The sequence below is a fragment of the Phycodurus eques genome, unplaced genomic scaffold (genome assembly GCF_024500275.1).
Source record: "Phycodurus eques isolate BA_2022a unplaced genomic scaffold, UOR_Pequ_1.1 contig_89, whole genome shotgun sequence".
NCBI lineage: Eukaryota > Metazoa > Chordata > Actinopteri > Syngnathiformes > Syngnathidae > Phycodurus > Phycodurus eques.
The window spans coordinates 200-72,288 of NW_026904086.1; the positions used below are offsets into that span (position 1 = coordinate 200).

Sequence of the window (72,089 nt, forward strand, 5' to 3'; positions counted from 1 at the left end):
TCGTCGTCGTGAGAGAGAGAAGAGCAGCGGAGAGAGGACACAACCTTGGGGCGCCCCAGTGCTGATGCTGCGTGTGGATGAGGTGGCCTCCCCATGCCTGACCTGCTGTGTCCTGCCGTCAGAAGCTGTAAATCCACTGGCAGAGTGGCAGGTGAGACGCTGAGCTGGAGAAGCTTGGTTGAAAAGGAGTTCAGGGATGATGGTGTGAACGCTGAGCTGAGTCCACGTTAACAGGATCCTCGCGTAGGTCTGCACTGTCGAGGTGTTCTAGGATGAAGTGCAGTCCCTGTTGCCTGCATCATCCTGCAGACCTGTGTTCGCTTGGTAGGGCCAAACTGCGGGGGGTCCAGCAGGGGACCTGTGACACTCTTGAGTGGTCCAGCACAAGACGTTCAAAGGACTCATGACCACAGATGTCAAGCGACAGGCCTGTAGTCATTCAGACCAGAGATTGCAGGTTTCTTGGGGACTGGAATGATGGTGGAGCGTTTGAAGCAGGATGGAGACTTCGCACGATTGTCCTCCGCTCTGATATGCATCTTCCTAGCTTGGCGAAGCTGCTTAGTTTGTAGCAGTGAACCGGCTTGTGTGTTGTGAATGTCCGAAATGATTTGTTGGTACACAAACCTCTCACAGAACTGATATAGGGTGTGACCAGGGTCCGTATATTCATCCAGCTGCTTGCCAGCTGAATTTTCAAAGACACTCCAGTCTGTGCAGTCTAAACAGCTTGAAGTTCCATCCGTTGCTTCATTGGTCCACTTTTTGACTCTGTTTTCACTGTGGCTTCGCACATTTAAGTTCTGGCTTGTCCGTCGGTATTAAGTGAATTAAGCAGTGATCAGGGACGAGCCAGGGCTGCACGAGGTATAGCACGTATGCGTTTTTTACCGTATGTGTAGCATGGTCTAAAGTATTATTTTCCCTGGTAGGACAGTCGATGTGCTGCTTGTATTTAGGGAGTTCGTGGTTGAGTTTAGCTTTGTTAAAGTCCCCGAGAATAATGAGGGGTGAGTCAGGGTGTTTTTTTTCAATTTCGTTGACTTGTTCGGCGAGCGTTAGCAATGCGGCGTTCGTGTTAGCTTGCGGTGTAATATAGACTCCAGCCAGTATAAACGATGCAAACTCACGTGGCGAGTAAAATGGTTTACAGTTCAAAAACAGCGACTCCAAATGCGGGCTGCAGTGTGTGCTGAGCACCGTGACGTCCGTACACCATTTTTCGTTTATATGGAGGCATATCCCGACGCCCTTCGTTTTCCACGATGATTCCATGTCGCGGTCCGCTCGATGAATGTTGAAGCCGGGAAGCATGACGGCGCCATCGGGTACAGCGTCGCAAAGCCAGGTCTCCGTGAAGCACATGGCCGCGGAACGTCCGAAGTCTTTACTGGTCTTTAACAGAAGATGAAGCTCGTCCATTTTGTTGGGTAGGGAGCGTACATTCGCGAGGTGGATCGACGGGAACGCCAATCTGTGTCCTTTCTTGCGGAGTTTCACCTGAATGCCGGCTCGTTTTCCTCTGTGGCGCCGCTTCCGCATCCATGCGCCGAAAACCGCGGACGCCGCTCCGGTGAGTAACTCGGGGAAAAAACTGAGCGGATTTTCGAAAGTTGGTGACAGAAAGTCCGGAGTAGCCTCCTTGATGGTTAGCAGGTCTCCCCTTGTGTAAGTGAGTCGTGTAAGGTCTCCAAAGACGGACGAAAAACATAAAAACAAAGACATACTAGAGAGCGCGTTACCGAGGCGACCACACTGGTAGTCGCCATCTTGGATGTTGTCTTGGATGTTTCGGCTACACCATTAGCTTGGGGGGGTGTAAGGCGGTGAATAAATTCTAGTTATTCCCCATTTTTGACACCACCTGTCCACCGCAGCATTTTTGAAATGGGTTCCATTATCAGTTCTTAGCTCTTTTGGTATTCCTAGCCACATGCATCCTTCCTCTAGTGTCTTTATCACACTTCTAGCATTAGCTTTCCGCACTGCTTTTTAATCCAAAATGTCCTGACATCGAATCAACTAGCACGATTAGGTACTTCTCACCTTTCGCGCCATTCACTCCCATGGGGCCTGCCACGTCCATGCAGACTGATGCCCATGGCACAGTGCTTTTGATAGTCAATCCTTCAGCTCGCTGTCCTCGGCGTCCTGCGTTGTATCTATTACACTGCTCGCAGTCTCGCAACACGGCTCGGACTTTCTTATCTGAGATCAAAAGTTCCAGTCTTTCCAGTTCTTTCTTTGTGGATAAGGTACCTCCATGGCCTAGCGCTTCATGTACGGCCGTAGTAATCTCACGCACAAACTCGTCTGGGAACACTTTTCCTCCAGGGGTCTTGTCCCATCCGTCTGCTCCTACAACAACTAATCTCCTCTCTTGGACGTATCTATCAACTTCATCATTTCCTCTCCAATGGGCCCCCGTCTTTAACGTGGGCTCTCTGGTGGACAATATCTATGTTCATATTTAACCTCAACTCGGCTATTTTTCTTCCATAATTCTGGATGGGCTACTGATTTGCCCTTCGCTCCTTCATATCCATTTTCTTCCCAAATGGACAGGTCTTCTTTCAGAGCTTGTGCACAATAGTGACTGTCTGTTACTATCTTTACTCGTCGCACGTGCAGCCTTATGGCTTCTAACAGTCCTTCCAATACTGCAGTAACCTCCCCGGCTTGGGCACTGCCAGGGGTTATGCCTTTGCGACGGCACTTTTCTTCTCCCTCATGTCTAAGAATGAAGCCCCAGTGGGCAGACTGGTCTTCACCTTTTTTCGACCCATCAGTATAGAGAATCCATTCGTTTGGTTTTCCAACTTTTACCTCTGGTTTCACTCGTTTCTTTGACGAGGGGGTTATTGGTCCTATTTCCAAATCGGGGTCCAGTAGGATATCCTCCCATCTCCCCCATCTCACATTGGTTGCTTTCGTGCTTTCGATGGTGTCTTTCCGTAAAAAGCGATGGACTTGGCTCAGTGTGATGACCTTTATTCCTTGTCCCTGGGCTAAGTCCTTCAACGTCCCCCAGTACCTGGCTAGGACTGCCAGCTCCCTTTCTTCCCGGGGAAACTTCTTTTCCACACTGCTCAGGGTGTAAGTCCATAAAGTCACCAAGCCAGCTCCTTCGTTACTGACGCTCACCATAGCCGAGTCCTCGTCGCACTCCACTTTTGCATTCAATCTTGTTTCCAAACTCCTTGGTTCTAGTTGTACAGCGTTTCTCACTGCTTTCTTTAATTCTTCTAAGTTCTCTTGGTCTTTAGCTGATCAATCCCAGTTTTTAGACTTTTCTCCTTCAGGATTTTTCCGCAAACGGGCATAAAGGGGCTTTGCATGTTTTTGATAATAGGGGACATGATTCCGAACATAGTTACATAGTCCGGGTAGCCTCTGTAATTCTCTTTCGGACGTTGGGGGTAGGATTTGTTCAATCTTCTGCCGATAAACGTCTGAAAGTCCCAAGTCTTCTGACACTTGGAACCCCAAGTAATCTACTTGGAACCTAGCAAATTGGCATTTTTTCAGATTGAGTTTCAGTCCTGCTGCTGTCACTCTTCGAACTACAGACTGTAAGAGGTTCAAATGCTCTTCTTCTGTATCATTCGCGATGAATATATCGTCTATATAAATCGTGACTGGCAGTCCTTCCAAAACGTCCATTACCGCTGATTGAAACACATTTGGGGAATTTTTGTATCCCTGAGGTAGTCTCTGCCAGACGTACGATTTTCCCTTTATGTGTGAATGTCGTTTTTCCTTGCGATGCTTTGGCAATTCTTAAGGAGAAAAATCCATTGCCAGGTCGATGCATGTTTTATACTTTTTTAACTCTCAGCGTTTTTAAGGACGCTTGGGGGTTTATGAGGCTGGCTCGATTAGCCACCGTTCGGCGGTTCAGAGCTTTAAAGTTGATAACTGGGCTCCATCCCCCTCCTACCGATTCAGGCTTTTGACAGCCTGAATGGGGCTATTGGTTATTGGATTTGGTTCTTCACGAATTATTTCAAGAGCCAACAATTCTTTCACTATCATTGCCATTTCAGCCACTGCTCCCGGGTTTAAGAGGGTATTGTCTCACCGCCGGGTGAACTCCTCCACTTATGGTGTGGAGGTACTTCGCTCCTAGGTCTCCAACAGTCATTTTTAAAGTGGGCTACGGAGGCTTCCTCCATTATTTCATTTAACTTCTTTTTTCCTTCTGGCGACAAATTACATTCTTGAATTTGTTGGGTCTTTACTGCCGGTATATCTACTGGTTTATACCACTCATATTCTGGGGTTATCTTGGTGGGTCCAACCCTCACTGTTTGCCAATTTCAGCTTCTTCCATAATTTTATTGCAGTTTGGCGTTTTTTCCTAGGCTTATTCAGCCCTTCTAAATCTCGTAGTGTTAATAGGTTGTATGGTCCCATAATCCACACAATTCCTTTCCAAATTCCGACTGGCATTTTTGTAATAGAACCATCAGCTACTTTCACTCTTAGGTGTCCAATTCTTCTCAAGGTTTTTACGGGTCATTGACACCTCGGCCCCGGTGTCCACCAAATAGGGTACTCTTCCAGCTTTGCGTAGACCTCGTCCCCTGTCCGAAAGACTCCTTCCAGGGTGACCCGCGCCTCGGTTTCCATCACTTTTTGGGCCCCCCTGAGGCGGCAGCTTTGCAAGCCTCAAGATGGGCCTTCCTTTCTTCTGGTGTCATTTTAAAGAAATTCTTCTTTTGGTATATACGCTCCAAATTCCTTCTTTTTCGCCGTTTGTTGTTGTCCTGCTTGGGAAGCTGTTTCTGACTTTCGTTTGTTTCTTTGGGAAGACTGCGTCGCTCTCTGGTTTGACTGTTGGTTATTCCCGCGCGAGCGGTAGTCAGTTGGTGCCGCTTTTCTCTTTTCGCCGTAGAATTTAGTCAGTCGATCCCACTGCTTAATGGAAGCTTCAATTTTTTGCGCCGTGCTATCCGGTGCCATCTTCACGAAAGTCGCTTCATTTCCCATTTCTTTTACAATCATTTTTACAATCAGCGCTTTAACATATCTGCTTGGAGCTATTACCTGTCTTGTTTTATGCCATACATTTAATAATGTGACCCCTTGTTTGAGTTGTTCCCTAGCTCTTACTATGTCAGCTTCTTCGTCTTCATCTTCACCGTCCACCCATCTCTCCTAGACTGTTGTGATGTTTCATTGGATCCTATGGCATTGGCAATAATATATTGTAGCCATATTTTCTTAGCTATTTCTCCTCCAGGAGCATCTCTGACCATTGGCCACATCTCAATTAAATAATCTTTGGCTGTTTCTTTCTGAGTCTTTGGCCGACCAATTCCTTCAAAGCCCTAAATTCTTGCATATCTCTTTCCGTGCTGTTTGGTTTGATACATGGAGTTAGTTCCAACCGTTGTCATTCCTAGCGGTATTATGTACTGGGAGGGCTGATTTGCAGGGTTGACAGGGGCCGCTATTGCCCCCGCGTCCTCTCCAAGTCCTCTTCAGCTCTTAATTCAGTTTGCGCTTTTTGATATACCGCTTGTTTAAGTTTTCTGAGTAGCATATCATACATTACTGTCACGAAGCCTTCTCTGAAATTCTTGGTGAATTCCATATGTCCCACTAACGTATGATACGTGGGAGTTTGCAGAATATTTGCTGCTTCTCCATAGGTGACTTTTACCTTTAAGTCATGTTTTCATCCATTCTCTCTAGCCAGACAATGGGTATGGATATTCTTTTTGCCCCGCTTCTGGTACGAAAGTCTTTCTTCCATCCTGAGTCTGGACAAATCCCAATTGTATATCTCTGGCGAGTTTCTCTGAGGCTTTGTATATATTAAATACCGGTTGTGGGTTTTCTTCCCTTTATGTGTTGGTCTGGTAACAACTTTGGCAGGCTGTCTTCAGGATCCTTAGGAGCTGCGTCTGAAGTCAGTGATTCCAAATCCTCCTCCCTTACTTTCGGCTTCAGGTTCGACCCTAGAAGGTACACACACCCAGTCTTCTTCCTCTCGGTCACCCTCGTTTTCCACTTCTATCTTCAGGTGCCAGCGGTTGTCCGAATGATTCTCTTGCTTCGTTAGGTGATCTCCTCGGGTTTCCCCTTGGTACGAATAAAGGCGTCGGTGGAGGTAGTGCTCGATAGGAGTCGCTTACCGATCTGGGAGTGGAGGTAGCTGACTAAAAGTCACTACCCCACTTCCAGGGTTTCTTCCTCCAATTTTTCAGCTCATTTGGTCCTGTCGGTTCTTCGTCCTCTATTTCTGTTCCAGCTCTTTGTATTTCTGGGTCTTGTTCTACTTCTCTCCTTCTAGGCGGCGGTATGGGGTAGCTCTCTGTCTGTGAGCTGGCTGAGGCGGTGTTGTTGGGCTTAGCTTCGGAGTTTTGTTTGAAGTTGTAGCTGAGTTTTCGGGATATTTGTAGCATCTAAGTTAACAGCTCCTCTTTCCGCCACATTCACCCTTTCTCCTCTCTGTCTTGGTGATATTACCACCACAAATTCAGCTCCGGTGGCTAACGTTACTGGGGTCAATGCTCTCAGCTTACAAGCCCGACCGCTGCTGTTTCAGCCAGCTTCCATGACATTTTTTCCGACTTTATTCCGTTCACATCTATTACGATTCGAGCGGCTCCGCTTTCCAAAGCTCTGTCAATGCCTCTTTCTAGCGCTTCGGTCATTTCTTTCACATACTGTGTTTGGTCTATTTCTGGTTGTCCACTTCTCCCCCGGGACATGTACTATCATGTAGTAAGGATGAATCTCCCCCACTGGTTATCACAACTGCTTTCGAGTCCGATTCTCTTTTTTGTTAATTCTAGTTCCTTCTCTGTTATGTATTCTTCTCCTGCTGTAAGGTCTAACTCGGTCCAAAATGGTTTTACTATAGGGTCTCAGTCTCTTACTTGTGAATATCACCAGGGCATCTCCGCAAATGTCCCAAGGGCTCCCTACATGGTGGCACATAGTCACCCCATTTCCAGCTATACATTTTTGGTTTCCTTCGGAAAGGGTGTCAAAGATTCTGTTCTGATAAGAGGAGTCATTTGCCATGTCAACCTTGCCTTTCTGCTTTGTTCCTCGTGGTACTCTTCCACTTGGGGAACAACGATTGTGTCCAGATCTACATCTGATGAGTCTTCTTCGCTCAAGGTGTTGAGACCCGGCACTTTCTTTTTTTCCGCAAGCATTTTTATTCTCTGAATGTAATCTCGGTGTTCCTGATATCTGGGCACTGCCCTTGCCCTTTCACTGTCCACCAGCTTACATTTTATCTCTGTTGTATTCGCCAGCATTTTTACTATGGGGTCTAACCAACGCAAGTGCTAACCAATTCAACTACATTGTATCTTTCCATCATCCTTATCCACCACTCCATCCATTGGGGAGCTTCTCTACGATTGTATTCTTCTCTAGGGTGGTCTACGATCATTGTCATCACTCCAGTTTCTTCAGCCGTCTCTGCCTTAAACTGGCCTTGTCCCTTGACGGCTCTCTTCACCGTTGTCGGGAGTTCTAAGGGTTGTATGGATGGATTTTCCGTTTCTACCATCCTCCTTACTCCGGGCGGGCCATTCTTCCAAGCCCCCGTTATATAGCACGAGTATTATTGGTATTTCATGTTGTCCTAGAGGTCGGGTCTTCGATTCCTCCACTGCCTCTCTTTCTTCTGAGGGGCCCGTGGCCTCGTCTTCTCCCGCATTCATAAACATTTCTTCTTAGCGTATTAACTTGGCCGTAGCCCGCTACTGTTCAGCGTATTAACTTGCCCGTAGCCAGCTTCTGTTGTAGGAGTGGAGCTGCCTATTTCCGATACCCCCCAGTAGCGCATAGGGTCATGGGCTCGTACTACAGCTCCTGGTTACTCAGACTCCGCTCTTTTAGCGTCGCCTCTACACACTTAGAATAATTAGCCGTGAGTGTTTCACCTGTCCCCACTGACTAACATTCTTTACTAAACGATGGGATGGTTACTCACTGCGTTCAGGGACCCACCCTGTTAATGTATGGTTTTCGTTGAAGTCCAGTCTCATTTGAAGAAAAGGAAAAAATAAAAAATAAATTTCAGTCCATCCTTGAAGAAAACTGAAGTAATTCTTGTTGGTAGAAAAATCAAAATCTGTCCACTTCCGAAGAAAAACCAAAGTGATCCTCGTTGGTAGAAAATCAAAATCTGTCCACTTCCGAGGAAAAAACCAAAGTGATTCTCGTTGGTAGAAAAATCAAAATCTGGCTAACATGGCAAAAAGGAAGGGCAAGGGAAAAGGGGACTTCGGCAAGGGAATACCCAAGTCGACGAACTGGGTTAAAGTGTCTCCTATTATGGAAAAAGGGCGATAAAGGTTCAGAGGTACGCCCCAGTAGGATAATAGGGAATAAGGAAATGAGTCAAAAATGGAAATCTAACGTAACCTACACAAACGATGGTATCCGCAGGCCACCACGGGAAGCCTAGATATCCTAGAGCATAGTTCAGACTCATAATCTAGTTCACCACTAGGTAGCTCACGAAAGACTAGTACAGACGCTAAACTGGTGTCCTGGTTAGTCTCTCTTTCTTGGTTAGTTGGTTGAATACAGTTTAACCATAAACCCTGCTTTTCCTAAACCGGTTGCTTATCCCATCCCTCAACTCAGCCCCTCCCTCCCTTGAGCGCCTCGCAGCACGCTCTAACAAAACTCGCTATCAATAGCTTCACGGCCGACCAGAGCAGCAGGTCGCCGATTATTTCCATTCACTTTGAACGGCCTCTCCCACTCAACTCGAGAGTGTGAGATTTCTGAGGGGGGCTGGTTGTCGTTTCTTAGACACGAAACAGTGCTATCTCCTTTGCTACGAGTACACTCTAGACCTATACCTAAGAGTCCTTTTTCAAGAATCAATATTCTTCAAAGATACTACCTTCGTGCCCGTTCAGGGTCGTCTGACATGAGATTTTGTCAGCGAGTATTGCTTCCCAAGCTTTGTGCCCAATACTTCAGGAAGCAACCACTCGGGTTCTTTCTGGGCTATTATCAATCCCGATTTTCCACAAAAATCGATAACGTGCCCCACGTTGGACGCCACATGTCAGATTTCGCTACCCGCAGGACTAATCGGGAGAAATGTCCTGACCGACTCTCTGTTTAAAGGGTCGAGCTCCCCCCTTTTTTCCTTGCCGGCACCAACACCGTACGCGTGAGGGGACGAGGAGCTATTAAGCCGGTGTCGAGATGAATTCGCCTTGGTGTGCTAACTGCCTTTAGTTTACAGAGCCAATCCGGTCTGCTCTCACTAATTACCCCTTGATGAATAACCGCACCGAGTGAAAGGGTAATTAAAATGAGTACTCAATTTTTCAGCAGCTTCATCCCTTAAAAAATCGTTTGCACTTGTTAAAGACCTAGTAAATTTAACAGTCCTTGTTAGGACCGTACGATTTGTTTTTGTATTAAGCCGAAGTGATATAGATGAGTTACTCTCTGAGGAATAGTAATACGATCCGGTGGTATTGGTATCATCGACGTTCAATCACTTATAAGAGGTTGAGTGTTAACATTGAGACTAATTCGAATTATAGAATGACAAAGAAAGAATAAAATTAAAGCAAGGTATTTATTTCAGTGATTACATAAGGTTAAATTGATAATATGACAGTAAGGGTTTGTATTATAAAATGCACAATAATAAGAAATATTAAAAATGAAAAGAAATCGAAGTAGTTTAAAAAGTAATAAGTCATAAAACAAGTATTTACCTTTTGAGTGAGCTTTAAGGAGTGATCAAGTCCTACGGAGCCGTAATGCCAATTAATAACACGATAATTTGGACATAAGAATACCTGAAACAGCTGACTAGCTCTTTTCCCTTATTCACGCAATGTCAATAGCGGTTCAATTGAGTTACTTATTATAATATCCTTTTAGTCTTCCCCAATTAAAGAGGAAGATTAAAAAAATGAAGTCTTCCTGCCAGCCTGTCCCTGATCATTGCGATGGAAAAAGAACAAATGGTCTCCCTACCTCGAGAGAATAAGGAGCCCCTTTTGTCAGTGTGAGGGGTTCTTATAACCTCGGTTCCAACCTTTCAGTGTCCCTGACTTTGACCTGAGTGGAAAGCACCTATCTTTCCATTACTCATTCAGTGTCCTGACTTTGGCCTGAGTGGAAAGCACCTATCACTTTATTACTCATTCAAATGTCCTGACTTGACCTCCTTTTTGCTCACCCAAAATAGGTTCACAGTAAATACAATCGACTACAAGCATATTTCATGTCTTGAACACAACCAATACACTTCATCACATCACGTTAATCTCTAAGCATTCTGCAATACATGTGTATATGTTAATTGTCAGTTAAATGTATATACATTCATGTGAATACAATTCTCTCAATGCATTTCAACAGGTCCGTGCTTACTTCATTGAGCATTCGTGTGCTCGTTGCCTGAGAGAGACAACCTTACACAGGTTACAGTCTTTGCATAAAAGCTGTTCCAAAGCATTGTATAATAGTAATACAAAAGTAAGAATAATATATTAACAGCCTTATTAGGCTTGATGTACTTTTTATCAATGATTTCGAAAAGAACATCTGAATTATAAACATCACAGAGAACATCAACATTATCTCAAGGTTATAAAATCAAGCAATTGATTATATAAGCAGTTGACATCAATATGTGTTTGTTTACTATGACAAGGGTTTTTAATAGTATTGATATTTATAAGAAGACACATGCTTGAACTGGTGACTCTTTCTTTATGATCTAATTTTGGTTTGTCGACCTCTGGTGGTTGAACCAGGAATTGAAACCTAAATTTGGTTTGGCAGCCTCTGGTGGTTGAACCAGGAATTGAAACTGGGGCTAAGCTCAATCACATGAACCCAGCGACATAAGCCAATTACAACCTTTTGTACCATCGCTTATATGTGTGGCTTGGCCGCCCACTCGACAATATATATCTAAAAAAAAAAAAAAAAATATATATATATATATATATATATATATATATATATATATATATATATATATATATATATATATATATGAGTATCATGTGATACGTCACAATTTTATCACATCAGTGATTTTAATTGGCTCGAGGCTAAGGATACAAAGGTATGGATTTTTAAATGATTCGTAATTATTGCACATTATTGTGTGGACCTCAAAGTTCGCATCATCCACACAAAAAAATCCAAAATAGACCAGCCATATTTTTGTAGCTGAGTTTGGGATATATTTTTTTAAAATATATTTTTCGAGATATTTTTAAGCGAAATATAATATTTTTTAAATATAAATGTTGCTTTTCAGGTAACCATGTGGCTTACGGCCATACTACCCTGAGAACGCCTGATCTAGTCCGATCTCGGAAGCTAAGCCTGGGAATACTAGGTGCCGAAAGCTTTTTCACTTTAGATTCTCGTGGAATCGTTTTCTGATAGGTGGTTGACCTTAATTATAATGCAGTCATTCTCTCTCTTATGATTTACCGTCTCTTTATTACGAGACAGAATCTTCACGTACCTTTTTTAAACATCCCGTTTCTCCTTTTCCGACAGTAAAAATAAATAAAATCTAGACACACATATATCGAAATATATATATCTATATATATGTATATATTTTAGTATCACGTGATACGTCACAATTTTATCACATCAGTGCTTTTAATTGGCTCGAGGCTAAGGATACGAAGGTATGGATTTTTAAATGATCCGTAATTATTGCACATTATTGTGTGGACCTCAAAGCCACGGTTTATGAACCCGAACCACTTCAGAGGAACACATTACAGTCGAGTGAATGGCAGTATTCGTTGGAGTAGATGAGATAGAGTAAATTCAATCAGAATCAGCAGAATAAAAATCAGAATCCTCTTTATTTGCCGAGTATGTCAGAAACATACAAGGAATTTTTCTCCGGTAGTTGGAGCCCCTCACGTGTGACAACGGACAGCCATTTGACAGAAAATACTTTGGAGACATAATCACATGAGACCAAAGTACAGAGAGTCACTCAGCAGTAAAAGGTTACCGGTAATGTGATCATGTCGATGCAAATTTTGTGTTATTTTTTTTAAAATTGTGCAAATGATGCCGGGTCCTCTCGCAATTTAGAGCAATTTGAAATGACTGATCAAGCAATAATCTGATACAGTGACAATTGTGCAAAACGCGCAGAGACTTCGAGAAATTTAAGCAGTATAAAGCGAATTGTAGTGCGATAATCTGGAACAATGTCCATTTTGCAAATGGTGCAGATACTTGTCAAGCACATGAGTGGCCAGTATTGGTCAACAACAGATATGCAAATTGTGCAGAGTGGCGAGACTACGACAGTGAATGCACGGATAATGTATAATTGGCCCGACAGAGATGGGACAACAATCTCAAGACAAATTGGCAGCATGTTACAATGCAATTGTTAGTGAACTGTTTAAGAAGTTGACGGCAAGCGGGACGAAGGTGTTGGAATGTCTTCTAGTTTTAGTTTGCATTGTTTGATCGCACTTACCTGGGGGAAGGAGCTGAAGAAGACAATTATATATTACTCGTGCACTCACTGTAGTAGTCTCGCCACGCTGCACTATTTGCATATCTGTTGTTGACCAATACTGGCCACTCATGCTCATAACATCTGCTCCAATTGCACACTGATTGAAGAGAATCTGCAACATTTGCACAATAAACATTGTCCCAGATTATCGCCCGACTCGCTTGAAGTCTCGGCGCAACTTTGCACAATGGTCATTTCACCGGACTATTGCAATATTAGTCTTTCGAACTGCTCTAAATGCGAGAGGACTCAGCATCTTTTTGCACAGTTGTAAAAAATTTTTTTACTTGCATTACCAGATAACTAGCAACCCTTAATTGCTCAGTGACTGTTTTTGTCAATGTGTTTATGTCTCAAAAGTGTTCTCTGTCAATTGACTGTCTGTTGTCGTACTAGAGCTGCTCCAACTACCACAGACAAATTCCTTGTGTGTTTTTTGGAAATTCATGGCAAATAAAGATGACTATGTTTCTGAAGATTTGGTGACCAGGATCTGGAGGGTCCGAGAGGATTTTGCATGCTCTTGTCTGAGTTTTGGCAGCGTGCAAGTTCTCAAATTCTCGAGTGTTTTTACTTTTCAAAATCTATGATCTGATCACACATTTGTAGTGTTGAGAATGAGTTTGCATCATCCACACAAAAAAATCCAAAATAGACCAGCCAACAATTGGAGAATAAAGATGACGCGATCCGCTCGAGATATTTTTAAGCGAAATATGATATTTTTTAAAAATAAAATCAGAATCAGAATCAGAATCGGAATCATCTTTATTTGCCAAGTATGTCCAAAACACAAGGAATTTGTCTCCAGTAGTTGGAGCCGCTCTAGTACAACAGACAGTCAATTTACAGAACACTTTGGGGACATAAAGACATAAAGACATTGACAAAAAACAATTGTGCAAAAAGATGCAGAGTCCTCTAATTGCTTTTCAGATAACCATGTGGCTTACGGCCATACTACCCTAACAATGTCCGATTTTGTCTGATCTCGGAAGCTAAGCAGGGGCGTGCCTGGTTAGTACTTGGATGGGAGACCGCCTGGGAATACCAGGTGCCGTCAGCTTTTTCACTTATGATTCTCGTGGAATCGTTTTCTTATCGGTGGTTGACCTAAATTATAATGCAGTCATCCTCTCTCTTATGATTTACCGTCTCTTTATTAGGAGACAGAATCTTCAAGTCCTTTTCTAAACATCCCGTTTCTCCTTTTCCGACATTAAAAATAAAATTAAATCGATACACACATATATCTATATATATATATCAATATATAGATATATAGATATATATATATATTAATGCAGCTCTATGGGTGGCACAAGTCAGTGCAAACTGTCGGCCGGTCCCAAGCCCGGATAAATGCAGAGGGTTGCGTCAGGAAGGGCATCCGACTTAAAACCTTGCCAAACAAATATGAGCGTTCATCCAAAGAATTCCATACCGGATCGGTCGTGGCCCGGGTTAACAACGTCCGCCACCGGCGCCGTCAACCTGCGGGGCGCCGTTGGAAATTCAGTTACTGTGGGTCGAAGTAAAAGAAGAAGAGGAGGTGGAAAGCGGGTTCTTCGGCAGAAAGAGAAGAGGAAAACACAGAGCCTAGAACTGAATGTGGGGACTTTGAATGTTGGGACTATGACAGGAAAATCTCGGGAGTTGGTTGACATGATGATTAGGAGAAAGGTTGATATATTGTGTGTCCAGGAGACCAGGTGGAAAGGCAGTAAGGCTAGAAGTTTAGGGGCAGGGTTTAAATTATTTTACCATGGTGTAGATGGGAAGAGAAATGGAGTCGGGGTTATTTTAAAAGAAGAGTTGGCTAAGAATGTCTTGGAGGTGAAAAGAGTATCAGATCGAGTGATGAGGCTGAAATTTGAAATTGAGGGTGTTATGTGTAATGTGATTAGTGGCTATGCCCCACAGGTAGGATGTGACCTAGAGGTGAAAGAGAAATTCTGGAAGGAGCTAGATGATGTAGTTCTGAGCATCCCAGACAGAGAGAGTCGTAATTGGTGCAGATTGTAATGGACATGTTGGTGAAGGTAATAGGGGTGATGAAGAAGTAATGGGTAAGTACGGCATCCAGGAAAGGAACTTGGAGGGACAGATGGTGGTAGACTTTGCAACAAGGATGCATATGGCTGTAGTGAACACTTTTTTCCAGAAGAGGCACGAACATAGGGTGACCTACAAGAGCGGAGGTAGAAGCACACAGGTGGATTACATCTTGTGCAGACGATGTAATCTGAAGGAGGTTACCAACTGTAAGGTAGTGGTAGGGGAGAGTGTGGCTAGACAGCATAGGATGGTGGTGTGTAAGATGACTCTGGTGGTGGGGAGGAAAATTAGGAAGACAAAGGCAGAGAAGAGAACCATGTGGTGGAAGCTGAGACAGGACGAGTGTTGTGCAACTTTTCGGGAAGAGGTGATACAGGCTCTCGGTGGACGGCAGGAGCTTCCGGAAGACTGGACCACTGCAGCCAAGGTGATCAGAGAAGCAGGCAGGAGAGTACTTGGTGTATCGTCTGGCAGGAAAGGAGAGAAGGAGACTTGGTGGTCGAACCTCACAGTACAGGAAATCATACAAGGAAAGAGGTTAGCTAAGAAGAAGTGGGACACTGAGAGGACCGAGGAGAGGCGAAAGGAATACATTGAGATGCGACACAGGGCAAAGGTAAAGGTGGCAAAGGCAAAACAAGAGGCATATGATGACATGTATGGCAGGTTGGACACTAAAGAAGGAGAAAAGGATCTATCCAGGCTGGCCAGACAGAGGGATAGAGATGGGAAGGATGTGCAGCAGGTTAGGGTGATTAAGGATAGAGATGGAAATATGTTGACTGGTGCCAGCAGTGTGCTTGCTAGATGGAAAGAATACTTCGAGGAGTTGATGAATGAGGAAAATGATAGAGAAGGGAGAGTAGAAGAGGTACGTGTGGTGGACCAGGAAGTGGCAATGATTAGTAAGGGGGAAGTTTGAAAGGCATTAAAGAGGATGAAAAATGGAAAGGCAGTTGGTCCTGATGACATTCCTGTGGAGGTATAGAAGCATCTAGGACAGGTGGCTGTGAAGTTTTTGACCAGCTTGTTCAATAGAATTCTAGTGCGTGAGAAGATGCCTGAGGAATGGAGGAAAAGTGTACTGGTGCCCATTTTTAAGAACAAAGGTGATGTGCAGAGCTGTGGCAACTATAGAGGAATAAAGTTGATGAGCCACACAATGAAGTTATGGGAAAGAGTAGTGGAGGCTAGACCCAGGACAGAAGTGAGTATTTGCGAGCAACAGTATGGTTTCATGCCTAGAAAGAGTACCACAGATGCATTATTTGCCTTGAGGATGTTGATGGAAAAGTACAGAGAAGGTCAGAAGGAGCTACATTGTGTCTTTGTAGATCTAGAGAAAGCCTATGACAGAGTACCCAGAGAGGAACTGTGGAACTGCATGCGGAAGTCTGGAGTGGCAGAGAAGTATGTTAGAATAATACAGGACATGTACGAGGGCAGCAGAACAGCGGTGAGGTGTGCTGTAGGTGTGACAGAAGAATTTAAGGTGGACGTGGGACTGCATCAGGGATCAGCCCTGAGCCCCTTCCTTTTTGCAGTGGTGATGGATAGGCTGACAGATGAGGTTAGACTGGAATCCCCGTGGACCATGATGTTTGCAGATGACATTGTGATCTGCAGTGAAAGCAGGGAGCAGCTGGAAGAACAGTTAGAAAGATGGAGGCATGCACTGGAAAGAAGAGGAATGAAGATTAGCCGAAGTAAAACAGAATATATGTGCATGAATGAGAGGGGTGGTGGGGGAAAAGTGAGGTTACAGGGAGAAGAGATAGCAAGGGTGGAGGACTTTAAATACTTGGGGTCAACCGTCCAGAGCAATGGTGAGTGTGGTCAGGAAGTGAAGAAACGGGTCAAAGCAGGTTGGAACGGGTGGAGGAAGGTGTCAGGTGTGTTATGTGACAGAAGAGTCTCTGCTAGGATGAAGGGCAAAGTTTATAAAACAGTGGTGAGGCCAGCCATGATGTATGGATTAGAGACAGTGGCACTGAAGAGACAACAGGAAGCAGAGCTGTAGGTGGCGGAAATGAAGATGTTGAGGTTCACTGTCGGAGTGGCCAGGTTGGATCAAATTAGAAATGAGCTCATCAGAGGGACAGCCAAGGTTCGATGTTTTGGAGACAAAGTTAGAGAGCGCAGACTTAAATGGTTTGGACACGTCCAGAGGAGAAATAGTGAGTATATTGGAGGAAGGATGATGAGGATGGAGCTGCCAGGCAAGAGAGCTCGAGGAAGACCAAAGAGAAGGTTGATGGATGTCGTGAGGGAAGACATGATGGCAGTTGGTGTTCGAGAGGAGTATGCAGCAGATAGGCTTACATGGAAAAGGATGACGTGCTGTGGCGACCCCTAACGGGACTACCAGGTGCCGTAAGCTTTTACACTTTAGATTCTCGTGGAATCGTTTTCTTATCGGTGGTTGACCTTAATTATAATGCAGTCATCCTCTCTCTTATGATTTACCATCTCTTTATTAGGAGACAGAATCTTCAAGTACCTTTTTTAAACATCCCGTTTCTCCTTTTCCGACAGTAAAAATAAAATAAAATCGATACACACATATATCGATATATATATATCTATATATATACATATCTATAATAATATATATATATATATATATATATATATATATATATATATATATATATATATACATAAGAGTATCACGTGATACGTCACAATTTTATCACATCAGTGCTTTTAATTGGCTCGAGGCTAAGGATACAAAGGTATGGATTTTTAAATGATTCGTAATTATTGCACATTATTGTGTGGACCTCAAAGTTCGCATCATCCACACAAAAAAAATCCAAAATGGACCAGCCAACAATTGGTGAATAAAGATGACGTGATCCGCTCGAGATATTTTTAAGCGAAATATGATATTTTTTAAATATAAAATGTTGCTTTTTCAGGTAACCATGTGGCTTACGGCCATACTACCCTGAGAATGCCCGATCTTGGAAGCTAAGCAGGGGCAGGTCTGGTTAGTACTTGGATGGGAGACCGCCTGTGAATACCAGGTGCTGTAAGCTTTTTCACTTTAGATTCTCGTGGAATCGTTTTCTTATCGGTGGTTGACCTAAATTATAATACAGTCATCCTCTCTCTTATGATTTACCGTCTCTTTATTCGGAGACACAATCTTCAAGTACCTTTTTTAAACATCCCGTTTCTCCTTTTCCGACAGTAAAAATAAAATAAAATCGAGACACGCATATATCTATCTATATATATATATTTATATATATATATATCTATCTATATATATATATTTATATATATATATGTATATATATATATATATATATATATATATATATATATATATATATATATATATATATATATATTAGTATCACGTGATACGTCACAATTTTATCACATCAGTGCTTTTAATTGGCTCGAGGCTAAGGATACAAAGGTATGGATTTTTAAATGATTCGTAATTATTGCACATTATTGTGTGGACCTCAAAGTTCGCATCATCCACACAAAAAAAATCCAAAATGGACCAGCCAACAATTGGAGAATAAAGATGACGCGATCCGCTCTAGATATTTTTAAGCGAAATATGATATTTTTTAAATATAAAATGTTGCTTTTCAGGTAAATGTGGCTTACGGCCATACTACCCTGAGAGCGCCCGATCTCGGAAGGTAAACAGGGGCGGACCTGGTTAGTACTTGGATGGGAGACCGCCTGGGAATACCAGGTTCCGTTAGTTTTTCACTTTAGATTCTCGTGGAATTGTTTTCTTATCGGTGGTTGACCGAAATTATAATGCAGTCATCCTCTCTCTTATGATTTACCGTCTCTTTATTAGGAGACAGAATCTTCAAGTACCTTTTTTAAACATCCCGTTTCTCCTTTTCCGACAGTAAAAATAAAATACACACATATATCTCTATATATATATCTATATATATATATAGATATATATATAGATATATATCTATATATATTAGTATCATGTGATACGTCACAATTTTATCACATCAGTGCTTTTAATTGGCTCGAGGCTATGGATACAAAGGTATGGATTTTTAAATGATTCGTAATTATTGCACATTATTGTGTGGACCTCAAAGTTCGCATCATCCACACACAAAAAATCCACAATAGACCAGCCAACGATTGGAGAATAAAGATGACGCGATCCGCTCGAGATATTTTTAAGCGAAATATGATATTTTTTAAATATATAATGTTGCTTTTTCAGGTAACAATGTGGCTTACGGCCATACTACCCTGAGAACGTCCGATCTCGGAAGCTTAGCAGGGGCGGGCCTGGTTAGTACTTGGATGGGAGACCGCCTGGGAATACCAGGTGCCGTAAGTTTTTCACTGTAGATTCTCGTGGAATCGTTTTCTTATCGGTGGTTGACCTAAATTATAATGCAGTCATCCTCTCTCTTATGATTTACCATCTCTTTTTTAGGAGACAGAATCTTCAAGTACCTTTTTTAAACATCCCGTTTCTCCTTTTCCGACAGTAAAAATAAAATAAAATCGATACACACATATATCGATGTATATATATCTATGTATATACATATCTATAAATATCTATCTATCTATATATATATATATATATATATATATATATATATATATATATATATATATATATATGAGTATCACATGATACGTCACAATTTTATCACATCAGTGCTTTTAATTGGCTCGAGGCTAAGGATACAAAGGTATGGATTTTTAAATGATTCGTAATTAATGCACATTATTGTGTGGACCTCAAAGTTCGCATCATCCACACAAAAAAAATCCAAAATGGACCAGCCAACAATTGGAGAATAAAGATGACGCGATCCGCTCGAGATATTTTTAAGCGAAATATGATATTTTTTAAAGATAAAATGTTGCTTTTCAGGTAACCATCTGGTTTACGGCCATACTACCCTGATAACGCCTGATCTCGTCCGATCTCGGAAGCTAAGCAGGGGCGGGCCTGGTTAGTACTTGGATGGGAGACCGCCTGGGAATGCCAGGTGCCGTAAGCTTTTTCACTTTAGATTCTCGTGGAATCGTTTTCTTATCGGTGGTTGACCTAAATTATAATACAGTCATCCTCTCTCTTATGATTTACCGTCTCTTTATTCAGAGACAGAATCTTCAAGTACCTTTTTTAAACATCCCGTTTCTCCTTTTCCGACAGTAAAAATAAAATACACACATATTTCTCTATATATATATCTATGTATATATATATATATATATATATATATATATATATATATATATATATATATATATATATATATATATATATATTAGTATCATGTGATACGTCACAATTTTATCAAATCAGTGCTTTTAATATGCTCGAGGCTAAGGATACAAAGGTATGGATTTTTAAATGATTCGTAATTATTGCACATTATTGTGTGGACCTCAAAGTTCGCATCATCCACACAAAAAAAATCCAAAATGGACCAGCCAACAATTGTAGAATAAAGATGACGCGATCCGCTCGAGATATTTTTAAGCGAAATATGATATTTTTTAAAGATAAAATGTTGCTTTTCAGGTAACCATCTTGCTTACGGCCATACTACCCTGAGAACGCCTGATCTCGTCCGATCTCGGAAGCTAAGCAGGGGCGGGCCTGGTTAGTACTTGGATGGGAGACCGCCTGGGAATACCAGGTGCGGAAAGCTTATTCACTTGAGATTCTCGTGGAATCGTTTTCTTATCGGTGGTTGACCTAAATTATAATACAGTCATCTTCTCTCTTATGATTTACCGTCTCTTTATTCGGAGACAGAATCTACAAGTACCTTTTTTAAACATCCCGTTTCTCCTTTTCCGACAGTAAAAATAAAATAAAATCGATACACACATATATCTATCTATATATATATATATATATATATATATATATATATATATATATATATATATATATATATATATATATATATATATATATATATATGAGTATCACGTGATACGTCACAGTTTTATCACATCAGTGCTTTTAATTGGCTCGAGGCTAAGGATACAAAGGTATGGATTTTTCAATGATTCGTAATTATTGCACATTATTGTGTGGACCTCAAAGTTCACATCATCCACACAAACAAAATCCAAAATAGACCAGCCAACAATTGGAGAATAAAGATGATGCCATCCGCTCGAGATATTTTTAAGCGAAATATGATATTTCTTAAATATAAAATGTTGCTTTTCAAGTAAACATGTGGCTTACGGCCATACTACCCTGAGAACGCCCGATCAAGTCCGATCTCGGAAGCTAAGCAGGGGCAGGCCTGGTTAGTACTTGGATGGGAGACCGGCTGGGAATACCAGGTGCGGAAAGCTTATTCACTTGAGATTCTCGTGGAATCGTTTTCTTATCGGTGGTTGACCTAAATTATAATCCAGTCATTCTCTCTCTTATGATTTACCGTCTCTTTATTAGGAGACAGAATCTTCACGTACCTTTTTTAAACATCCCGTTTCTCCTTTTCCGACAGTAAAAATAAAATAAAATCCAGACACACATATATCGAAATATATATATCTATATATATATGTATATATTTTAGTATCACGTGATACGTCACAATTCTATCACATCAGTGCTTTTAATTGGCTCGACGCGAAGGTATGGATTTTTAAATGATACGTAATTATTGCACATTATTGTGTGGACCTCAAAGCCACGGTTTATGAACCCAAACCACTTCCGAGGAATACATTACTGTCAAGTGAAAGGCAGTATTAGTTGGAGGAGATGAGATAGAGTAAATTCAATCAGAATCAGCAGAATCAAAATCAGAATCCTCTTTATTTGCCGAGTATGTCAGAAACATACAAGGAATTTTTCTCCGGTAGTTTGAGCCCCTCTCGTGTCACAACGGACAGCCATTTGACAAAAAATACTTTGGAGACATAATCACATTAGACCAAAGTGCGGAGAGTCACTCAGCAATAAAAGGTTACCGGGAATGTGATCATGTCGATGCAAATTTTGTGTTATTTTTTTGACAATTGTGCAAATGATGCCGAGTCCTCTCGCAATTTAGATCAATTTGAAATGACTGATCGAGCAATAATCTGGGACAGTGACAATTGTGCAACTGTACTCATTGTTTAGCTTCAAACATGCATTCTGAACTAATATGTATTTTTTTAACTATTGCAGGATGAAGTCAGTCAAATTCGCAATCTGGAGAGAAGTCGAGTAGTTGTCCATCTACAAATCGACGCTTTCTGAGTTCACTCACCTGAGTGCCCGTTTGAATGCATTTGACAATGAACAGCACCGAGCATGCTGAAATAAATGTGAGTTCATAAATGACTACATTGGGGCCACTCAAAAGGCAGCGACCTATTTCTGGTCCCCATCTGTTAAAGCCCCTCACATGATCAGCCGAGATCGGGCATTCTCTATGTAGTATGGCCGAAAAGTTGGGATGTCCCAAGGAAAACCACCTAATTTTAGCATTACCACAACCATATAATTGACACACATTTTAAACGATTGCATAAGTGTATTACCACAATATATAAGTATCTTTTATGATTATGCACGCTATTTTACAATGGGTTTGCTTGCAAAACAAACCAATTTACCTGTTTAAAATTATAGTCCCAAACAGAGCATGGATAAATCATTACTCACCCAATTACTACACTTCATTTTAATAATAGTTTGTTTTCCTATCTTTGAAGGAGTCTGGGCTTTTTAACGTTTGCGCATATCTTAACATGTCTACACTACAAACAGGGTTTGGAGGGTAACTGTTACTTTAAAGATAGATGGGCAGAGAGATGGATAGATTTGCTTGCTAATGAATAGATAAATAGACGGACGGACGCATAGTTAGCTAACCTTTAGATATAACTGTTTGTTATAAAAAGTGAAATGAAAACTGAAGGTCCGCAACACGGCTTTTAGATCTGGGAATGAGGAGGGCCTGAGGACAGCCAGGGCCAATTTGGCCCGTGGTATCAAGGAGGCCAAGAGGGAGTACTCCAGGAAGATCGCCCACCGCTTCAGTGACAGCAGTGACACCAGGAGTCTGGGGCGTGGTATTCAGACCATTACGGACTATAAACCCACACCACAGACCTGCAACAGCTCCACCACACTGCCAAATGAGCTAAATGACTTCTTTGCTCACTTTGAGGCAAAAAACAGCACTCCTGCACACAAGACTCCACCCTCCTGGTGACCGAGTGCTGACACTGACCTGGGACAGCGTGAAAAGATCTCTCGACAGGATCAACACACGAAAAGCCGCGGGCCCAGATAACATACATGGTCGTGTTCTGAGGGACTGTGAAGCTGAACTCACAGATGTCTTCACAGACATTTTTAACACCTCCTTGAATCAGGCTGTTGTCCCCACGTGCTTCTAAGCCCCCACCATCATCCCAGTCCCGAAGAAGTCATCTCCCTCCTGCCTCAATGACTACCGTCCGGTGGCGCTCACTCCCATCCTGATGAAGTGCTTCAAGCGGCTAATCATGCACCACATCTTGTCCTCCGACCCCCCAACCCCTCAACTCCTTGGACCCCCTCCTCACCTGCAAAGTCGTCCGCATTGCGGGGGATGCAACCCATCCATCACACAGCCTCTTCAATCTGCTGCCATCAGGCAGGAGACTGCGGAGTCTCCAGCCCAGGACGAGCCGACTCAGTTTTATTCATAAGGCCTCTCAGGAATCTGAACTCTCTGCCCGCTCTGTCCCCTCAACCTCTTCTGTCCTTTGCCCACCTGAACTCTGACACCCCACAAACATGCACATGCACACACATTCACGCACCGATTACCGTTCGCAGCCGATTTCCCAGATCGGGTCCCGACATATGTCGGGAACGACAAAACTTCTTGTAGTGTGACATAAGCCACGACAAACGATTTGGCCCGATGACGCCAATGAAGTCTGGCAAATTGGATATTTTTTGGGAATATCTTCCATGCAGTGTGACATATCAACAACAACGAGTGTGTCCCGTCTCGTTGACCGGTGACACGTTTTTTGCTTCCACCTCTCGGACAGTGTTTGATTTGACAAGATAGAGCCCAGTGATGGTAAAAGACGGGATAGGGTGCTATTGGAATAAATGTCGAGTCGTCTTGCCACTGTCTGCCCCAGAAGCGGCAAGGTTTGATGGAAGTAGTCTGACATAGTGTCATTGGGAAAGACCAAATGTGTCTTGCAGCCTGATCCAGCCATGACAACCCGAACAGCCCCGTTGCACATACCAACTACAATGACTAGAGAGCAGAGTGGCGCAGCGGAAGCGTGCTGGGCCCATAACCCAGAAGTCGACGGATTGAAACCATCCTCTGCTATCTGGAGCTCGTTCACTGTTATCATATGTCTGCTCATAGGATGTTGTGGAACTGCTATCATTTAACGTCTTACTCTTCATGAGAAATATTGTGCAATTAAGACTTGTCAACTCATTGGCTGAGGCCCATGGAAGTGACCCTTTGATCAATTCACTTCGTACTGACAAAAACATTTTGTCCTTCATTCATTGTTATGTCAATTTAAAATCACTGAGTCAGTACCCGTAAAGGTGGGACGACAGTTCAGCGTGAAAGACAAAGGTAATGACATTAAGGCAAACACTTTCAGGGGAGCTAATATTTTACGGCGACAAGCAAACAGTCCAAACAGAACGGCAAACAGCTCGATCTTTTTGTGGCCAAAAATACGTATTGTCCCTAACGCCTTGTCGGAGCCAATGACAAAATGGTAGGATATTAACGATATTGAAAAGGAAGTGGCAGTGGTGGGATTTGATCCCACACCTCTTGAGAGACTGGAGCTTAAACACAGCGCCTTGGACCGCTCAGCCACACGACCTGCAAACCCTGTTTTTGTACGGGGAATTTTTTGATAAATGTAAGCCCGACGGAACGAAGTTGTGACAAAACCTGGAGTGTGACATAAGCCACGGCAAACGATTTGGCCCTGCGACGCCAAAATGAAGTCTGGCAAATTGGGTTCTTTTTTGATATCTTCCGTGTAGTGTGACATGTAAACGACAACTCTCCGACAGCGCAACTTGACAGAGACCAGTAGGATTGCGTATTCTGACCGGCGCATCACCTCCCGTGCTTACCGTTGTCAACATACTTGCGCGCTGTTGTGAACATTTCTTCTCACGCACAAACCAATGTTTACCGAAGCTTTCGGGCATGATTCGACGCAACGCCGGCATGTTTACGTGCAACCGTATGTACTTGCGCTTGCTAGGGTACATAACGTTTTGTTGCTTGCTTGCGAGCCGTATTGTATGAAAAGTACGTGAACATAGCTCAAGCAATCCTTCAATGAACGTTCTCTCCCGAGCACCAGTGACGAACAGGTTTTTCCACATTTTGTCCCCCCACAGTCACTCACACGCACAGGCATACACAGAAACAAGACATTGCAGCGCATTGTTGTTGTCGTCACCATCGTTACGAGTGTGTCCCGTCGCGTTGACCAGTGACACGTTTTCTGCTTCCACCTCTCGGACAGTGTTTGATTTGACAAGATAGAGCCCAGTGATGGTAAAATACGGGATAGGGTGCTATCGGAATAAATGTCGAGTCGTGTTGCCACTGTCTGCCCCAGAAACGGCAAGGTTTGATGGCAGTAGTCTGACATAGTGTCATCAGTAAAGACCAAATGTGTCTTGTCGCCTGATCCAGCCATGACAACCCGAACAGCCCTGTTGCACATACCAACTATAATGACTCGAGAGCAGAGTGGCGCAGCGGAAGCGTGCTGGGCCCATAACCCAGAGGTCGATGGATCGAAACCATCCTCTGCTATCTGGAGCTCCTTCTCTGTTATCATGTCTGCTCATAGGATGTTGTGGAACTGCTATCATTTAACGTCTTACTCTTTGTGAGAAATATTGTGCAATTAAGACGAGTCAACTCATTGGCTGAATCCCACGGGAAGTGACCCCTTTCCTCAATTCACTTCGTACTGACAACAAAAATTTGTCCTTTATTCATTGTTCTGTCAATTTAAAATCACTGAGTCAGTACCCATAAAGGTGGCACGACAGTTCAGCGTGAAAGACAAAGAGGGATGGATATATATATATAAACACACACACACACACACACACACTAGGTCTGTATCCATACACCAAGTTAACGATTCGGTACATATCACAGTTTCTGACGGTTTCGATAAACAATTTTTGGGATGATTAAAAGAGAAGTTTTTTTAAAATATGTCTTTATTCAGAACACTTAGATAAATGGTTATAATATATACATATATATTATAAATATCATCCATCCATTTTCTGACCCGCTTATCTTGTCGAGGGTCGCGGGTATCTCAGCTGACTAGACTATTGGACTATTTTGGAATCAGTACATAGAGTAAGAGATCGAAATGATTCGATCGTTGGTGGTCAAAGACAATACGATACGAATACTGGAAATTAAATAACAAAATATATAAAAATGAAGACACTTTTGTCTTTTCTGTTTAAAAATACTCACACCCAACTCAGGTTACACTCCTTTTATTTCTTTTTTGGTCACACTTTTTGTCAGAAAATGTTCTGTGTCCTGGCAGTCCCGGTCGCAAGCACCGCTACTGTACTTAGTTTGCATCAGTGTCACAAGACCAACTACTTAGTGATTTTTTTTTTTGTGTGTACAAGTTGTCACATGATTGTTAAGTTAGATAAATATGCTTTCAAATAACGTAACGAATGAATACTGTTGCCAGTGTGTGCATATGATGTGAATTGCAGTATTATTATGGTCCACATGGAGTCGCCATTTTCACATGCATTTTCAACACAGGTACAATGCAGAAATGAATGTGTGTTTATTGCTCTGTCAAAATCACAATATAATCACAGTGGATTGATCCTTGATCCTTTATCATTTGAAGTCACTTGGTTCAGTACGGCATTTGCTCAAAACATCGTGATCAGACATTTAAACAGCAGTAGAAGCAAGTCCTCTGTAACAGACATAAAGACATTGTTACACAATTGAAAACTTGGACACTTGTACAGTTGAACAATTTTGATGTTGTGGTTTGAAAAAGTGATTGATCTGGAGACAGTGATGTAAATTTGGTGTGAAAGGTGGGGGAATGACAAATGGAGATGATTTCCCCCCCCTCCCCCAATTTTAAATGCATCAATAAGTGTACCTTGAGGGTCACGTGGACAATAATTAAGTATCAATGAACAGCATAGAGCAGTGGTTCTCAAATTGTTGAATGGTGCGGGTTCCCTCTAGTGGTACCTGAAAAAAATCCCAATTAAATATTCAAACTGCGTATTGTCACAGCGGTTTCAACTTTTCTTAAACACAGTTTAGTACTTCTGTTAAGCGCGCGCGCGCACACACACACACACACACACACACACACACACACACATTCTGTACAATTACAAGTATTATTTTCATGTCTATTTGGTCCAAATAAGATGCATGCAGTTAGGATGGTGCGGCTGCCTGTGCCCATGCAAACTGTTTTTATTAAAGGTATGTACGTTTTTTTCCGCAAGTGTACTCATTGTTCAGCTTCAAACATGCATTCTGAACTTATATGTATTTTTTTTTACTATTGCAGGATGAAGTCAGTAAAATTCGCAATCTGGAGAGAAGCCGAGTAGTAGTCCATCTGCAAATCGGCGCTTTCTGAGTTCACTCACCTGAGTGCCCGTTTGAATGCCTTTGGGATGACAATGAACAGCACCGAGCATACTGAAATAAATGTGAGTTCATAAATGACGACATTGGGGCCACTCAAAAGGCAGCGGCCTATTTCTGGTCCCCATCTGTTAAGGTCCCATTCTCTATGTAGTATGGCCGAAAAGTAGGGATGTCCCAGGGAAAACAACCTAATTTTAGCATTACCACAACCATATTATTGACACACATTTTAAAACGATTGCATAAGTGTACTACCACTATATAAAAGTATCGTTTATGATTATGCACACTATTTTACAATGTATTTGCTAGCAAAACAAACCAATTTACTTCTTTAAAATTAGAGTCCCAAACAGAGCATGGATAAATCATTACTCACCCAATTACTAAACTTCATTTTAATAATAGTTTGTTTTCCTATGCAATCCTCTTTGAAGGAGTCTGGGCTTTTAAACTTTTGCACATATCTTTATATGTCTACACTACAAACAGGGTTTGGAGGGTAACCCTTACTTTAAAGATAGATGGGTAGAGAGATGTGTCATGAACGGAACAGAGGATAGGACCCAAAAATGCATGACTCCAAAACAAATGAACAGTTTCCAAAAAGAGAGGTTTAATAGATGGGCATAGGTCGGTACCAGAGGGGACTCCCGGGCTGGTTTGAGTAGGCTGACATGAAAAGCAGGGTGGACCCGCATCAACCTTGGGAGCCTCAGCTTCACGGTGACAGGGTTGATGATCTTTGTGATGGGAAAGGGCCCAACGAATCTGGGCGCGAGCTTCTTGGACTCCACCCTGAGTGGAATATGTTTGGTCGAGAGCCAAACTCGCTGACCCACTTTGTAGTTCGGGGCCGGTGTCCTCCGACGGTCAGCAGCGGCTTTGTAGGACCGTCCCTGGCGCAGCAGCATCTGTCGGGCTCGCTCCCAGGTCCTCCTGCAGCGTCTCACCAAGGTTAATGCCGCTGGAACTGTGGACTCAGGGGCTATGGCAGGAAACAGAGATGGTTGGTAACCATGCACAACGTGAAAAGGCGATAGACCAGTGGATGCAGAGGGGAGGGAATTGTGGGAGAATTCGACCCAAACCAATTTCTGAGACCAGGATCGCGGAACCTGTGAAGCGAGACATCGGAGCCCAGTCTCCAGGTCCTGGTTCAGCCTCTCGGTTTGGCCGTTGGTTTCAGGATGAAACCCAGATGACAGACTGACGGTAGCACCTATGAGATTGCAAAACTCCTTCCAAAATTGCGAAATAAATTGGGGACCCCTATCAGACACCACATTCTTGGGGAAACCATGGAACTTGAAAACCTGATTAATCATCAGCTCGGCAGTGTCTTTAGCTGAGAGGAGTTTTGGAAGTGCAATGAAGTGTGCCATCTTAAAGAACCTGTCAACAACTGTAAGAATGGTGGTATTGCCTTTAAAGGCCGGTAATCCTGTCACAAAGTCTACGGAAATGTCTGACCAAGGACGTTGTGGTATTGGCAGGGGTCGCAACTCCCCAGAAGGACGTTGATGAGAGGGCTTGTTGGCAGCACATACCTGACAAGCATTGACATAATCGATAACATCCCTCCTAACATTAGGCCACCAAAAGCGCTGTTCGACCACTGATTGAGTCTTGGCAATGCCTGGGTGACATACAGTGCGGTTCTTAAGGTCGGAACCACATAAAGCCTGTTTTCAGGGCAATCGTCAGGGCTAGGAGTGTTTTTCAGAGCCCCTTTAACCGCCGTTTCAATGTCCCAAACAAAAGTGGAAATAAAACACGACTTGGGCAAAATAGTCTTTGGGTCGGACAAAGAATTCCCTTCGGAGAAAATGCGTGACAAAGCATCTGGCTTACCATTTTTAGAACCGGGTCGGTAGGATAGCGTGAACTTAAATCTAGTAAAGAACAGAGCCCATCTAGCCTGCCTCGCATTTAATCTTTTAGCAGTCTTAATATACTCAAGGTTCTTGTGAGGGGGGGGGAAATGTGAGGTGCGGGGCCAGGGGTATCAGGACTTCTCTTTTAATAATCCCAAAATTGTTTTATCGAAACCGTCAGAACTGTGATGTATTACAGAATCGTTAACTTGGTGTATGGCATACAGACGGTTGTGTGTGTGTGTGTGTGTTATATATATAGTCCATCCCCTTTGTCTTCCACATGCTGAGCTGTCGTGCCACCTTATGTACTGACTCAGTGATTTTAAATTGACAGAACAATGAATAAAGGACACATTTTGTTGTCAGTACGAAGTGAATTGAGGAAAACGGGTCACTTCCCGTGGGATTCAGCCAATGAGTTGACTCGTCTTAATTGCACAATATTTCTCACAAAGAGTAAGACGTTATAGCAGTTCCACAACATCCTATGAGCAGACATGATAACAGAGAAGGAGCTCCACATAGCAGAGGATGGTTTCGATCCATCGACCTCTGGGTTATGGGCCCAGCACGCTTCCGCTGCGCCACTCTGCTCTCGAGTCATTGTAGTTGGTATGTGCAACAGGGCTGTTCGGGTTGTCATGGCTGGATCAGGCGACAAGACACATTTGGTCTTTACCGATGACACTATGTCAGACTACTGCCATCAAACCTTGCCGTTTCTGGGGCAGACAGTGCAACACGACTCGACATTTATTCCGATAGCACCCTATCCCGTATTTTACCATCACTGGGCTTCTATCTTGTCAAATCAAACACTGTCCGAGAGGTGGAAGCAGAAAACGTGTCACTGGTCAACGCGACGGGACACACTCGTACGATGGTGACGACAACAACAATGCGCGCGTCAATGTCTTGTTTCTGTGTATGCCTGTGCGTGTGAGTGACTGTGGGGGGACAAAATGTGGAAAAACCTGTTCGTCACTGGTGCTCGGGAGAGAACGTTCATTGAAGGATTGCTTGAGCTATGTTCACAGTACTTTTCATACAATACGGCTCGCAAAGCAGCAACAAAACGTTATGTACCCTAGCAAGTGCAAGTACATACGGTTGCACGTAAACATGCTGGCGTTGCGTCGAATCATGCCCGAAGGCTTCGGTAAACATTGGTTTGTGCGTGAGAAGAAATGTCCACAACAGCGCGCAAGTATGTTGACAACGGTAAGCACGGGAGGGTGATGCGCCGGTCAGAATACGCAATCCTACTGGTCTCTGTCAAGTTGCGCTGTCGAGAGAGTTGTCGTTTACATGTCACACTACACGGAAGATATCAAAAAAGAACCCAATTTGCCAGACTTCATTTTGGCGTCGCAGGGCCAAATCGTTTGCCGTGGCTTATTTCACACTCAGGTTTTGTCACAACTTCGTTCCGTCGGGCTTACATTTATCAAAAAATTCCCCGTACAAAAACAGGGTTTGCAGGTCGTGTGGCTGAGTGGTCCAAGGCGCTGGGTTTAAGCTCCAGTCTCTCACGAGGCGTGGGATCAAATCCCACCACTGCCACTTCCTTTTCAATATCGTTAATATCCTACCTATTTTGTCATTGGCTCCGACAAGGCGTTTAGGGACAATACGTATTTTTGGCCACAAAAAGGTCGAGCTGTTTGCCGTTCTGTTTGGACTGTTTGCTTGTCGCCGTAAAATATTAGCTCCCCTGAAAGTGTTTGCCTTAATGTCATTACCTTTGTCTTTCACGCTGAACTGTCGTGCCACCTTTATGGGTACTGACACAGTGATTTTAAATTGACAGAACAGTGAATAAAGGACAACATTTTTTTGTCAGTACGAAGTGAATTGAGGAAAGGGTCACTTCCCTGTGGGCCTCAGCCAATGAGTTGACAAGTCTTAATTGCACAATATTTCTCATGAAGAGTAAGACGTTAAATGATAGCAGTTCCACAACATCCTATGAGCAGACATAGATAACAGATGAACAAGCTCCAGATAGCAGAGGATGGTTTCGATCCATCGACCTCTGGGTTATGGGCCCAGCACGCTTCCGCTGCGCCACTCTGCTCTCTAGTCATTGTAGTTGGTATGTGCAACAGGGCTGTTCGGGTTGTCATGGCTGGATCAGGCTGCAAGACACATTTGGTCTTTCCCAATGACACTATGTCAGACTACTTCCATCAAACCTTGCCGCTTCTGGGGCAGACAGTGGCAACACTGACTCGACATTTATTCCAATAGCACCCTATCCCGTCTTTTACCATCACTGGGCTCTATCTTGTCAAATCAAACACTGTCCGAGAGGTAGAAGCAGAAAACGTGTCACCGGTCAACGAGACGGGACACACTCGTTGTTGTTGATATGTCACACTGCACGGAAGATATCCCCAAAAAATATCCAATTTGCCAGACTTCATTGGCGTCATCGGGCCAAATCGTTTGTCGTGGCTTATGTCACACTACAAGAAGTTTTGTCGTTCCCGACATATGTCGGGACCCGATCTGGGATATCGGCTGCGAACGGTAATCGGTGCGTGAATGTGTGTGCATGTGCATGTTTGTGGGGTGTCAGAGTTCAGGTGGGCAAAGGACAGAAGAGGTTGAGGGGGCAGAGCGGGCAGAGAGTTCAGATTCCTGAGAGGCCTTATGAATAAAACTGAGTCGGCTCGTCCTGGGCTGGAGACTCCGCAGTCTCCTACCTGATGGCAGCAGATTGAAGAGGCTGTGTGATGGATGGGTGGCATCCCCCGCAATGCGGAGGACTTTGCAGGTGAGGAAGGGGTCCAAGGAGTTGAGGGGTTGGGGGGGCGGAGGACAAGATGTGGTGCATGATTAGCCGCTTGAAGCACTTCATCAGGATGGGAGTGAGCGCCACCGGACGGTAGTCATTGAGGCAGGAGGGAGATGACTTCTTCGGGACTGGGATGATGGGTGGGGGCTTAGAAGCACGTGGGGACAACAGCCTGATTCAAGGAGGTGTTAAAAATGTCTGTGAAGACATCTGTGAGTTCAGCTTCACAGTCCCTCAGAACACGGCCATGTATGTTATCTGGGCCCGCGGCTTTTCGTTGTTGATCCTGTCGAGAGGATCTTTTCACGCTGTCCCAGGTCAGTGTCAGCACTCGGTCACCAGGAGGGTGGAGTCTTGTGTGCAGGAGTGCTGTTTTTTGCCTCAAAGTGAGCAAAGAAGTCATTTAGCTCATTTGGCAGGGTGGTGGAGCTGTCGCAGGTCTGTGGTGTGGGTTTATAGTCCGTAATGGTCTGAATACCACGCCCCAGACTCCTGGTGTCACTGCTGTCACTGAAGCGGTGGGCGATCTTCCTGGAGTACTCCCTCTTGGCCTCCTTGATACCACGGGACAAATTGGCCCTGGCTGTCCTCAGGCCCTCCTCATTCCCAGATCTAAAAGCCGTGTTGCGGACCTTCAGTAGTCTGTAGACCTCCCCCAACAGCCATGGCTTCTGATTAGCACGGACAGTGATGGACTTCGTGGTGGTGACATCATCCATGCACTTGCTGATGTGGGCAGTAAAAGTCTCTGTTTACCCCGAACTGCAAAGATTTTCTACTTAATTTGTCTCGTGTTTTCATTTCACTTTTTATAACAAACAGTTATATCTAAAGGTTAGCTAACTATGCGTCCGTCCGTCTATTTATCTATTCATTAGCAAGCAAATCTATCCATCTCTCTGCCCATCTATCTTTAAAGTAACAGTTACCCTCCAAACCCTGTTTGTAGTGTAGACATGTTAAGATATGCGCAAAAGTTAAAAAGCCCATACTCCTTCAAATATAGGAAAACAAACTATTATTAAAATGAAGTGTAGTAATTGGGTGAGTAATGATTTATCCATGCTCTGTTTGGGACTATAATTTTAAACAGGTAAATTGGTTTGTTTTGCAAGCAAACCCATTGTAAAATAGTGTGCATAATCATAAAAGATACTTTTATATAGTGGTAATACACTTATGCAATCGTTTAAAATGTGTGTCAATTATATGGTTGTGGTAAAGCTAAAATTAGGTGGTTTTCCTTGGGACATCCCTACTTTTCGGCCATACTACATAGAGAATGCCCGATCTCGGCTGATCATGTGAGGGGCCTGAACAGATGGGGACCAGAAATAGGCCGCTGCCTTTTGAGTGGCCCCAATGTAGTCATTTATGAACTCACATTTATTTCAGCATGCTCGGTGCTGTATCATTGTCAAACGCATTCAAACGGGCACTCAGGTGAGTGAACTCAGAAAGCGTCGATTTGTAGATGGACAACTACTCGACTTCTCTCCAGATTGCGAATTTGACTGACTTCATCCTGCAATAGTTAAAAAAATACATATTAGTTCAGAATGCATGTTTGAAGCTAAACAATGAGTACAGTTGCACAATTGTCACTGTCCCAGATTATTGCTCGATCAGTCATTTCAAATTGCTCTAAATTGCGAGAGGGACTCGGCATCATTTGCACAATTGTCAAAAAAATAACACAAAATTTGCATCGACATGATCACATTCCCGGTAACCTTTTATTGCTGAGTGACTCTCCGCACTTTGGTCTAATGTGATTATGTCTCCAAAGTATTTTTTGTCAAATGGCTGTCCGTTGTCACACGAGAGGGGCTCCAACTACCGGAGAAAAATTCCTTGTATGTTTCTGACATACTCAGCAAATAAAGAGGATTCTGATTTTGATTCTGCTGATTCTGATTGAATTTACTCTATCTCATCTCCTCCAACTAACACTGCCTTTCACTTGACAGTAATGTATTCCTCGGAAGTGGTTTGGGTTCATAAACCGTGGCTTTGAGGTCCACACAATATTGTGCAATAATTACGTATCATTTAAAAATCCATACCTTCGTATCCTTCGCGTCGAGCCAATTAAAAGCACTGATGTGATAAAATTGTGACGTATCACGTGATACTAAAATATATACATATATATAGATATATATATTTCGATATATGTGTGTCTAGATTTTATTTTATTTTTACTGTTGGAAAAGGAGAAACGGGATGTTTAAAAAAGGTACTTGAAGATTCTGTCTCCTAATAAAGAGACGGTAAATCATAAGAGAGAGGATGACTGCATTATAATTTAGGTCAACCACCGATAAGAAAACGATTCCACGAGAATCTAAAGTGAAAAAGCTTACGGCACCTGGTATTCCCAGGCGGTCTCCCATCCAAGTACTGACCAGGACCGCCCCTGCTTAGCTTCCGAGATCGGACGAGATCGGGCGTTCTCAGGGTAGTATGGCCGTAAGCCACATGGTTACCTGAAAAGCAACATTTTATATTTAAAAAATATCATATTTCGCTTAAAAATATCTCGAGCGGATCGCGTCATCTTTATTCTCCAATTGTTGGCTGGTCCATTTTGGATTTTTTTTGTGTGGATGATGCGATCTTTGAGGTCCACACAATAATGTGCAATAATTACGAATCATTTAAAAATCCATACCTTTGTATCCTTAGCCTCGAGCCAATTAAAAGCACTGATGTGATAAAATTGTGACGTATCACGTGATACTCATATATATATATATATATATATATATATATATATATATATATATATATAGATATATATATAGAGATATATGTGTGTATTTTATTTTTACTGTCGGAAAAGGAGAAACGGGATGTTTAAAAAAGGTACTTGAAGATTCTGTCTCCTAATAAAGAGACGGTAAATCATAAGAGAGAGGATGACTGCATTATAATTTAGGTCAACCACCGATAAGAAAACGATTCCACGAGAATCTAAAGTGAAAAAGCTTACGGCACCTGGTATCCCCAGGCTGTCTCCCATCCAAGTACTAACCAGGTCCACCCCTGCTTAGCTTCTGAGATAAGGCGTTCTTAGGCTAGTATGGCCATAAGCCACATGGTTAGCTGAGAAGCAAAATTTTATATTTAAAAAATATCCTATTTCGCTTAAAACTATCTCGAGCGGATCGCGTCATCTTTATTCTCCAATTGTTGGCTGGTCCATTTTGGATTTTTTTTGTGTGGATGATGCGATCTTTGAGGTCCACACAATAATGTGCAATAATTACGAATCATTTAAAAATCCATACCTTTGTATCCTTAGCCTCGAGCCAATTAAAAGCACTGATGTGATAAAATTGTGACGTATCACGTGATACTCATATATATATATATATATATATATATATATATATATATATATATATATATTTATATATATTTATAGATATGTATATATATAGATATATATATTTCGATATATGTGTGTATCGATTTTATTTTATTTTTACTGTCGGAAAAGGAGAAACGGGATGTTTAAAAAAGGTACTTGAAAATTCTGTCTCCTAATAAAGAGACGGTAAATCATAAGAGAGAGGATGACTGTATTATAATTTAGGTCAACCACCGATAAGAAAACGATTCCACGAGAATCTAAAGTGAAAAAGCTTACGGCACCTGGTATTCCCAGGCGGTCTCCCATCCAAGTACTAACCAGGACCGCCCCTGCTTAGTTTCCGAGATCGGACGAGATCGGGCATTCTCAGGGTAGTACGGCCGTAAGCCACATGGTTACCTGAAAAGCAACATTTTATATTTAAAAAATATCATATTTCGCTTAAAAATATCTCGAGCGGATCGCGTCATCTTTATTCTCCAATTGTTGGCTGGTCCATTTTGGATTTTTTTTGTGTGGATGATGCGAACTTTGAGGTCCACACAATAATGTGCAATAATTACGAATCATTTAAAGATCCATAGCTTTGTATCCTTAGCCTCGAGCCAATTAAAAGCACTGATGTGATAAAATTGTAACGTATCACGTGATACTCATATATATATATTTATAGATTTGTATATATATAGATATATATACATCGATATATGTGTGTATCGATTTTATTTTATTTTTACTGTCGGAAAAGGAGAAACGGGATGTTTAAAAGAGGTACTTGAAGATTCTGTCTCCGAATAAAGAAATGGTAAATCATAAGAGAGAGGATGACTGTATTATAATTTAGGTCAACCACCGATAAGAAAACGATTCCACGAGAATCTAAAGTGAAAAAGCTTATGGCACCTGGTATTCCCAGGCGGTCTCCCATCCAAGTACTAACTAGGCCCGCCCCTGCTTAGCTTCCGAGATCGGACGTTCTCAGGGTAGTATGGCCGTAAGCCACATGGTTACCTGAAAAGCAACATTTTATATTTAAAAAATATCATATTTCGCTTAAAAATATCTCGAGCGGATCGCGTCATCTTTATTCTCCAATTGTTGGCTGGTCTATTTTGGATTTTTTGTGTGTGGATGATGCGAACTTTGAGGTCCACACAATAATGTGCAATAATTACGAATCATTTAAAAATCCATACCTTTGTATCCTTAGCCTCGAGCCAATTAAAAGCACTGATGTGATAAAATTGTGACGTATCACATGATACTAATATATATAGATATATATCTATATATATATCTATATATATATATATATAGATATATATATATGGAGATATATGTGTGTATCGATTTATTTATTTACTGTCGGAAAAGGAGAAACGGGATGTTAAAAAAGGTACTTGAAGATTCTGTCTCCTAATAAAGAGACGGTAAATCATAAGAGAGAGGATGACTGTATTATAATTTAGGTCAACCACCGATAAGAAAACGATTCCACGAGAATCTAAAGTGAAAAAGCTTACGGCACCTGGTATTCCCAGGCGGTCTCCCATCCAAGTACTAACCAGGCCCGCCCCTGCTTAGCTTCCGAGATCGGACGAGATCGGGCGTTCTCAGGGTAGTATGGCTGTAAGCCACATGGTTACCTGAAAAGCAACATTTTATATTTAAAAAATATCATATTTCGATATATAGATATATATTAGATATATAGATATATATCTGTATATATATCTCTATATATATATAGATATATAGATATATATATAGAGATATATGTGTGTATTTTATTTTTACTGTCGGAAAAGGAGTAACGGGATGTTTAAAAAAGGTACTTGAAGATTCTGTCTCCTAATAAAGAGACGGTAAATCATAAGAGAGAGTATGACTGCATTATAATTTAGGTCAACCACCGATAAGAAAACGATTCCACGAGAATCTAAAGTGAAAAAGCTTACGGCACCTGGTATTCCCAGGCGGTCTCCCATCCCAGTACTAACCAGGCCCGCCCCTGCTTAGCTTCCAAGATCGGGCGTTCTCAGGGTAGTATGGCCGTAAGCCACATGGTTACCTGAAAAGCAACATTTTATATTTAAAAAATATCATATTTCGCTTAAAAATATCTGGAGCGGATCGCGTCATCTTTAGTCTCCAATTGTTGGCTGGTCTATTTTGGATTTTCTGTGTGTGGATGATGCGAACTTTGAGGTCCACACATTAATGTGCAATAATTACGAATAATTTAAAAATCCATACCTTTGTATCCTTAGCATCGAGCCAATTAAAAGCACTGATGTGATAAAATTGTGACGTATCACATGATACTAATATATATAGATATATATCTATATATCTATATCTCTATATATATATATATATATATATATAGAGATATATGTGTGTATTTTATTTTTACTGTCGGAAAAGGAGAAACGGGATGTTTAAAAAAGGTACTTGAAGATTCTGTCGCCTAAAAAAGAGCCGGTAAATCATAAGAGAGAGGATGACTGCATTATAATTTAGATCAACCACCGATAAGAAAACGATTCCACGAGAATCTAAAGTGAAAAAGCTTACGCCACCTGGTATTCCCAGGCGGTCTCCCATTCAAATACTAACCAGGCCCGCCCCTGCTTAGCTTCCGAGATTGGACGAGATCAGGCGTTCTCAGGGTAGTATGGCCGTAAGCCACATGGTTACCTGAAAAGCAACATTTTATCTTTAAAAAATATCATATTTCGTTTAAAAATATCTCGAGCGGATCTCGTCACCTTATTCTCCAATTGTTGGCTGGTCTATTTTGGATTTTCTGTGTGTGGATGATGCGAACTTTGAGGTCCACACAATAATGTGAAATAATTACGAATCATTTAAAAATCCATACCTTTGTATCCTTAGCCTCGAGCCAATTAAAAGCACTGATGTGATAAAATTGTGACGTATCACGTGATACTAATATATATATATATATATATATATATATATATATATATATATATATATATATATATATATATATATATATATATATATATATAGATATATGTGTGTATCGATTTTATTTTATTTTTACTGTCGGAAAAGGAGAAACGGGATGTTTAAAAAAGGTACTTGAAGATTCTGTCTCCTAATAAAGAGATGGTAAATCATAAGAGAGAGGATGACTGCATTATAATTAAGGTCAACCACCGATAAGAAAACGATTCCACGAGAATCTAAAGTGTAAAAGCTTACGGCACCTGGTAGTCCCGTTAGGGGTCGCCACAGCGCGTCATCCTTTTCCATGTAAGCCTATCTGCTGCATACTCCTCTCGAACACCAACTGCCATCATGTCTTCCCTCACGACATCCATCAACCTTCTCTTTGGTCTTCCTCGAGCTCTCTTGCCTGGCAGCTCCATCCTCATCATCCTTCCTCCAATATACTCACTATTTCTCCTCTGGACGTGTCCAAACCATTTAAGTCTGCGCTCTCTAACTTTGTCTCCAAAACATCGAACCTTGGCTGTCCCTCTGATGAGCTCATTTCTAATTTGATCCAACCTGGCCACTCCGACAGTGAACCTCAACATCTTCATTTCCGCCACCTACAGCTCTGCTTCCTGTTGTCTCTTCAGTGCCACTGTCTCTAATCCATACATCATGGCTGGCCTCACCACTGTTTTATAAACTTTGCCCTTCATCCTAGCAGAGACTCTTCTGTCACATAACACACCTGACACCTTCCTCCACCCGTTCCAACCTGCTTTGACCCGTTTCTTCACTTCCTGACCACACTCACCATTGCTCTGGACGGTTGACCCCAAGTATTTAAAGTCCTCCACCCTTGCTATCTCTTCTCCCTGTAACCTCACTTTTCCCCCACCACCCCTCTCATTCATGCACATATATTCTGTTTTACTTCGGCTAATCTTCATTCCTCTTCTTTCCAGTGCATGCCTCCATCTTTCTAACTGTTCTTCCAGCTGCTCCCTGCTTTCACTGCAGATCACAATGTCATCTGCAAACATCATGGTCCACGGGGATTCCAGTCTAACCTCATCTGTCAGCCTATCCATCACCACTGCAAAAAGGAAGGGGCTCAGGGCTGATCCCTGATGCAGTCCCACGTCCACCTTAAATTCTTCTGTCACACCTACAGCACACCTCACCGCTGTTCTGCTGCCCTCGTACATGTCCTGTATTATTCTAACATACTTCTCTGCCACTCCAGACTTCCGCATGCAGTTCCACAGTTCCTCTCTGGGTACTCTGTCATAGGCTTTCTCTAGATCTACAAAGACACAATGTAGCTCCTTCTGACCTTCTCTGTACTTTTCCATCAACATCCTCAAGGCAAATAATGCATCTGTGGTACTCTTTCTAGGCATGAAACCATACTGTTGCTCGCAAATACTCACTTCTGTCCTGGGTCTAGCCTCCACTACTCTTTCCCATAACTTCATTGTGTGGCTCATCAACTTTATTCCTCTATAGTTGCCACAGCTCTGCACATCACCTTTGTTCTTAAAAATGGGCACCAGTACACTTTTCCTCCATTCCTCAGGCATCTTCTCACGCACTAGAATTCTATTGAACAAGCTGGTCAAAAACTTCACAGCCACCTGTCCTAGATGCTTCTATACCTCCACAGGAATGTCATCAGGACCAACTGCCTTTCCATTTTTCATCCTCTTTAATGCCTTTCAAACTTCCCCCTTACTAATCATTGCCACTTCCTGGTCCACCACACGTACCTCTTCTACTCTCCCTTCTCTATCATTTTCCTCATTCATCAACTCCTCGAAGTATTCTTTCCATCTAGCAAGCACACTGCTGGCACCAGTCAACATATTTCCATCTCTATCCTTAATCACCCTAACCTGCTGCACATCCTTCCCATCTCTATCCCTCTGTCTGGCCAGCCTGGATAGATCCTTTTCTCCTTCTTTAGTGTCCAACCTGCCATACATGTCATCATATGCCTCTTGTTTTGCCTTTGCCACCTTTACCTTTGCCCTGTGTCGCATCTCAATGTATTCCTTTCGCCTCTCCTCGGTCCTCTCAGTGTCCCACTTCTTCTTAGCTAACCTCTTTCCTTGTATGATTTCCTGTACTGTGAGGTTCGACCACCAAGTCTCCTTCTCTCCTTTCCTGCCAGACGATACACCAAGTACTCTCCTGCCTGCTTCTCTGATCACCTTGGCTGCAGTGGTCCAGTCTTCCGGAAGCTCCTGCCGTCCACCGAGAGCCTGTATCACCTCTTCCCGAAAAGTTGCACAACACTCGTCCTGTCTCAGCTTCCACCACATGGTTCTCTTCTCTGCCTTTGTCTTCCTAATTTTCCTCCCCACCACCAGAGTCATCTTACACACCACCATCCTATGCTGTCTAGCCACACTCTCCCCTACCACTACCTTACAGTTGGTAACCTCCTTCAGATTACATCGTCTGCACAAGATGTAATCCACCTGTGTGCTTCTACCTCCGCTCTTGTAGGTCACCCTATGTTCGTGCCTCTTCTGGAAAAAAGTGTTCACTACAGCCATATGCATCCTTGTTGCAAAGTCTACCACCATCTGTCCCTCCAAGTTCCTTTCCTGGATGCCGTACTTACCCATTACTTCTTCATCACCCCTATTACCTTCACCAACATGTCCATTACAATCTGCACCAATTACGACTCTCTCTGTCTGGGATGCTCAGAACTACATCATCTAGCTCCTTCCAGAATTTCTCTTTCACCTCTAGGTCACATCCTACCTGTGGGGCATAGCCACTAATCACATTACACATAACACCCTCAATTTCAAATTTCAGCCTCATCACTCGATCTGATACTCTTTTCACCTCCAAGACATTCTTAGCCAACTCTTCTTTTAAAATAACCCCGACTCCATTTCTCTTCCCATCTACACCATGGTAAAATAATTTAAACCCTGCCCCTAAACTTCTAGCCTTACTGCCTTTCCACCTGGTCTCCTGGACACACAATATATCAACCTTTCTCCTAATCATCATGTCAACCAACTCCCGAGATTTTCCTGTCATAGTCCCAACATTCAAAGTCCCCACATTCAGTTCTAGGCTCTGTGTTTTCCTCTTCTCTTTCTGCCGAAGAACCCGCTTTCCACCTCCTCTTCTTCTTTGACTTCGACCCACAGTAACTGAATTTCCAACGGCGCCCCGCAGGTTGACGGCGCCGGTGGCGGACGTTGTTAACCCGGGCCACGACCGATCCGGTATGGAATTCTTTGGATGAACGCTCATATTTGTTTGGCAAGGTTTTAAGTCGGATGCCCTTCCTGACGCAACCCTCTGCATTTATCCGGGCTTGGGACCGGCCGACAGTTTGCACTGACTTGTGCCACCCATAGAGCTGCATTAATATATATATATATCTATATATCTATATATTGATATATATATATAGATATATGTGTGTATCGATTTAATTTTATTTTTAATGTCGGAAAAGGAGAAACGGGATGTTTAGAAAAGGACTTGAAGATTCTGTCTCCTAATAAAGAGACGGTAAATCATAAGAGAGAGGATGACTGCATTATAATTTAGGTCAACCACCGATAAGAAAACGATTCCACGAGAATCTAAAGTGAAAAAGCTGACGGCACCTGGTATTCCCAGGCGGTCTCCCATCCAAGTACTAACCAGGCCCGCCCCTGCTTAGCTTCCAAGATCAGACAAGATCGGACATTCTTAGGGTAGTATGGCCGTAAGCCACATGGTTATCTGAAAATCAACTAGAGGACTCTGCATCTTTTTGCACAATTGTTTTTTGTCAATGTCTTTATGTCTTTATGTCCCAAAAGTGTTCTGTAAATTGACTGTTTGTTGTACTAGAGCGTCTCCAACTACTGGAGACAAATTCCTTGTGTTTTGGACATACTTGGCAAATAAAGATGATTCCGATTCTGATTCTGATTCATATTTTATTTTTAAAAAATATCATATTTCGGTTAAAAATATCTCGAGCGGATCGCGTCATCTTTATTCTCCAATTGTTGGCTGGTCTATTTTGGATTTTTTTGTGTGGATGATGCGAACTCATTCTCAACACTACAAATGTGTGATCAGATCATAGATTTTGAAAAGAAAAAACACTCGAGAATTTGAGAACTTGCACGCTGCCAAAACTCAGACAAGAGCATGCAAAATCCTCTTGGACCCTCCAGATCCTGGTCACCAAATCTTCAGAAACATAGTCATCTTTATTTGCCATGAATTTCCAAAAAACACACAAGGAATTTGTCTCTGGTAGTTGGAGCAGCTCTCGTACGACAACAGACAGTCAATTGACAGAGAACACTTTTGAGACATAAACACATTGACAAAAAACAGTCACTGAGCAATTAAGGGTTGCTAGTTATCTGGTAATGCAAGTAAAAAAATTTTTTACAACTGTGCAAAAAGATGCTGAGTCCTCTCGCATTTAGAGCAGTTCGAAAGACTAATATTGCAATAGTCCGGTGAAATGACCATTGTGCAAAGTTGCGCCGAGACTTCAAGCGAGTCGGGCGATAATCTGGGACAATGTTTATTGTGCAAATGTTGCAGATTCTCTTCAATCAGTGTGCAATTGGAGCAGATGTTATGAGCATGAGTGGCCAGTATTGGTCAACAACAGATATGCAAATAGTGCAGCGTGGCGAGACTACTACAGTGAGTGCACGAGTAATATATAATTGTCTTCTTCCAGCTCCTTCCCCCAGGTAAGTGCGATCAAACAATGCAAACTAAAACTAGAAGACATTCCAACACCTTCGTCCCGCTTGCCGTCAACTTCTTAAACAGTTCACTAACAATTGCATTGTAACATGCTGCCAATTTGTCTTGAGATTGTTGTCCCATCTCTGTCGGGCCAATTATACATTATCCGTGCATTCACTGTCGTAGTCTCGCCACTCTGCACAATTTGCATATCTGTTGTTGACCAATACTGGCCACTCATGTGCTTGACAAGTATCTGCACCATTTGCAAAATGGACATTGTTCCAGATTATCGCACTACAATTCGCTTTATACTGCTTAAATTTCTCGAAGTCTCTGCGCGTTTTGCACAATTGTCACTGTATCAGATTATTGCTTGATCAGTCATTTCAAATTGCTCTAAATTGCGAGAGGACCCGGCATCATTTGCACAATTTTAAAAAAAATAACACAAAATTTGCATCGACATGATCACATTACCGGTAACCTTTTACTGCTGAGTGACTCTCCTGTACTTTGGTCTCATGTGATTATGTCTCCAAAGTATTTTCTGTCAAATGGCTGTCCGTTGTCACACGTGAGGGGCTCCAACTACCGGAGAAAAATTCCTTGTATGTTTCTGACATACTCGGCAAATAAAGAGGATTCTGATTTTTATTCTGCTGATTCTGATTGAATTTACTCTATCTCATCTACTCCAACGAATACTGCCATTCACTCGACTGTAATGTGTTCCTCTGAAGTGGTTCGGGTTCATAAACCGTGGCTTTGAGGTCCACACAATAATGTGCAATAATTACGGATCATTTAAAAATCCATACCTTCGTATCCTTAGCCTCGAGCCAATTAAAAGCACTGATGTGATAAAATTGTGACGTATCACGTGATACTAAAATATATACATATATATAGATATATATATTTCGATATATGTGTGTCTAGATTTTATTTATTTTTACTGTCGGAAAAGGAGAAACGGGATGTTTAAAAAAGGTACGTGAAGATTCTGTCTCGTAATAAAGAGACGGTAAATCATAAGAGAGAGAATGACTGCATTATAATTAAGGTCAACCACCTATCAGAAAACGATTCCACGAGAATCTAAAGTGAAAAAGCTTTCGGCACCTAGTATTCCCAGGCTTAGCTTCCGAGATCGGACTAGATCAGGCGTTCTCAGGGTAGTATGGCCGTAAGCCACATGGTTACCTGAAAAGCAACATTTTATATTTAAAAAATATTATATTTCGCTTAAAAATATCTCGAAAAATATATTTTAAAAAAATATATCCCGAACTCAGCTACAAAAAATATGGCTGGTCTATTTTGGATTTTTTTTGTGTGGATGATGCGAACTTTGAGGTCCACACAATAATGTGCAATAATTACGAATCATTTAAAAATCCATACCTTTGTATCCTTAGCCTCGAGCCAATTAAAATCACTGATGTGATAAAATTGTGACGTATCACATGATACTCATATATATATATCTATATATATATATATATATATATATATATATATATATATATATATATATATATATATATATTTTTTTTTTAGATATATATTGTCGAGTGGGCGGCCAAGCCACACATATAAGCGATGGTACAAAAGGTTGTAATTGGCTTATGTCGCTGGGTTCATGTGATTGAGCTTAGCCCCAGTTTCAATTCCTGGTTCAACCACCAGAGGCTGCCAAACCAAATTTAGGTTTCAATTCCTGGTTCAACCACCAGAGGTCGACAAACCAAAATTAGATCATAAAGAAAGAGTCACCAGTTCAAGCATGTGTCTTCTTATAAATATCAATACTATTAAAAACCCTTGTCATAGTAAACAAACACATATTGATGTCAACTGCTTATATAATCAATTGCTTGATTTTATAACCTTGAGATAATGTTGATGTTCTCTGTGATGTTATAATTCAGATGTTCTTTTCGAAATCATTGATAAAAAGTACATCAAGCCTAATAAGGCTGTTATATATTATTCTTACTTTTGTATTACTATTATACAATGCTTTGGAACAGCTTTTATGCAAAGACTGTAACCTGTGTAAGGTTGTCTCTCTCAGGCAACGAAGCACACGAATGCTCAATGAAGTAAGCACGGACCTGTTGAAATGCATGAGAGAATTGTATTCACATGAATGTATATACATTTAACTGACAATTAACATATACACATGTATTGCAGAATGCTTAGAGATTAACGTGATGTGATGAAGTGTATTGGTTGTGTTCAAGACATGAAATATGCTTGTAGTCGATTGTATTTACTGTGAACCTATTTTGGGTGAGCAAAAAGGAGGTCAAAGTCAGGACATTGAATGAGTAATAAAGTGATAGGTGCTTTCCACTCAGGCCAAAGTCAGGACACTGAATGAGTAATGGAAAGATAGGTGCTTTCCACTCAGGTCAAAAGTCAGGACACTGAAAGGTTGGAACCGAGGTTATAAGAACCCCTCACACTGACAAAAGGGGCTCCTTATTCTCTCGAGGTAGGGAGACCATTTGTTCTTTTTCCATCGCAATGATCAGGGACAGGCTGGCAGGAAGACTTCATTTTTTAATCTTCCTCTTTAATTGGGGAAGACTAAAAGGATATTATAATAAAGTAACTAATTGAACCGCTATTGACATTGCGTGAATAAGGGAAAAGAGCTAGTCAGCTGTTCAGGTATTCTTATGTCCAAATTATCGTGTTATTAATTGGCATTACGGCTCCGTAGGACTTGATCACTCCTTAAAGCTCACTCAAAAGGTAAATACTTGTTTTATGACTTATTACTTTTAAACTACTTCGATTTCTTTTCATTTTTAATATTTCTTATTATTGTGCATTTTATAATACAAACCCTTACTGTCATATTATCAATTTAACCTTATGTAATCACTGAAATAAATACCTTGCTTTAATTTTATTCTTTCTTTGTCATTCTTATAATTCGAATTAGTCTCAATGTTAACACTCAACCTCTTATAAGTGATTGAACAACGATGATACCAATACCACCGGATCGTATTACTATTCCTCAGAGAGTAACTCATCTATATCACTTCGGCTTAATACAAAAACAAATCCGTACGGTCCTAACAAGGACTGTTAAATTTACTAGGTCTTTAACAAGTGCAAACGATTTTTAAGGGATGAAGCTGCTGAAAAATTGAGTACTCATTTTAATTACCCTTTCACTCGGTGCGGTTATTCATCAAGGGGTAATTAGTGAGAGCAGACCGGATTGGCTCTGTAAAACTAAAGGCAGTTAGCACACCAAGGCGAATTCATCTCGACACCGGCTTAATAGCTCCTCGTCCCCTCACGCGTACGGTGTTGGTGCCGGCAAGGAAAAAAGGGGGGAGCTCGACCCTTTAAACAGAGAGTCGGTCAGGACATTTCTCCCGATTAGTCCTGCGGGTAAGCGAAATCTGACATGTGGCGTCCAACGTGGGGCACGTTATCGATTTTTGTGGAAAATCGGGATTGATAATAGCCCAGAAAGAACCCGAGTGGTTGCTTCCTGAAGTATTGGGCACAAAGCTTGGGAAGCAATACTCGCTGACAAAATCTCATGTCAGACGACCCTGAACGGGCACGAAGGTAGTATCTTTGAAGAATATTGATTCTTGAAAAAGGACTCTTAGGTATAGGTCTAGAGTGTACTCGTAGCAAAGGAGATAGCACTGTTTCGTGTCTAAGAAACGACAACCAGCCCCCCTCAGAAAATCTCACACTCTCGAGTGAGTGGGAGAGGCCGTTCAAAGTGAATGGAAATAATCGGCGACCTGCTGCTCTGGTCGGCCGTGAAGCTATTGATAGCGAGTTTGTTAGAGCGTGCTGCGAGGCGCTCAAGGGAGGGAGGGGCTGAGTTGAGGGATGGGATAAGCAACCGGTTTAGGAAAAGCAGGGTTTATGGTTAAACTGTATTCAACCAACTAACCAAGAAAGAGAGACTAACCAGGACACCAGTTAGCGTCTGTACTAGTCTTTCGTGAGCTACCTAGTGGTGAACTAGATTATGAGTCTGAACTATGCTCTAGGATATCTAGGCTTCCCGTGGTGGCTGCGGATACCCATCGTTTGTGTAGGTTACGTTAGATTTCCATTTTTGACTCATTTCCCTTATTCCCTATTATCCTACTGGGGCGTACCTCTGAACCTTTATCGCCCTTTTTCCATAATAGGAGACACTTTAACCCAGTTCGTCGACTTGGGTATTCCCTTGCCGAAGTCCCCTTTTCCCTTGCCCTTCCTTTTTGCCATGTTAGCCAGATTTTGATTTTTCTACCAACGAGAATCACTTTGGTTTTTCCTCGGAAGTGGACAGATTTTGATTTTTCTACCAACGAGGATCACTTTGGTTTTTCTTCGGAAGTGGACAGATTTTGATTTTTCTACCAACAAGAATTACTTCAGTTTTTCTTCAAGGATGGACTGAAATTTATTTTTATTTTTTTCCTTTTCTTCAAATGAGACTGGACTTCAACGAAACCATACATTAACAGGGTGGGTCCCTGAACGCAGTGAGTAACCATCCCATCGTTTAGTAAAGAATGTTAGTCAGTGGGGACAGGTGAAACACTCACGGCTAATTATTCTAAGTGTGTAGAGGCGACGCTAAAAGAGCGGAGCTGAGTAACCAGGAGCTGTAGTACGAGCCCATGACCCTATGCGCTACTGGGGGGTATCGGAAATAGGCAGCTCCACTCCTACAACAGAAGCTGGCTACGGGCAAGTTAATACGCTGAACAGTAGCGGGCTACGGCCAAGTTAATACGCTAAGAAGAAATGTTTATGAATGCGGGAGAAGACGAGGCCACGGGCCCCTCAGAAGAAAGAGAGGCAGTGGAGGAATCGAAGACCCGACCTCTAGGACAACATGAAATACCAATAATACTCGTGCTATATAACGGGGGCTTGGAAGAATGGCCGCCCGGAGTAAGGAGGATGGTAGAAACGGAAAATCCATCCATACAACCCTTAGAACTCCCGACAACGGTGAAGAGAGCCGTCAAGGGACAAGGCCAGTTTAAGGCAGAGACGGCTGAAGAAACTGGAGTGATGACAATGATCGTAGACCACCCTAGAGAAGAATACAATCGTAGAGAAGCTCCCCAATGGATGGAGTGGTGGATAAGGATGATGGAAAGATACAATGTAGTTGAATTGGTTAGCACTTGCGTTGGGTTAGACCCCATAGTAAAAATGCTGGCGAATACAACAGAGATAAAATGTAAGCTGGTGGACAGTGAAAGGGCAAGGGCAGTGCCCAGATATCAGGAACACCGAGATTACATTCAGAGAATAAAAATGCTTGCGGAAAAAAAGAAAGTGCCGGGTCTCAACACCTTGAGCGAAGAAGACTCATCAGATGTAGATCTGGACACAATCGTTGTTCCCCAAGTGGAAGAGTACCACGAGGAACAAAGCAGAAAGGCAAGGTTGACATGGCAAATGACTCCTCTTATCAGAACAGAATCTTTGACACCCTTTCCGAAGGAAACCAAAAAATGTATAGCTGGAAATGGGGTGACTATGTGCCACCATGTAGGGAGCCCTTGGGACATTTGCGGAGATGCCCTGGTGATATTCACAAGTAAGAGACTGAGACCCTATAGTAAAACATTTTGGACCGAGTTAGACCTTACAGCAGGAGAAGAATACATAACAGAGAAGGAACTAGAATTACAAAAAAGAGAATCGGACTCGAAAGCAGTTGTGATAACCAGTGGGGGAGATTCATCCTACTACATGATAGTACATGTCCCGGGGGAGAAGTGGACAACAGAAATAGACCAAACACAGTATGTGAAAGAAATGACCGAAGCGCTAGAAAGAGGCATTGACAGAGCTTTGGAAAGCGGAGCCGCTCGAATCGTAATAGATGTGAACGGAATAAAGTCGGAAAAAATGTCATGGAAGCTGGCTGAAACAGCAGCGGTCGGGGCTTGTAAGCTGAGAGCATTGACCCCAGTAACGTTAGCCACCGGAGCTGAATTTGTGGTGGTAATATCACCAAGACAGAGAGGAGAAAGGGTGAATGTGGCGAAAGAGGAGCTGTTAACTTAGATGCTACAAATATCCCGAACTCAGCTACAACTTCAACAAAACTCCGAAGCTAAGCCCAAAACACCGCCTCAGCCAGCTCCACAGACAGAGAGCTACCCCATACCGCCGCCTAGAAGGAGGAAGTAGAACAAGACCCAGAAATACAAAGAGCTGGAACAGAAATAGAGGACGAAGAACCGACAGGACCAAATGAGCTGAAAAATGGAGGAAGAAACCCTGGAAGTGGGGTAGTGACTTTTAGTCCAGCTACCTCCACTCCCAGATCGGTAAGCGACTCCTATCGAGCACTACCTCCACCGACGCCTTTATTCGTACCAAGGGGAAACCCGAGGAGATCACCTAACGAAGCAAGAGAATCATTCGGACAACCGCTGGCACCTGAAGATAGAAGTGGAAACGAGGGTGACCGAGAGGAAGAAGACTGGGTGTGTGTACCTCTCAGGGTCGAACCTGAAGCCGAAGTAAGGGAGGAGGATTTGGAATCACTGACTTCAGACGCAGCTCCTAAGGATCCTGAAGACCAGCCTGCCAAAGTTGTTACCAGACCAACACATAAAGGGAAGAAAAACCCACAACCGGTATTTAATATATACAAAGCCTCAGAGAAACTCGCCAGAGATATACAATTGGGATTTGTCCAGACTCAGGATGGAAGAAAGACTTTCGTACCAGAAGCGGGGCAAAAAGAATATCCATACCCATTTGTCTGGCTAGAGAGAATGGATGAAAACATGACTTTAAAGGTAAAAGTCACCTATGGAGAAGCAGCAAATATTCTGCAAACTCCCACGTATCATACGTTAGTGGGACATATGGAATTCACCAAGAATTTCAGAGAAGGCTTCGTGACAGTAATGTATGATATGCTACTCAGAAAACTTAAACAAGCGGTATATCAAAAAGCGCAAACTGAATTAAGAGCTGAAGAGGACTTGGAGGAGGACGCGGGGGCAATAGCGGCCCCTGTCAACCCTGCAAATCAGCCCTCCCAGTACATAATACCGCTAGGAATGACAACGGTCGGAACTAACTCCATGTATCAACCAAACAGCACGGAAAGAGATATGCAAGAATTTAGGGCTTTGAAGGAATTGGTCCGGCCAAAGACTCAGAAAGAAACAGCCAAAGATTATTTAATTGAGATGTGGCCAATGGTCAGAGATGCTCCTGGAGGAGAAATAGCTAAGAAAATATGGCTACAATATATTATTGCCAATGCCATAGGATCCAATGAAACATCACAACAAGTCTATGAGAGATGGGTGGATGGTGAAGATGAAGACGAAGAAGCTCACATAGTAAGAGCTAGGGAACAACTCAAACAAGGGGTCACATTATTAAATGTATGGCATAAAACAAGACAGGTAATAGCTCCAAGCAGATATGTTAAAGCGCTGATTGTAAAAATGATTGTAAAAGAAATGGGAAATGAAGCGACTTTCGTGAAGATGGCACCGGATAGCACGGCGCAAAAAATTGAAGCTTCCATTAAGCAGTGGGATCGACTGACTAAATTCTACGGCGAAAAGAGAAAAGCGGCACCAACTGACTACCGCTCGCGCGGGAATAACCAACAGTCAAACCAGAGAGCGACGCAGTCTTCCCAAAGAACAAACGAAAGTCAGAAACCAGCTTCCCAAGCAGGACAACAACAAACGGCGAAAAAGAAGGAATTTGGAGCGTATATACCAAAAGAAGAATTTCTTAAAATGACACCAGAAGAAAGGAAGGCCCATCTTGAGGCTTGCAAAGCTGCCGCCTCAGGGGGGCCCAAAAAGTGATGGAAACCGAGGCGCGGGTCACCCTGGAAGGAGTCTTTCGGACAGGGGACGAGGTCTACGCAAAGCTGGAAGGAGTACCCTATTTGGTGGACACCGGGGCCGAGGTGTCAATGACCCGTAAAACCTTGAGAAGAATTGGACACCTAAGAGTGAAAGTAGCTGATGGTTCTATTACAAAAATGCCAGTCGGAATTTGGAAAGGAATTGTGTGGATTATGGGACCATACAACCTATTAACACTACGAGATTTAGAAGGGCTGAATAAGCCTAGGAAAAAACGCCAAACTGCAATAAAATTATGGAAGAAGCTGAAATTGGCAACAGTGAGGGTTGGACCCACCAAGATAACCCCAGAATATGAGTGGTATAAACCAGTAGATATACCGGCAGTAAAGACCCAACAAATTCAAGAATGTAATTTGTCGCCAGAAGGAAAAAAGAAGTTAAATGAAATAATGGAGGAAGCCTCCGTAGCCCACTTTAAAAATGACTGTGGAGACCTAGGAGCGAAGTACCTCCACACCATAAGTGGAGGAGTTCACCCGGCGGTGAGACAATACCCTCTTAACCCGGGAGCAGTGGCTGAAATGGCAATGATAGTGAAAGAATTGTTGGCTCTTGAAATAATTCGTGAAGAACCAAATCCAATAACCAATAGCCCCATTCAGGCTGTCAAAAAGCCTGAATCGGTAGGAGGGGGATGGAGCCCAGTTATCAACTTTAAAGCTCTGAACCGCCGAACGGTGGCTAATCGAGCCAGCCTCATAAACCCCCAAGCGTCCTTAAAAACGCTGAGAGTAAAAAAGTATAAAACATGCATCGACCTGGCCAATGGATTTTTCTCCTTAAGAATTGCCAAAGCATCGCAAGGAAAAACGACATTCACACATAAAGGGAAATCGTACGTCTGGCAGAGACTACCTCAGGGATACAAAAATTCCCCAAATGTGTTTCAATCAGCGGTAATGGACGTTTTGGAAGGACTGCCAGTCTCGATTTATATAGACGATATATTCATCGGGAATGATACAGAAGAAGAGCATTTGAACCTCTTACAGTCTGTAGTTCGAAGAGTGACAGCAGCAGGACTGAAACTAAATCTGAAAAAATGCCAATTTGCTAGGTTCCAAGTAGATTACTTGGGGTTCCAAGTGTCAGAAGACTTGGGACTTTCAGACGCTTATCGGCAGAAGATTGAACAAATCCTACCCCCAACGTCCGAAAGAGAATTACAGAGGATACTCGGACTATGTAACTATGTTCGGGATCATGTCCCCTATTATCAAAACCATGCAAAGCCCCTTTATGCCCGTTTGCGGAAAAATCCTGAAGGAGAAAAGTCTAAAAACTGGGATTGGTCAGCTAAAGACCAAGAGAACTTAGAAGAATTAAAGAAAGCAGTGAGAAACGCTGTACAACTAGAACCAAGGAGTTTGGAAACAAGATTGATTGCAAAAGTGGAGTGCGACGAGGACTCGGCTATGGTGAGCGTCAGTAACGAAGGAGCTGGCTTGGTGACTTTATGGACTTACACCCTGAGCAGTGTGGAAAAGAAGTTTCCCCGGGAAGAAAGGGAGCTGGCAGTCCTAGCCAGGTACTGGGGGTCGTTGAAGGACTTAGCCCAGGGACAAGGAATAAAGGTCATCACACTGAGCCAAGTCCATCGCTTTTTACGGAAAGACACCATCGAAAGCACGAAAGCAACCAATGTGAGATGGGGGAGATGGGAGGATATCCTACTGGACCCCGATTTGGAAATAGGACCAATAACCCCCTCGTCAAAGAAACGAGTGAAACCAGAGGTAAAAGTTGGAAAACCAAACGAATAGATTCTCTATACTGATGGGTCGAAAAAAGGTGAAGACCAGTCTGCCCACTGGGGCTTCATTCTTAGACATGAGGGAGAAGAAAAGTGCCGTCGCAAAGGCATAACCCCTGGCAGTGCCCAAGCCGGGGAGGTTACTGCAGTATTGGAAGGACTGTTAGAAGCCATAAGGCTGCACGTGCGACGAGTAAAGATAGTAACAGACAGTCACTATTGTGCACAAGCTCTGAAAGAAGACCTGTCCATTTGGGAAGAAAATGGATATGAAGGAGCGAAGGGCAAATCAGTAGCCCATCCAGAATTATGGAAGAAAAATAGCCGAGTTGAGGTTAAATATGAACATAGATATTGTCCACCAGAGAGCCCACGTTAAAGACGGGGCCCATTGGAGAGGAAATGATGAAGTTGATAGATACGTCCAAGAGAGGAGATTAGTTGTTGTAGGAGCAGACGGATGGGACAAGACCCCTGGAGGAAAAGTGTTCCCAGACGAGTTTGTGCGTGAGATTACTATGGCCGTACATGAAGCGCTAGGCCATGGAGGTACCTTATCCACAAAGAAAGAACTGGAAAGACTGGAACTTTTGATCTCAGATAAGAAAGTCCGAGCCGTGTTGCGAGACTGCGAGCAGTGTAATAGATACAACGCAGGACGCCGAGGACAGCGAGCTGAAGGATTGACTATCAAAAGCACTGTGCCATGGGCATCAGTCTGCATGGACGTGGCAGGCCCCATGGGAGTGAATGGCGCGAAAGGTGAGAAGTACCTAATCGTGCTAGTTGATTCGATGTCAGGACATTTTGGAATTAAAAGCAGTGCGGAAAGCTAATGCTAGAAGTGTGATAAAGACACTAGAGGAAGGATGCATGTGGCTAGGAATACCAAAAGAGCTAAGAACTGATAATGGAACCCATTTCAAAAATGCTGCGGTGGACAGGTGGTGTCAAAAATGGGGAATAACTAGAATTTATTCACCGCCTTACACCCCCCAAGCTAATGGTGTAGCCGAAACATCCAAGACAACATCCAAGATGGCGACTACCAGTGTGGTCGCCTCGGTAACGCGCTCTCTAGTATTGTCTTTGTTTTTATGTTTTTCGTCCGTCTTTGGAGACCTTACACGACTCACTTACACAAGTGGAGACCTGCTAACCATCAAGGAGGCTACTCCGGACTTTCTGTCACCAACTTTCGAAAATCCGCTCAGTTTTTTCCCCGAGTTACTCACCGGAGCGGCGTCCGCGGTTTTCGGCGCATGGATGCGGAAGCGGCGCCACAGAGGAAAACGAGCCGGCATTCAGGTGAAACTCCGCAAGAAAGGACACAGATTGGCGTTCCCGTCGATCCACCTCGCGAATGTACGCTCCCTACCCAACAAAATGGACGAGCTTCATCTTCTGTTAAAGACCAGTAAAGACTTCGGACGTTCCGCGGCCATGTGCTTCACGGAGACCTGGCTTTGCGACGCTGTACCCGATGGCGCCGTCATGCTTCCCGGCTTCAACATTCATCGAGCGGACCGCGACATGGAATCATCGTGGAAAACGAAGGGCGTCGGGATATGCCTCCATATAAACGAAAAATGGTGTACGGACGTCACGGTGCTCAGCACACACTGCAGCCCGCATTTGGAGTCGCTGTTTTTGAACTGTAAACCATTTTACTCGCCACGTGAGTTTGCATCGTTTATACTGGCTGGAGTCTATATTACACCGCAAGCTAACACGAACGCCGCATTGCTAACGCTCGCCGAACAAGTCAACGAAATTGAAAAAAAACACCCTGACTCACCCTTCATTATTCTCGGGGACTTTAACAAAGCTAAACTCAACCACGAACTCCCTAAATACAAGCAGCACATCGACTGTCCTACCAGGGAAAATAATACTTTAGACCACTGCTACACTACGGTAAAAAACGCATCCCGTGCTATACCTCGTGCAGCCCTGGGCTCGTCTGATCACTGCTTAATTCACTTAATACCGACGTACAAGCAAGAACTTAAATGTGCGAAGCCTACAGTGAAAACAGTCAAAAAGTGGACCAATGAAGCAAAGATGGAACTTCAAAGCTGTTTAGACTGCACAGACTGGAGTGTCTTTGAAAATTCAGCTGGCAGGCTGGATGAATATACGGACACTGTCACACCCTATATCAGTTTCTGTGAGGAGGTTTGTGTACCAACAAAATCATTTCGCACATTCAACAACAACAAGCCGTGGTTCACTGCTAAACTTAAGCAGCTTCGCCAAGCTAAGGAAGATGCATATCAGAGCGGGGACAGGGCCCTGTATAATCGAGCTAGAAACCAGCTTACTAAAGAAATTAACATTGCAAAGAGGATCTATGCAGCAAAGTTGGAAAAACAGTTTAGCGCGAACGACTCGAAATCAGTCTGGCGTGCATTCCAATCGCTGACTAATTACAAGCGACGATCCCCCCAAGCTGAGAACAATAGCACACTAGCCAACGACTTGAATACCTTCTATTGCAGATTTGAAAAGGACAGTTTCACTCCACACACCCACCCGGCCGCACCCGCGACCACAACCACACCTCTGACTTCTGCGTTAACCATTCATGAACAGGATGTGAGACGCATCTTCAAACAACAGAAGATTAACAAAGCAACAGGACCGGACCATGTGTCCCCATCCTGCCTCAAAGTCTGCGCGGACCAGCTCGCTCCAGTCTTCACTCAGATCTTTAACAGATCTTTGGAAATGTGCGAAGTTCCATCCTGCTTCAAACGCTCCACCATCATTCCAGTCCCCAAGAAACCTGCAATCTCTGGTCTGAATGACTACAGGCCTGTCGCTTTGACATCTGTGGTCATGAAGTCCTTTGAACGTCTCGTGCTGGACCACCTCAAGAGTGTCACAGGTCCCCTGCTGGACCCCCTGCAGTTTGCCTACCAAGCGAACAGGTCTGCGGATGATGCAGTCAACATGGGACTGCACTTCATCCTAGAACACCTCGACAGTGCAGGGACCTACGCGAGGATCCTGTTCGTGGACTTCAGCTCAGCGTTCAACACCATCATCCCTGAACTCCTTTCAACCAAGCTTCTCCAGCTCAGCGTCTCACCTGCCATCTGCCAGTGGATTTACAGCTTTCTGACGGGCAGGACACAGCAGGTCAGGCTGGGGGAGGCCACCTCATCCACACGCAGCATCAGCACTGGGGCGCCCCAAGGTTGTGTCCTCTCTCCGCTGCTCTTCTCTCTCTACACGAACGACTGCACCTCAGCGAACCCGACTGTCAAGCTCCTGAAGTTTGCAGATGACACCACTGTCATCGGCCTCATCAAGGACGGTGACAAGTCTGCATATCGACAGGAAGCGGAGCGGCTGGAGCTGTGGTGCGGGCGACACAACCTGGAGCTGAACACGCTCAAGACGGTAGAGATAATCGTGGACTTGTGGAGGCATCCTTCGCCACAGCTGCCCCTCACGTTGTCCAGCTGCCTTGTGTCAACCGTCGAGACCTTCAAGTTCCTGGGAATTACAATCTCTCAGGACCTGAAGTGGGCGAACAACATCAACTCCGTCCTCAAAAAGGCCCAGCAGAGGATGTACTTCCTGCGGCTTCTGAGAAAGCACGGCCTGCCACCGGAGCTGCTGAGACAGTTCTACACAGCGGTCATCGAATCGGTCCTGTGTTCTTCCATCACAGTCTGGTTTGGTGCTGCTACAAAAAAGGACAAACTCCGACTGCAACGGACAATCAAAACTGCTGAAAGGATTGTCGGTACCCCCCTACCCACCATTGAGGACTTGCACGCTGCCAGAACTAAGACAAGGGCGTGCAAAATCCTCTCGGACCGTCTGCACCCCGGTCACCGGCTCTTCCAGCTCCTTCCCTCAGGCGCTACCGATCAACGCAAACTAGAACTAGTAGACATTCCAACAGCTTCTTCCCTCTTGCGATCAACTTCTTAAACACCTAACCTATAATTCCATTACAACAAGCTGGCAATTTTTTGACTTGAGTTCGTTGTCACATTTCTGTGGGGCCAATTATGTATTACTCGTGCACTCACTGTAGTTGTCTCGCCATGCTGCACTATTTGCATATACTGGCCACTCATGCCAGAGTAGCATCTGCTCCATTTGCACACTGATTGAGGAGTATCTGTAACATTTGCACAACCAACATTGTCCCAGATGATCGCACTACTCGTCACTTTAAACCGCATACACTCCTTGAAGTCTCAGCGCCCTTTGCACAATGGTCATTGCACCGGACTATTGCAATATTAGTCGTTCGAACTGCTCTAAGTGCTAGAGGACTCTGCATCTTTTTGCACAATTGTTTTTTGTCAATGTCTTTATGTCCCCAAAGTGTTCTGTAAATTGACTGTTTGTTGTACTAGAGACAAATTCCTTGTGTGTTTTTGGACATACTTGGCAAATAAAGATGATTCTGATTCTGATTCTGATTCTGATTCTGATTCTATCCCGTCTTTTACCATCACTGGGCTCTATCTTGTCAAATCAAACACTGTCCGAGAGGTGGAAGCAGAAAACGTGTCACCGGTCAATGAGACGGGACACACTCGTTGTTGTTGTTGATATGTCACACTGCACGGAAGATATCCCCAAAAAATATCCAATTTGCCAGACTTCATTGGCGTCATCGGGCCAAATCGTTTGTCGTGGCTTATGTCACACTACAAGAAGTTTTGTCGTTCCCGACATATGTCGGGACCCGATCTGGGAAATCGGCTGCGAACGGTAATCGGTGCGTGAATGTGTGTGCGTGTGCATGTTTGTGGGGTGTCAGAGTTCAGGTGGGCAAAGGACAGAAGAGGTTGAGGGGGCAGAGCGGGCAGAGAGTTCAGATTCCTGAGAGGCCTTATGAATAAAACTGAGTCGGCTCGTCCTGGGCTGGAGACTCCGCAGTCTCCTGCCTGATGGCAGCAGATTGAAGAGGCTGTGTGATGGATGGGTGGCATCCCCCGCAATGCGGAGGACTTTGCAGGTGAGGAAGGGGTCCAAGGAGTTGACGGGTTGGGGGGGCGGAGGACAAGATGTGGTGCATGATTAGCCGCTTGAAGCACTTCATCAGGATGGGAGTGAGCGCCACCGGACGGTAGTCATTGAGGCAGGAGGGAGATGACTTCTTCGGGACTGGGATGATGGTGGGGGCTTAGAAGCACGTGGGGACAACAGCCTGATTCAAGGAGGTGTTAAAAATGTCTGTGAAGACATCTGTGAGTTCAGCTTCACAGTCCCTCAGAACACGACCATGTATGTTATCTGGGACCGCGGCTTTTCGTGTGTTGATCCTGTCGAGAGATCTTTTCACGCTGTCCCAGGTCAGTGTCAGCACTCGTTCACCAGGAGGGTGGAGTCTTGTGTGCAGGAGTGCTGTTTTTTGCCTCAAAGTGAGCAAAGAAGTCATTTAGCTCATTTGGCAGGGTGGTGGAGCTGTCGCAGGTCTGTGGTGTGGGTTTATAGTCCGTAATGGTCTGAATACCACGCCCCAGACTCCTGGTGTCACTGCTGTCACTGAAGCGGTGGGCGATCTTCCTGGAGTACTCCCTCTTGGCCTCCTTGTACCACGGGACAAATTGGCCCTGGCTGTCCTCAGGCCCTCCTCATTCCCAGATCTAAAAGCCGTGTTGTGGACCTTCAGTAGTCTGTAGACCTCCCCCAACAGCCATGGCTTCTGATTAGCACGGACAGTGATGGACTTCGTGGTCGTGACATCATCCATGCACTTGCTGATGTGGGCAGTAAAAGTCTCTGTTTACCCCGAACTGCAAAGATTTTCTACTTAATCTGTCTCGTGTTTTCATTTCACTTTTTATAACAAACAGTTATATCTAAAGGTTAGCTAACTATGCGTCCGTCCCTCTATTTATCTATTCATTAGCCAGCAAATCTATCAATTTCTCTGCCCATCTGTCTTTAAAGTAACAGTTACCCTCCAAACCCTGTTTGTAGTGTAGACATGTTAAGATATGCGCAAAAGTTAAAAAGCCCAGACTCCTTCAAAGATAGGAAAACAAACTATTATTAAAATGAAGTGTAGTAATTGGGTGAGTAATGATTTATCCATGCTCTGTTTGGGACTATAATTTTAAACAGGTAAATTGGTTTGTTTTGCAAGCAAACCCATTGTGTGTCAATAATATGGTTGTGGTAATGCTAAAATTAGGTGGTTTTCTTTGGGACATCGCAACTTTTCGGCCATACTACATAGAGAATGCCCGATCTCGGCTGATCATGTGAGGGGCCTTAACAGATGGGGACCAGAAATAGGCCGCTGCCTTTTGAGTGGCCCCAATGTAGTCATTTATGAACTCACATTTATTTCAGCATGCTCGGTGCTGTTCATTGTCAAACACATTCAAACGGGCACTCAGGTGAGTGAACTCAGAAAGCGTCGATTTGTAGATGGACAACTACTCGACTTCTCTCCAGATTGCGAATTTGACTGACTTCATCCTGCAATAGTTAAAAAAATACATATTAGTTCAGAATGCATGTTTGAAGCTAAACAATGAGTACAGTTGCGGAAAAAACCCGTACATACCTTTAATAAAAACAGTTTGCATGGGCACAGGCCGTGTCCCATGCAGCCGCACCATCCTAACTGCATGCATTTTATTTGTACCAAATAGACATGAAAATAATACCTGTAATTGTACAGAATGTGTGTGTGTGTGTGTGTGTGTGTGTGTGCGCGCGCTTAACAGAAGAACTGAACTGTGTTTAAGAAAAGTTGAAACCGCTGTGACAATACGCAGTTTGAATATTTAATTGGGATTTTTTTCAGGTACCACTCGAGGGAACCCGGACCATTCAACAGAGAACCACTGCTCTATGCTGTTAATTTATACTTAATTGTTGTCCATGTGGCGGCATGGTGGGCGACAGGTTAGAGCGTCAGCCTCACAGTTCTGAGGACCCAGGTTCAATCCCGGGCCCCGCCTGTGTGGAGTTTGCATGTTCTCCCGGTGCCTGCGTGGGTTTTCTCCAGGCACTCCGGTTTCCTCCCACATCCCAAAAACATGCATTAATTGGAGACTCTAAATTGCCTGTAGGTGTGACTGTGAGTGCGAATGGTTGTTTGTTTGAATGTGCCCTGCGATTGGCTGGCAACCAGTTCAGGGTGTACCCCGCCTCCTACCCGATGACAGCTGGGATAGGCTCAAGCACGCCTGCGACCCAAGTGAGGAGAAGCGGCTCAGAAAATGGATGGATGATATTTATAATATGTATGTATATATTATAACCATTTATCGAAGTGTTCTGTATAAAGACATATTTTTAAAAAAAATCTCTAATAATCATCCCAAAAATTGTGTATCGAAACCGTCAGAAACTGTGATATGTACGGAATCGTTAACTTGGTGTATGGATACAGACCTAGTGTGTGTGTGTGTGTGTGTGTGTATATCCATCCCATCCATCCATCCATTTTCTGAGCCGCTTCTCCTCACTAGGGCATGCTGGAGCCTATCCCAGCTATCTTCGGGCAGGAGGCGGGGCACACCCTGAACTGGTTGCCAGCCAATTGCAGGGCACATACAAACTAACAACCATTCGCACTCACATTCACACCTACGGGCAATTTAGCTGTCAATTAACCTACCATGCATATTTTTGGGATGTGGGAGGAAACCGGAGTGCCCGGTTTTTCCTGATAGTCCCTGATGTGGCAGCAGCCATTTGGGACTGCCACGGGGGAGTTCATAGCTGAGCCCAGCACAGAGTAGTGGAGGAAAATCGGAGAGATTCGAGGAGTTGTGGGATTTTCCTCTCTGCTATGTAGCACTGGATGGGAAGCATGTGGTCCTCAAAAGCTCTGGATCCCAGTTCCTCAACGACAAAGGAACATTCTCGTTGGTTCTCTTGAGAGTTGTGGATGCTACTTATAGTTTCTGAGTGGTTGATGTCGGGCGCTACAGACAGACAAGTGATGGAGGGATTCTGGTCAACTCAGCCTTGGGTAAAGCGCTGCGCTGTGGCACCCTCCAAAAGTAACTGCCGTTACCAGGAGCTGACCACTGAGGACCCCAGCCGCATGTCTTTGTGGCAGATGAGGCATTTCCACTCCGGAGACATCTCTTGAGGCCATTCCCTGTATGAATCCTTCCGCCCGAGCGACTGATGTTCAACTACCGTCTCTCCCGAGCTTCGATGGTGGTGGAGTATGCCTTCGGGATCCTCTCTGCTTAGTGGTGAAAAGAGGCGTGCAATGGAGTTGCATCATAAAGTTGCGGGGAATTGTGGGAAGGCCACCTGTGTTCTCCACATCTTCATGCGAAGATGTGGAGCCCTGTTGCACATACCAACTGCGGGAAGCATCCAGGTTGTAGAGGTGGAACCACTACCAGGTCTGGGAGGATTTGCTGCCAACAACTCGACGAGAGAGACTGTCAGGTTTCGGCGGGCCTTTGCCCCCTACTTCTCAGCAGAGGGAACTGTCCCACACCAAGACACAGAGTGATGCTCAAGCACACCCAAAACAGCTCTTTTAAGACCCACTCATACTCATGTTGTGTCAGGCGCACCACAGCTCCAGCCGCTCCACTTCCTGTCAGTATGCAGACTCGTCACCGTCTTTGATGAGGGCGATGACTGTGGTGTCTTTTTAGTCAGTAATTGTGAGCTAATAAAGCTTCTATATGGCAAATATATACTGAATTACAGCACAGTATCATGAATGATACAATAAAAGCAGATATCACTGTCATGTACTCACTATACAGGGGACCCTTGCCATTATTGAATCTGGCCTGCTGAGCATTGGGATTATCATGAGTCACAAACATTTGTTTAATTTAACTTTCCAGTTTATCCACTTCACATTCCTCTTATTACATTTGTTGATTTATTGTCGTGAAATAATTATCATGAACCAAATTACTGTTTTCATAGATTATAACTGTTTAGTTATGGCTCATTTTACCTCATGAACAAATGACCTGGCCCATGTGTCCATTTAAAAAATGCACCAATGCAGCCCTTGAGCACAAATATTGTGTCATTTTTGTCATATGTCAATTTTACCAGCGGCACGGTGGGCGACTGGTGAGAGCGTCAGCCTCGCAGTTCTGAGGACCTGGGTTAAATCCCCGGTCCCGCCTGTGTGGTGTTTGCATGTTCTCTCCGTGCCTGCGTGGGTTTTCTCCAGGCACTCTGGTTTCCTCCCACATCCCAAAAACATGCATTAATTGGAGACTCTAAATTGCCCTTGAGTGTGAATGGTTGTTTGTTTGTATATGCCCTGCGATTGGCTGGCAACCAGTTCAGGGTGTACCCCGCCTCCTGCCCGATGACAGCTGGGATAGTCTCCAGCACGCCCGTGACCCCATTGAGGAGAAGCGGCTCAGAAAATGGATGGATGGATGGATGTAATTTTTACCTTCTAAATGTGATGTGGATGGGAGACATATTTGAGGCCACGTGTCAAAATCGGGCTGGCCTTGGGCAAATATTTGGAACTCAATTGGCACAATTTTGTGTCCATATGTGTAAACTGTCTTTTCGTTATAAAAATTAATCAAGAAGAGGATGATGTAACATCCATTTTCAGAGCAATTTAGACTGTTCAATTAACGTGCATGTTTTTGGGATGTGGGAGGAAACCGGAGTATCTGGAGAAACCCCCCACAAGCACGGGGAGAACATGCAAACTCCATACAGGCGGGGATTGAACCCCCCTCCTCAGAACTGTGAGGCCACTCGTCCACCGTGCCGCCATGATGTAACATAGTGCATTTAATTTATCCATCCACCCATCCATTTTCAACACCGTTTATCGTGGTTAGGGTCGCGGGACGCTGGAGCCTATCCCAGCTGACTTCGGGCGAAAGGCGGACTACTACTACTACTTAAAAATACCTCGAGTGGATCGCGTCATCTTTATTCTGCAATTGTTGGCTGGTCTATTTTGGATTTTTTTGTGTGGATGATGCGAACTCATTCTCAACACAACAAATGTGTGATCAGATCATAGATTTTGAAAAGTAAACACACTCGAGAATTTGAGAACTTGCAAACTGCCAAAACTCAGACAAGAGCATGCAAAATCCTCTCGGACCCTCCAGATCCTGATCACCAACTCTTCAGAAACATAATCATCTTTATTTTCCATGAATTTCCAAAAAACATACAAGGAATTTGTCTCTGGTAGTTGGAGCCGCTCTAGTACGACAACAGACAGTCAATTGACAGAAAACACTTTTGAGACATAAACACATTGACAAAAAACAGTCACTGAGCAATTAAGGGTTGCTAGTTATCTGGTAATGCCAGTAAAAAATGTTTTTACAATTGTGCAAAAAGATGCAGAGTCTTCTCGCATTTAGAGCAGTTCGAAAGACTAATATTGCAATAGTCCGGTGAAATGACCATTGTGCAAAGGGCGCCGAGACTTCAAGCGAGTCGGGCGATAATCTGGGACAATGTTTATTGTGCAAATGTTGCAGATTCTCTTCAATCAGTGTGCAATTGGAGCAGATGTTACGAGCATGAGTGGCCAGTATTGGTCAACAACAGATATGCAAATAGTGCAGCGTGGCGAGGCAACTACAGTGAGTGCACGAGTAATATATAATTGTCTTCTTCCAGCTCCTTCCCCCAGGTAAGTGCTATCGAACAATGCAAACTAAAACTAGCAGACATTCCAACACCTTCGTCCCGCTTGCCGTTAACTTCTTAAACAGTTCACTTATAATTGCATTGTAACATGCTGCCAATTTGTCTTGAGATTGTTGTCCCATCTCTGTCGGGCCAATTATACATTATTCGTGCATTCACTGTAGTAGTCTCGCCACTCTGCACAATTTGCATATCTGTTGTTGACCAATACTGGCCACTCATGTGCTTGACAAGTATCTGCACCATTTGCACAATGGACACTGTTCCAGATTATCGCACTACAATTCGCTTTATTCTGTTTACATTTCTCGAAGTCTCTGCGCGTTTTGCACAATTGTCACTGTACCAGATAATTGCTTGATCAGTCATTTCAAATTGCTCTAAATTGCGAGAGGACTCAGCATCATTTGCACAATTGTCAAAAAAATAACACAAACTTTGCATCGACATGATCACATTACCGGTAACCTTTTATTGCTGACTGACTCTCCGCACTTAGGTCTAATGTGATTTTGTCTCCAAAGTATTTTCTGTCAAATGGCTGTCCGTTGTCACACGAGAGGGGCTCCAACTACCGGAGAAAAATTCCTTGTATGTTTCTGACATACTCGGCAAATAAAGAGGATTCTGATTGTGATTCTGCTGATTCTGATTGAATTTACTCTATCTCACCTCCTCCAACTAATACTGCCATTCACTTGACAGTAATGTATTCCATGGAAGTGGTTCGGGTTCATAAACCGTGGCTTTGAGGTCCACACAATAATGTGCAATAATTACGAATCATTTAAAAATCCATACCCTTGTATCCTTAGCATCGAGCCAATTAAAAGCACTGATGTGATAAAATTGTGACGTATCACGTGATACTATATATATATATATATATATATATATATATATATATATATAGATAGATAGATAGTGAAGGGAATATAGAATACTTTATATTCTAATATGTAATTATAACTAGTTTGGAAGAGAATGTGTATTGGAGTATAGGAGTATATTGCAGGAAGGCCCCCATCGGGGGGTATGTGGCCCCCATCAGGGGGTATTTGGAGACAGATGGCAAAGAAGAAAGGAACTGCGGGGAGCCACTATAAACATTGAATGCAGGAGACATCAGATTACGGACCAATCAGACGACAGCGATTCCACACCGGCCTGTTTGAAACATTGTATAAGTCTGGGGTAGAGTCAGATAGTTTGGTTCGACTACTGTATCTGCTAAGGATAAGATAGGGTAGTTACGAACCCAGAGCTCTGCAAAATGTATAGACTCCTCTGTCAGGAATAAATTGGTTGTTTTTTATACATTGTTGTTAACGAAGTTCTTTCACGAAAACGAGCACGCTTGGAACCACGGAAGTTAGGAGATTTTAAAACACAGGTTCCTTCAAATGGTGACCGCGACGTGATCCTGAAGGAACAATAGATAAAAAGACAGAGGAGCGGACAGGAATTCAGTTGGACTGCAAATCTCCCCGGTGCACCGAAATAAAAAAGGTGAGCGGAAGCCTGTTTGAGTATATCACGAATTCTGCACATTGGAAATGGCGATATTTGGGAGACTTGTGGTACAGTTGTTTTGTTGTCTATAGTTAATAAGACGTTGTGTTGTTAAAATTGCATAATTAAAAGTCAGGGTAACGGAGGACCTGACGTTAGGGTAACAAGGGACCTGACAGACCAGGATCAGAGAAAATCCTGGAAGTAGGGTAACAAGGTACCTACTTGTCCCGTCGTAGACTGACTTGAAATCGGACGCGGTTTCAAATTGTAACGTTTCGGTAGACGGGGATTTTGGGACCCCCAAAAACCGATTTAGAATAAGATGAGTGTGCCACCAAAACTCGGGGTTGTGAATTGGACAGTCGAGTGTCGAGGTAATGAATGTGATATGTGTCGGATTTGTGGATTGAAAAAAAAGGCAGAAAAAGAAACAAACAGGATTAAGAAGTGTGTGGGCAAAGTGGAAAAGAAAAAGGAATGTAAGTTGTTTCACGTAACAGAGAGGTTATTCTGAAAGGAATAAGATGAAGGAAAAGTTGGATGCTGCAGGGTGGAGAGAGAATTGAAGGTTGAATAAGAAAATAGAAGAGTGAAAAATTGAGAAGAAAAATGTCTGAGATTTGTCTGGTGTGCCCTGCCATGGCAGCTGTTACAGCTGTTCAGAAAAAAAAGAGCGACAAATTCCCCCGCTAAATACAATTTACGGACCTTTCCGAAAACGGCCCCAGTGACGTCACCGCATTCAAAAAGGTGGGTAAATATCAAAATTGTCTTTAAAAAATGTTGAGTTTTTACAGATGCGGCTTCCCGGACTGGCTGTTGGTGTAATTTGGATCCAGGGGCTGAAAAGGTTGACAGACAGCATGAGCCTGGCGTGTGGTGACATAGTGAGACTGATACGCGCCTGTTGCATTTCGGTTCACCAATCGGATGATATTTTGACACGGTCGGGTCTGAATAATGTCGAACCTGAAATTTTATTTGCCCCTTTTGCTCCTATAGTGTTTGCAGTCATCCGCGACATGTTCCCGTCCTCTTCCCCAATGGTGCCGAAGCTTCTGGACTACAAACCTCTCATGGATCCCAGTTCTCACTTCGAAAATTGTATAAGTATTTGGACAGATGAGACCGGGTCACATCCCTCCCGTTTAAGGGAGGCAAATGTTATTTATTAAATAGCTTTACTTGACACCTTGCCGGTTGAAGTTAGGACTGAACTTTTTAAAGACCCTGACCTCATGAAAGGGGGAGATAGCTTCTTTAACTGTCATATGTCACACCATTTGTAACTTTTTGTCAACAGAAAACACACATCATCAGATGAGGTAAAGGACATGCAGGAACAACCTTTGAAGCTACAATTGGCCCAGGCCCGTAAAGTGGCCATCAAAAAAATAAATAAAAATTAATTAATTAAAATGGAAGCAGAGAAACAGATGTGGATGGCGCAGGGGTCAACGAGGAGACGAGGCGGGAGTCGTGACAGAGTACACCAACGGAGGCAGGGGAAGCCCTTGCCGACCTCCAACGGACCAAGCGTGCTTCAATTGAGGTCAGTAGGGACACTGGGATTGCCAATGTGCTGTTTACCCAATGATTCAACAACGACCTCCAGTGGAACCCGGAGAGGCCACACCTCAAAGAGGAGGCTACAAAGCTTCACGAGAGAGAGTTGGGCGCGGCCCGGCAACAGCATCCGCAGCAGGCTCCACAGCAACAAGAGCCATCTCGCCAGTACTACTGCGATGAGGACTGGTCCGAATGCCCAATGAGCCCGGAGCCAGGGGACGGAGGAAAGACAGAGCCTCTGAACCCCGCTAAGGAAAGACAACCACCTGAATGAGCTGTGCAGGGGTGCCCATGAGTCTGCCGATTACGACACCATTAAAGACTGAAATTGCTGGACAGACACATGAACATCAGTTTGTCCTCATGAAAAAAGGGGCTCCAGTGAACCTGATGGGCAGAGATCTGCTTATCAAGACCAGGGCTACCATCCCTTGTAGCCCGGATGGACTGACGATACGGTTCCCCGATGGGACCATGATGAACTGTGGACAGAAGTTGTCCTCCGGATGGAACATGATACAACATGAACTTCCGGAAGCAACTGCTGACATATATTGGGCCCGACTAAAACCTGAAACAAAGGAGGGAGGCGGAGTTTACTCGGCCTTCCTGCGGTGGAAGCCCTGGATCGACTCTCTTGCCCCCTATCGTCCTCCAAGTGACCCTCTCCATCTCACACTGTTTTATGATAAAAATGACGATTTGGTTTATAGGGAAGCTTTTGAGTCGATACAGGAAGAAAATTGGAGGCTCAATAGTACAGGAATTTACATAGGGAAACAAGGTGTGGCGGCTGCGTCCACCTTGGCACCAGAGCAGAGTGAGTGGTTTATGATAAACTTGACATCTTTTCCACACATCACTTGCACTAGCATTAGGTCATAAAGCCAGAGAACTGGGACCCATGGTGAGAAAATGCCATTTGGCAAACGATTGGCAACAAGATCAAATACCCAATGTGTTGTACTCTCCGAGTACTGAATGTTTTTGTATTCAAGGTACCATGGTGGACGGAGGGGTGTTGCAGCATGTGACTTTAGCGCGATTCCATGGCAGAGAACTCTCGGACCATGAGGACGCCGCACAGCTGTTGAGCTCGCTGCCGGACTCACTGTGGTCCGAGGGGTCTGTGTACATCCGTGACTCCGGTAACATTCGAGGTAAACCCGACTGCTTTTGTTAACGTGCCGTAGTATCCTTGTAAACAAGAGGCCATAGAAGATATCGCTGAAACCCAAATTCTGAAATCCCAACGCTTTGGTCCATAAATGATGTTATGAAACCCTCCGCTCAAGCTGCAGAACTGCTGGCCAGGTGCAGGGCACTAGAGTTATCCGAAGGTCAGTGTGTTACGATTTATTCTGATTCGGCGTATGTGGTAGGATGTTTGTTTGTTGATCTGGCTGCATGGAGGCGACAGGGTTTTGTTACGACCACTGGTGACCCAGTGGCCCACGCAGAGCTGATTCAACGACTGAGTGAGGCTATTGATAGGCCAGTGGAGGTGGCTGTGGTCAAGTGTCCAGGACAGGCGAAAGCGGGCACTCTGGTAGCCCGGGGGAATGGCGCAGCGGCGAAAGAAATAGCAGGCTATCGAATGGATGATGAAGGAGGCGGCGTCAAAGGAAGACAAGCGTAAGTGGCAAGAGACAGGTGCTGAGTATGATGACAAGGAGAAGCTGTGGTTTGTATGATGACAAGGAGAACTTAGGAGACTGATGTTACCTACAGGAAAGTTATGTGTCAATGCTGAACAAGCTGCGCTTTTGGTGGCACCCTGATCTTCTGTGTCAGGTAAAAGATTTTTGTGTTTTTTGTTTTTGTGATATATGTCAAGATTTCAGTGTTTGCCCTACAACGAAGAGGGAATTGACACACTGAGATGGGCCGAGGCCCGAATTTATGTGGTGGTAATGGACCGAACCGACAATGGTGGTCCCAGTCCAAAGCATAAGGTACTTATTAATAATTGTCGGCACTTTTTCTGGATGGCCCAAAGGCTATCCTTGTGCAAAAGAAAACGTGCCGTCTGTCGACAAAGCGCTGGTTAACCATTATATTTCGACGTATGAGTTTCCACTAGTCATCAGATCGGACAAGTGATTCTACTTGTCCCAAACATGTCCTGCGCAGGCCTCTATTGTAAAAAAAAAAAAACGTGGACTAAGTGTGAATGGTATAAATATTTGGTGCGATACGTTTTATAAATTGTGTACACAATATAAAGTAAACCTTAGAACTTTGATGAATGAAATTATATGACTATATATGTAAAAAGTTATAAAGCGCTTCAAAGGGTACCCATTATATTTATTAACTAAATAAATAAGGCATACATATTGTATGTATAAATAGGTATGCATATGATATTCTGGAAGATAAATTAAATAATAGATAAATTTAGGCGTGTACCCGGCGGATGGGATCAAGCCAGAGTAGCATCGTGACTTTCTATTTCCGGGTCAGCAGAGCGGACCAGAGTGGCTCTGCGTGCCTGGGATAAAAGCCTGAAAACAGTACGGGAGGTTTTTGGTGTAAGAAAACGCTTCGGAGTTTGAATAAATGACGTCCAAGTTGCTATCTGAGCTGGTGACTGGGATTTGATATATTGCTTAGAGAGTGACGGCACGGTGTACGACTGGTTAGAGCGTCAGCCTCACAGTTCTGAGGACTGGGGTTCAATCAGCGGCCCCGCCTGTGTGGAGTTTGCATGTTCTCCCAGTGCCTGCGTGGCTTTTCTCCGGTTTCCTCCCACATCCCAATAACATGCATGGTAGATTAATTGGAGACTCTAAATTGCACGTAAGTGTGAATGTGAGTGCGAATGGTTGTTTGTTTGTATGTGCCCCTATGTGCCCTATTGGCTAGCAACCAGTTCAGGGCGTACCCCGCCTCCTGCCCGATGACAGCTGGGATAGGCTCCAGCACGCCCGCGACCCTAGTGAGGAGAAGCGGCTCAGAAAATGGATGAGTGCTTAAAAGAGCACTTGAAGTGAGGGTGCACCAAATGGTTTATGACAGGACACAGGCGTCCTCAGCTGGGGGATGGGGGCAGCTTTATGACAGGCGTGTGTGAGTTTTACGAGTTTATGGTATTGCAAAGGCCAGGGAGATTTACAATAGGATCGTTTAATTAATGATATGGATAGAAGCCTGGTCTGTAGTGGTTTAGGTGTTATGGTTCAACCAATAAGTGTGCTGTGTTCAGTTTTGTCTGTGTGGTGTATGTGAGAGGACATTCACTCCTGGGTCCAGGTTAATGTTATTGTCTGTGAAGTCTCGCTTGTCGTGTCATGTTAATTGTTTATGTTTTGTGTTTAGTGTTTGTGTCATCTTAATTAAAAGCAGAAATGGAGCACTACTGAGCTGGCTGACAGGAGTAGTGAAGGATGTGATCACGTGAAAGAGACTATAGACCTTTAGTTACCAAAGGACCGGGTGACTGACGAGAGAATGCGGTCTACAGACTGTTGAATGACTGATTTGTTGAAATAACATTATTTTACAGGATGCCCAGGAGGATGGAGCTTGATAGTGTTATTGTTGTATTGCAGGATGTTGGTGTGCTGACTTAACGCTGATTTTATGTGATTCTTGGTTGAATGACATTTTACACTTTTGTGAGACAAATTAACAATTGGTTGGGGAATAATATCAATGTTGGGTGACAATTGCCGACTTGTCCCTTCTCTGGAGTATGTATACAGGAATTATGTAGTCAATTGTCACGGGTATCTTTTGCAGAGTAGTGATTAATTTATATAAGGATTTGTTTGCAGGTCTGGTCAGGGGCCTCTCCGACGGAAGGAGACGACCTGCTGGTTTGTGTATGGGGTTGTGTGTGGATACTGTGTTTTGGTGTTAAATTAGTCATTTAACATAGGGGGAAATATGTACATCCTGTATGTCTGGTCAAAGAAGGTTATAATCATGACTCTGGTGATCTCCCTGATTATAGTTACAGGAATCTATTTTGGAATGCCTTCAATACAAGGAAAACGAGTAACAAAGAGGGCCGTGAAGCCAACAGGGGCCCTAGAATTACACATTGGGGGAAAAGACGGTCTCCCAATTTAAATTGTGTAAGGTGGTAAATTGTGCACGCTGGGGCGACCCGGCGGGATACGATATTTACTTGTGCGCTTTGAGTACAGGACATGCGGGAGCTGGCCGGTATCCGGTGAACCATAGGTTCAAAGCGAACCAGCAGGTGGATTTGTGTTACAGTTGCAAGCAGGTGATTATCCACTCGACGGGAGCCGACGAAGAATAGAAATTGGCGGTGGAAGGACAGGATCAAATTGAAAAGAGGTAGTATGCACTCGGTTACCCCGGGGGACAGACATCCCGTACTGTTGACCTTGGGTATAGATGTCTCAGGGGCCGATCCCCTAGGACAGATTATTATTAATTGGCTACTTCCGACACAAAGTTCATCTTGTCCGATAATGAGAAAATTTGCGAAAGTACCAGTATAAAAAAAAAATGCAGATCCAGTGGTTTTTCGAACCTCCAAAGTGACGGGATATGACCTGAATAATGAAATAATATAGGTAATTTTTGGCTTAAGGAAATTACTGTGGAAGGTAGGGACGCAGTCAAAATCTATCAAAAGGACTGTCTTGTTTGTGCTACGATGAATAACCTCAATTGGATTGCATCTTTCAAAATAAGAGTAAGATAACTTTAGGCCCCAATAACAAAACTTTCCCGATCAATTGGCCACCTGGATCCACAGTTTTGTAAATTCACACTTTTTATTGATTATTAGGATGCGGCCCGATTAAGTAAGATGAGGTCTGATTTGTGGTGGATGTGGGGAGATGGTCTGTTGTGGGACTTCCTGCCCGGGGAATGGACAGGCACTTGTGCATTGGTCTCTATGATAGCTCCCACAGTGATTAAGCCCCTCTCTGAGCAGGAAATCACTCAAATGGCGGATTTCACATGGGAGCGTGACTGGTGGGGTAGCTTGAACCGTTTCCGCCGTATGGTCAGTGGCTTCAATGTGGGCGGAAATGCTTGGGAAGAAGGTAAGGACCCCACCTACCTGGATGCCATTGGAATTCCCAGAGGTGTCCCGGATGAGTATAAAGGTCGCTGCCAGAATTTCCGCAGGTCTTGAGAGTATTTTTATATGGGTAACTCCGAATAAAAATGTTGATTTCATAAATTACCACCATTACCAAATTCAAAGATTGGTGAATTTCACCTCCCAACTAGCGGAGGGCATCCATGAGCAACTATCAGCTACATCTCTCATGGCATTCCAAAATAGATTGGTCCTTGATAGTATGTTAACGGAAGAAGGGGGTGCCTGCTCTCGAATTAAAGGACATTGTTGTACAATTATCCCCAATAATACGGCGCCGAACGGAAAGATCACCAGAGCCATGAAAGGTTTGCAAGCCGTCTGTTAAACTTAAATCAATGTCTGGAGTGGTGGACAACCCCTTCTACAGCCTGCTTAATAGGATGTTTGGTAAATGGAGAGGTCTCATACTGACGTTGGCAACGACAATCATAATTGTCATGGCTGTGCTTGCTATTTGTGGATGTTGTATTATCCCTTGTCTCAGGAACCTGGTTCTCAGAATTGTCCTCATGGCCTTTGTGGGTAAGGACCCCTACGGCCAATATCAGCTGCTGTCCCTGGACGAAGACAGGGTGG

At 43.5% G+C, this 72,089-nt stretch overlaps 5 non-coding genes and 9 pseudogenes across 5 annotated transcripts; 7 read left to right on the plus strand and 7 right to left on the minus strand.

Moving 5' to 3' along the window:
• The first annotated feature begins 13,479 nt into the window (after positions 1 to 13,479).
• On the plus strand, positions 13,480 to 13,598 carry LOC133398354 (5S ribosomal RNA; annotated as a pseudogene).
• Positions 13,599 to 17,522: 3,924 nt separating this feature from the next.
• On the plus strand, positions 17,523 to 17,631 carry LOC133398358 (5S ribosomal RNA; annotated as a pseudogene).
• A 583-nt stretch (positions 17,632 to 18,214) lies between these two features.
• LOC133398360 (5S ribosomal RNA) lies at positions 18,215 to 18,323 on the plus strand (annotated as a pseudogene).
• A 506-nt stretch (positions 18,324 to 18,829) lies between these two features.
• LOC133398357 (5S ribosomal RNA) lies at positions 18,830 to 18,938 on the plus strand (annotated as a pseudogene).
• Positions 18,939 to 19,498: 560 nt separating this feature from the next.
• On the plus strand, positions 19,499 to 19,617 carry LOC133398356 (5S ribosomal RNA). The gene has a single exon (XR_009767793.1). It is a non-coding gene; the product is annotated as a 5S ribosomal RNA (ribosomal RNA).
• Positions 19,618 to 20,155: 538 nt separating this feature from the next.
• On the plus strand, positions 20,156 to 20,274 carry LOC133398365 (5S ribosomal RNA). Its single transcript, XR_009767798.1, has one exon. It is a non-coding gene; the product is annotated as a 5S ribosomal RNA (ribosomal RNA).
• A 545-nt stretch (positions 20,275 to 20,819) lies between these two features.
• On the plus strand, positions 20,820 to 20,938 carry LOC133398346 (5S ribosomal RNA; annotated as a pseudogene).
• A 13,368-nt stretch (positions 20,939 to 34,306) lies between these two features.
• LOC133398363 (5S ribosomal RNA) lies at positions 34,307 to 34,425 on the minus strand. The gene has a single exon (XR_009767796.1). It is a non-coding gene; the product is annotated as a 5S ribosomal RNA (ribosomal RNA).
• A 1,170-nt stretch (positions 34,426 to 35,595) lies between these two features.
• On the minus strand, positions 35,596 to 35,714 carry LOC133398364 (5S ribosomal RNA). Its single transcript, XR_009767797.1, has one exon. It is a non-coding gene; the product is annotated as a 5S ribosomal RNA (ribosomal RNA).
• Positions 35,715 to 36,217: 503 nt separating this feature from the next.
• LOC133398359 (5S ribosomal RNA) lies at positions 36,218 to 36,326 on the minus strand (annotated as a pseudogene).
• Positions 36,327 to 36,842: 516 nt separating this feature from the next.
• Positions 36,843 to 36,961, minus strand: LOC133398344 (5S ribosomal RNA). Its single transcript, XR_009767791.1, has one exon. It is a non-coding gene; the product is annotated as a 5S ribosomal RNA (ribosomal RNA).
• A 316-nt stretch (positions 36,962 to 37,277) lies between these two features.
• Positions 37,278 to 37,386, minus strand: LOC133398350 (5S ribosomal RNA; annotated as a pseudogene).
• Positions 37,387 to 37,896: 510 nt separating this feature from the next.
• Positions 37,897 to 38,015, minus strand: LOC133398347 (5S ribosomal RNA; annotated as a pseudogene).
• Positions 38,016 to 41,925: 3,910 nt separating this feature from the next.
• Positions 41,926 to 42,044, minus strand: LOC133398352 (5S ribosomal RNA; annotated as a pseudogene).
• Between the last annotated feature and the right edge of the window lie 30,045 nt (positions 42,045 to 72,089).